The sequence below is a fragment of the Pan troglodytes genome, chromosome 19 (assembly GCF_028858775.2).
Source record: "Pan troglodytes isolate AG18354 chromosome 19, NHGRI_mPanTro3-v2.0_pri, whole genome shotgun sequence".
NCBI classification, from domain to species: domain Eukaryota; kingdom Metazoa; phylum Chordata; class Mammalia; order Primates; family Hominidae; genus Pan; species Pan troglodytes.
In genome coordinates this window covers 77,872,951-77,939,565 of record NC_072417.2, presented here as the reverse complement: position 1 = coordinate 77,939,565, position 66,615 = coordinate 77,872,951, and the positions used below count along the sequence as shown (strand labels likewise).

Genomic DNA, 66,615 nt, shown 5'->3' with positions numbered 1-66,615 from the left:
AGGACATAACAGGTGAACAACTGCAAATTACTAGATTATTCTGGAATGCATGTGTCAAGAAAGCCCTACCACTGCATATGTGCCCAGCTAGGAATTCAAACCTATTATTAAGGTGGTCTGAATTCCCAAAGTGGGGGTTAAGGAGGACAGATCCTAAAAATGAGCTGGAGAAGAGACATAAATAACTTGTCATTATGTATACACTTAAAGTCATCCATACTGTTGGCAAAAGTTAGCGTAGCAAGAATACCTGAGTGACGTCCCTCATCCACATTCATACTTAGACTGTTGTAGTCCACCTACCTGGTGCGAAAGCAATGTATGTATCTGTGTGTAAATGTTCTCCTCTTAGAAGCATACCAGTCACATTGGATTAGGACGCACCCTACTCACCTTATTTAACCTTAATTGTGTACTTCTCTAAAGACGTTGTCTCCAAATATGGATACTCTAAGATACTGAGGGTTAGGACTTCAACATGTGAATTTGGTGGGGGTGGGTGGGCACAATTTAGCTCATAAAACTCACCAAGGTTTAATTAGGTAATTAGGGCATGGACTATTGAGCATTCTACTGTTAATTTAGTTTTTATGTTTGGAAAACATTTTGAAACATAATGATTTTTATTTATAATTTCATTATTTATATTTTCATTATGTTTAGGATTGCTTGGAGGTAAATGAAGAAAGAAGAGTTCCGCATTAGTGAGGCAGGGATGTCAGTATATAAGGAATTGGAAAGACATCAGTGATAATGGCAAAAGCTGCTTATAAATTAAGAGCTTAATTAAACTGAGGAAAAAAGCATATTGCCAAATTACATGCAGTTGTTTTGTAACAGCATTTGTCCACTTGCTATGCCCTGAGATTTCCAAGGCACATTCCTCTACTAAGCGTATTATAAGATGATTAAATATGCATAGTACAAGTATGTTATGGAAGGCTGTGTTAACTGATATAGTGGGACCACAATAGTATGTGTAAGTGAGATTTGGAAAATTTGATAGGCCAGCAAGGGCAAAGAAGTGTTGAATTTGCAAGTTTGTGCACATATTCTGAAAATCCAGGCAGCTGTTTCTCATTTTGAATTGTTCCCTTGGCTAGGGCATAAGGGTGAGACACAATACACATTTGAATGTGTCACTTTGTAAATTACCACTGCAATATTATCAGTGTAAGTTGAAAAACTGGTACTTACATGTACTAATATTATCTACCATGAAAAAACAATTAAAATTTTAAAATATTATGTAAATTAAATAAAGTTCAAATACCACTAGCCAGAAAAAATATTTGGATATTATAGTCTGGGGTCAGAAGAGGAAAAACTTATGTAAAGTATCAAAATTAATTTTTATTTCAATTTAAATGCAGCATCATATAACATGGTTTCATAACTGAAATTACATTTGTCAGAATTTGACATTTTTATTAAAGAATTGAGGGAAAACTGATGATTATAATATTGACATGCAATGTAAATAAACCTTTTTTCATTGTTATAGGAATGAATTGCTCAGAAATAATTGGCCAATGTCAACCACATATCTGTTTCCATGGAAACTGCAGCAACATTACTTCAAATAGTTTCATTTGTGAATGTGATGAACAATTTTCAGATAAAAAAATACATATATATACATATATATACCATTTGTCCTGGATTTTTTAACCAAGTATTGTTATTTATAGTTGCGTTAAAATAAATAGGGATGGGTTTGATAAATCACCACTTGGTGCTTTAAATTCTGCCATCATCTTTTCTAGGAGTGTGAACTATAGACATATACATAAGCAGAAAATTATTTTTTAACATGAGGATAATATGGTAATGTAACCAGTGATAACCTACCTCTCTTTTTCAATGCTTTCCAGATGCAAATTGTATCGTATCAATTATTCGAGGGCAGCTTGTAGGACTTTGAAGACCCAAGCAGCCAAAAACTAGCTAATTCCTCCTTATTTCAGTTGGTATGAAGAGAAGGTTACTAATAATACTGCTCTTCCAGCCAAGGCTTCCTGGCTGCCAGTGAGCTTGGTCAGTAGGAACCACAGCAAATTATGAGTTATGTTTATGTTACTTATGAGAGGAGAATTGAGGCTACCAGTCTTGTCACAGGGTTTATAGATAATTGCCCTGCGTGCCACCATGCCTGGATAATTTTTGTATTTTTAATAGAGAGAGGGTTCCACCATGTTGGCCAGGCTGGTCTCAAACTCCTGACCTCAGGTGGTCCGCCCCCCTCAGCCTCCAAAAGTGCTGGGATTACAGGCGTGAGCCACTGCGCCCAGCTCCCCATTAAGTCTTATCACACAGCTTCTTCAAGTTTGGCTCCAATGGAGACAACTGATACTTCGGCAATATTCTATCTTCTACTCCATGAGCATAAACTAGTACTATCCTGAGAAAACTAGAATGATTGCCCTGTGAAGGTTCAGTAACTATAATAGGGGTACTTTTTGCATTATTTTGAGACCTACAGCCTGTGCCAAAAGTGTACAGGAAGCATCACATTTAAAAGATGTATAAAATATTTCTATATCTATCCATCTGATATGGCTTGACTGTGTCCCCACCCAAGTCTCACCTGGAATTCCCACATGTTGTGGGAGGGACCTGGTAGGAGGTAATTGAATCATGGGGGCAGGTCTTTCCTGTGCTATTCTCATGATAGTGAATAAGTCTCACGAGATATGATGGTTTTAAAAAAAGGAGTTCCTCTGCACAAGCTCTCTGTCTTTGCCTGCTGCCATCCATGTAAGACGTGACTTGCTCCTCCTTCTAATACATCATCTATCTGGTTATTTCATACATATTTTCTAATATTTTATTATTGGTTTCTTCAAAACTCTTCAGAAATTAATATATGTATATTTTCCACAATGATCAACTGTGCATATTAATATATATTATTTTATATATGAATCTGGATTCATAATTGAGATTATGTTCCAATGAATCATCGTAAAAGTACAGAAAATTAATATTTTGGCCGGGCGCGGTGGCTCACACCCGTAATGCCAGCACTTTGGGAGGCCGAGGCGGGCAGATCACGAGGTCAGGAGATTGAGACCATCCTGGCTAACACAGTGAAACCCCATCTCTACTAAAAATACAAAAAATTAGCCGGGTGTGGTGGCGGGCGCCGTAGTCCCAGCTACTCGGGAGGCTGAGGCAGGAGAATGGTGTGAATCTGGGAGGTGGAGCTTGCAGTGAGCCGAGATTGCCCCACTGCACTCCAGCCTGGGCGACAGAGCGAGACTCCGTCTCAAAAAAAAAAAAAAAGGAAAAGAAAATTAATATTTCTAATGCCTTATCAACCGATGATTATTATAAAACTAGCCTTTATGTCAAATTCTCGTTGCTCTTGAATTTCATTCCAAACAGAATTTTGGAATTCATATCATTTGGAATACTATAGTTGTCATACCTAAAGCAGTTTAATAACCCACTTCTAATACAAATTTACTTTAAGACTGCAAATAATTATGGTGTAGAGTATGACAATCCTATTTCAAAACTAAAGAGCTCTTAGAAAAACAAATTCTTGATTTTTCAGATATCTCAAATATTGTGAAATAGAGTATATCTAAGAATAATTAGCCATGAGGTCAAACTTAATTTTCAAACATTATAAAAGTAAAATTAAGAATTAAAATCTAATCTAAAGCCACATGAAAATTTATTCTTCATTGTAATCCCAAATTTGAAAACGTTATATAAGATTTGTGCATCCATTAGAAAGTGATTTATTGTAATTGTATAAGATTTATTGCTAAATTTTAAAGGTGTATTTTTGATCAATGCAAGGAAATGTTAAAATTACTATGCTATACATTATTAGTTCATGACACATTTTCAAATATGAATGTGATGTAGAAACAGGTGATTGTCAGAAAATAAACTCATTGTTTTTAGTTTAAGACTAAATTAAAGCAAAAACAAAAACAAATTTAGTTTCAAGATAGGAAAGTTTATTTGTAAGGATGCTGGGATGTTTGAACCCAAGATGAGTGATGTTAAAAAGGTTTTGCAATGGCATTCAATGAATAAAAAATGTTTACAGTTCAGTAAACAACCAACCCACAGTAAACTTATATGAACTCCTACCTATTCAATGCCTTAAAAAGTATTTACATTATTAAATGTGTTAAACATTTGCCATAAATTATCATTCCAAATTTCATAAATACTAAGCCTTAACGTTGACTATACATATGTGCTTATCAGCTCATGTAACTCACATTATTTTTTAAAATTCCACTTATGAGAGTGAGGGCTAGTTCAATTCTCTACATGGCAGGGGGTTAGAGATAGAGTTAAACTGACAATCACCTGTTTCTACATCACATTCATATTTGAAAATGTGTCAGGAACCAATAATGTATAGCATAGGAATTTTACAGTTCAGTAACTTCAGTTACCATTTTGGACAGATAACAAGAGATCCAATCTGACTAGCAGAGAATAGTGTAAGACATTTAGAATAGTTAGCAGTTTAAATCAGAGGGTAGACAGATTATTTTCCAATGTAAAGTACATATTTCTCCATTTGCATAATCCTCACCAGTGGGTAGAATTTATGAAGAATAGAATTTGGTTCATGGAAAGAAAAGCAGGCAGGAGCTAAATCAGATATAACTTTCTTCATGTTTAATAATTGAACTTTAATCCTATTTTGAGACTCAATTCTGATAGAAGTTGGAAAATTAATCTGTCAAACTGTGTATGTCCTAGATAGAAGTCACTTGTCAGGTATGCATATAGTACAAATAATTTTTTTTCTGTCTCTGGCTCTTTATTTTTTTGATATTTATTTATTTATTTAGAGACAGAGTCTTACTCTGTCGCCAGGCTGGAGTGCAGTGGCACGATCTCGGCTTACTGTGACCTCCACCTCCTGGGTTCAAGCAATTCTCCTACCTTAGCCTCCCGAGTAGCTGGGACTACAGGCACGCGCCACCACGCCCAGCTAATTTTTTTTTCTTGTCTTTTTAGTAGAGACGGGGTTTTGCCATGTTGGCCAGGATGGTCTCGGTCTCCTGACCTCATGATCTGTCCGCCTCAGCCTCCCAAAGTGCTGGGATTACAGGTGTGAGCCACCGTGCCCGGCCACCTTTTTATTTTTTTTTCATGTATTTTGATAAGCAAAAGTTTTCAATGTTAATAAAATAATTTATCGTTTTAAAACACATTTTGTAGGTGTTGTGCCTTCTTTAGGAAACATTTGCATGTTCCAAAGTCACAAGTAATTTCTTCAATGCGTTCTTCTAGAATACATACAGTTATTTAGCCCTCTGTTAACGTTTATTATCCACTCAGTTAATTTTTGCATTTCATGGAAGGTTGGTTTATTTTTTTTAATATATGGAAATACAGTTCAGCACCATGTGGCAACTCCTTCTTTTACCCATAGATTTGCTTGGCATCTTATCAAAAATAAATTAAACACATATGTGTGTATGTCTAGTTCTGTAATCTCTATTCTATGCTATTGGTCTGTTTTTCTTTCCTTGGCCAATACCAGTGTCTCTTGATAGTGTATATTTATATTAAAACTTGAGGTTCTATGAAACAAATCCTCCAGTTTCTTAGTCTTTATCAAAATTGTTCTGACTATTCTAGATCCTTTGCATATACATATAAATCTTAGAATTCACTTGTCAATTTATTTTAAGAATTCTACCAGAATTTTAATTCAGCCTCTTTTGATATTTGCCAAATATTTGCCAAGGAGTTATTTGCCAAAATATCTCTATCCTTTCCTTCTACAGTTACACATATGGTAGACTCAGAATTCTCCTACTGGTCACTGAGGCTCTGTTCATTTTAGTTCAACCATTTGTGGTCCTCTCACTATTCTTCAGATTAGGTAATTTCTTTGGATAAGTTTTTGAGTTTACTCATGCATTCTATTTCTGCCTGGTTTTGTTCGTTCTTAAAGGACTTTGTGCAGATTTCTGTGTGTTTTTATACAGAACTTTTGTAGTTTTCAGTGAGAGAGTTCATCTGAAAAAAAGCTACACCACCGACACAGAACAGCAAATGTCAATGTGGCTTTCTCTCTCTTTCTGTTTAATTTTCAGAACTTTTCTGTGTTTCCAGTGAAACAAGCAACTCTTCAGTGATTCTAAACAGGGCCCTTTCAAGTAGAAACAGTAATTTGGGACATTTAACTAAAATCAATTATGTATAATTAGGCATAAAGATCAATTTCTTGTAAAGTGGTCCTGACTTCACTATAATTTGGTAATTGTTTAAAAATGAAATTCACTAATATAAATGAGGAAACCAGTAAATGGAACACTGTCAAGAGGATGAATTTAAGGGGAAAGAGAATTGAGTAGCATTTTTCATGTGTTTTTCTTAAGATGAAATGAACCAATTAATGTAAAATACTTGGTAAGCATTTAATTAATTTTAGCTTTGGCTACTTTTGCTATTGTTTGGCATAACAACTTCTCATTTAATTTTATTTCCACCATTTTGTGAATACAGTCAAATCCGGTATCCTTTTTATGGCATTCAGGTGTTTATGTAATTGATGTCTATCTACTTTTATAAGCATTTTTCAATATTTTCTTAACCAATCATTTGCTCTAATCAACTAGTGTTAGTGATTGTATTATGAACAGGCCACATACATTCATATTTTCTCTGCTGTCACTCATATATTATATCTTCTCTAGAATAAAGTCTTTCTTCTTTTCCTTCACTTCTGCAAAAATCCCCTTCCTTTACTCCTCCTACTGATTTGCAAAGTTCTTGACAGCAAAGCCTGTGATTGATTCAAATTTACAGCCCTATTTTACAGCATATATAAGGTATTGAATAAGTGTTTGATAATGAGAAGAGTACAAGATGTGGGGATGTTCTTAATCTTAAAAGAAGTTCAAAGTATTATCATTCTCTTCTGACAGACATATTTGAAAATAGGTGCTACACAATTTTTTAGTCTGAAATCACAGTTATATTTGAGTATTGTACACTCTGGTTTTCTTTTTTTTTTTTTTTGAGACAGAGTCTCACTCTGTTGCCCATGCTGGAGTGCAGTGGCACGATCTTGACTCACTGCAAACTTCGTCTCCTGGGTTCAAGCGATTCTCCTGCTTCAGCCTCCAGAGTAGCTGGGACTACAGGCGCATGCCACCATGCCCAGCTAATTTTTTGTATTTTTAGTAGAGATGGGGTTTCACCATGTTAGCCAGGATGGTCTTGAACTCCTGACCTCATGATCCACCGGCCTCGGCCTCCTAAAGTGCTGGGATTACAGGCATGAGCCACCGTGTCTGACTGAGTATTGTACACTCTTATTGCCATGTATAGAAAGAAAGAATCACAGCTTTCTCTCCATGTTTTATTAACACACAGAAAAATACTTTGAAAAATATACCATTTCTCAAAAATGAAATGTATGATTTGCTACAAATGGCCATATGGAAAATATGATACCTGCTTATTTTTGACTCAGAGTGCATTCAATTTTTATACTAACTGAAAATTACATGATTGCATTTTGTTTTAAAAGTGAAAAAAAAGTAATAACTGCTTTTAGCCTTGTAATATTGAATGCGTCAATTGGCTCCACTTGTAGAATGTTGAATGGCTATCACTGGTGACAGATGTTCTGTACATCGCAGTAATACTGCTTATATAATTGTGATAATTTTCCGCTTCTTATTTGTCATTTTTAGTGATTTAAAAATCCCTTGATGACTCCCTGAAAAATGACTGATGTTTTTCCTATATTAAGTAATTTCTGCTGGTAAAGTGTAAGTCTTTTAATAATTTCTTGAATTCTGTTCAAGTCTGCATATTTTCATTCATTGTTCAACTAAACAGGTGTGACAATTTATAGAATTCCATGCAGAAACATCTCTCTAATTACTCCATCTTGGGACTTAGAAATGTGTTTTATGGGGAAATGCCATAAGCTTATTTTTTAGATACAGGAACATTTCTGAACATAAGGCTTCAACTTTAGTACAACTTTAGTATTTAGTACAAAAACTTGAAAATCTAGAAAGTTAAATTTACAAGGCATTTTACCTTCTCTCTGCGGGTAACCTTATTATTGTGTCTTGTCTGTGATACTCAGTGATATTACAGTTTCAGAAGCTGGCTATAAAAGCATAATACCATAATTCAGGTGTCATCACCCTTTCGATAGATATCATACTTGATTTCCTAGAATGCTGATTTGATTACTGGGATTAAAAATTCTAAATTTTTACAACCTACTTTATCATGTCCAGGCTTACCTTAGTAACCCAATCATATTCATATTGTATAGGTTTAAAAGCAATTTTAGAAATGGCTTATAATAAATGAACATTTCCTAATTCAAGATGAAGATTTGGATATGATTAATACATTTTGAACTCAAATTATACCACAGTTCAGGGGAATTTTCCATTAAGCTTAAAGGCAAATTTAAAAATAATCTGAGATAGTGAATTAAATTAAGATGTACATATAAACATCTTCTTATTTTATTATTATTTTTTAGACAGAGTCTTGCCCTGTCACCAGGCTGGAGTGCAGTGGCACAAACTCAGCACACTGCAACCTCGACCTTCCGGGTTCAAGCGATTCTCCTGCCTCAGCCTCCTGAGTAGCTGGGACAACAGGTGCACTACCACGCCCAGCTAATTTGTATTTTTAGTAGAGACGGGGTTTCACCATGTTGGCCAGGATGGTCTTGATCTCTTGACCTCATGATCTGCCCGCCTTGGCCTCCCTAAGTGCTGGGATTACAGGCGTGAGCCACTGCACCCAGCCATAAACATCTTAATGAGCAATCAATTTTGTAAATTTGGGGGAAAATGTAATTTATTTTTCTGTCCTTTGTGCATTAGATTGTATTCGGTTGGTATTTGTTAGTCTATCTATGGTAGATCAGCTCTGATGGCAGGGTATATATGAAGTTAGACCTTTCAAGGAACATCTTTAACGGAGTTTATGCTGTTTGATAAAACAAATGTCATGTATCATGGCAGGTGAACCCACCATTTGGTGTTTAGGATCCAAGTTTCACTTCAGGAGCAGGGTCACAAAAAACTGAAGCTTCTCTAATTCAATCATGCCTGTTTGTTGGCAAGTTACTTTTTTTACATAAGAGAGTAATCCTCATATCTTCTGACAAAATTTTACTTAACTAATTGCTCTTAAGAGCTGTTATACTTGTATAATAAAGAATCTCATTGATATAGTGAGAAATACAGAGTGAACATTTTTAGCTTACTGAAATCATGTAATCGGTTCTATAATATTCCTTAATTATTTATTATTTTCTGAGTCTAAGATTTTTAAAATGGAATAAATTAAATTACTCCATGAAGAGAAAGCTGGGAATAGTGTTTGTGTGTGTGTGTGTGTGTGTGTGTGTGTGTGTGTGTGTGTGTGTCAGGGGGTAAAAAAATTTACAAAATGAGTATATACTTAAGGTAAACAACATATGTCAGATGATTTGTATTTCAGTGATTTTAAAACAGTTATTGACCAATGGTTTTCTGATTAAATCTCAGATGTTCATTTTAAAATAGTGCCTTCTCATCCTTTTCAGCATTTCTTCATAGAAAAGTAATTATCTGGCTACTTATCATTAACTAAATATAAAATTATTTTCAAATAAATATCCTTGACCACACAGAATTTTGTTAGTGTAGCATTATATGTAAATTTAGCTCTATAATTTTGAATTTTCAGTTTATTTTAAAATTTTGAGATATTATTAATAAACTCGTTCTTCCACTGAGTATATGTAAAGACCAATGGCAGAAAGATTCAATATAACTATTATTGAATAAATGAAAAGCAGTAGTTCTTTTATCTCATCTAATATAGTTTGTTTTTATGACCAAAAACCAAGAACTACTCGTATATTTTTAGTGTTTTGAACTCTGCACAATGTTTTCATGCAAAGATGGCATTCAATGATTTTAACTATGAGAAAAGAAATACAATAACAATTAAGTGCTATATATATTTCAGACTTTTCTCTTAGGTAGACAGTTGGACTAGGAGATGGTTACTTTTCCCAAAATAGACACTGTGATTTTCTTAGTAAATTTATTTTGAATGCTGATAAAACACTTCTGTCTGAAAAAAATCTGACTTTTCTTTTTTTTTTTTTTTTTTTTTTTTTGAGACAGAGTCTCACTCTGTCGCCAGGCTGGAGTGCAGTGGCACAATCTCAGCTCACTGCAGCCTCCGCCTCCCGGGTTAAAGTGATTTTCCTGCGTCAGCCTCCGGAGTAGCTGGGACTACAGGCACCGCCATCACGCCCAGCTAATTTTTGTATTTTTAGTAGAGACAGGGTTTCACCATGTTGGCCAGGATGGTCTTGATCTCTTGAACTCGTGAAAAAAATCTGAATTTTATCAATAGCTGAAACTCTGGGAGTTTAGTCTATATTTCAAGCACATTTTTTCTCTATGCCTTTGATCTATATTCTTCTTATCCTCAGCCAAAATGCAAATCTCTCTGTTTTTGACATTCTCAGGAGCTCTCATTTGTTTCTTAACTTTTCCTCCTCTGCTGTTCACTTCCAGTTCTTTCAGCACTTTTAATCCTTAGTGCTCTTACATCTTCACTACTCAAAGTTTTTACTGGTCATCTATTTCTTTGTAATAAACTAACCGTAAATTAAGTGGCTTAAAACAATGACAACGTTTATTTTCATAAAGCAGCAATTTTATTTTGATTTTGCTCTGATCATGGTCATTGGGGGGGTATTGCAAAGACTCGTTGCTAGAATTGTCTAAAGATTGCTTACTCACAAATCTGGAAGTTGATGCCAGCCATTGGCTTAGATGTTAGCTGATGCTATCTGTTGGAAGACTTACATGCTGACTTTCTGCATGGCACTGGCTTCCTTATACCTGGTACTAAATTCCACAACAAGCTTCAATAGAGACAGTGAGCTGTATTAACTTTTATGACTTATCCTCAGAAATCCTACACTGTCATTCTCTGTATATTCTATTTGTTGGGGATTTTATAGAAGCCCATTCAGGATAAAGGGGTGGAGAAAGGTCTGGAAGACCAATTTCAGTTGAAAATTTTGTTGAAGCAGTTTTTTATAGTCTACCACAGTGCACGTTCTTTTTTCTCTTTCTTCAGCTTGCTATAGAATCAGAAAGCTATGCATTCTACCATGTACCATTCACCATGTGGGTCATTATTACTTCCTCTAAGCTAACAATTGCATTTATGAAACTATTGCTTTAGACATATTATTAAAAATCTGCTCCTTCTTTGAGCTCCATGTCACCTTGTATCAGCTTTGCTACTGCGTTTAGCTTTGTCATTTACTATCTTCTTGGTTCCTTGTCATTAATTCATGGATACGCCTACTTGATAGTCTTTAAGGATGACTGCTCCAAGGTATAGCCAGCTCACTGGCCAGCCCATCTACCCATCCGCTTACCTATTCACCCATCCACCCACCCATCTACACACTGCCCACCCATCTACCCATCCACCTACCCATCTACCCAGCTAGCCATCTACACAATCACCCACCCATCTACCCATCTACCTACCCATCCACCTACCCATCTAGCCATCTACCCATTCACCCACCTATCTACCCATCTACCTACTGATCCACCTACCCACCAACCCATCCACTCATCCACCTACCCATTTACTCATTCACCTGCCCAGGTAACCATCCATCTACCTATCCACTCATCCACCATCCACCTGCCTGTCTGTCTGTCTGTCTATCTATCTATCTATCTATCTATCTATCTATCAGTCATTTATCTGCTGGTGCCTTAAGCGGTTATGTCTGTAGCTGCAGGAAACCATCCTCAGACTCCCTCCTGGGGACCAAGACAGCCACCGACGGAGCTCTGCCCAGGGCTGTGGACAGGCACCAAGCTTTTCTCTTGGTTAGCTCCCCCACGTCACAGTGCCTGAACCAGTGACCCCAGCTTCCCTTGTTTAGAGGAGCCAAACTCCTCTAAACAGATAAACAGCAGCAGCAAAGAGGATTGAACACCCCTCTGTCCCTCAGCAGCCCTGAGTGGCTGTGACGAGCTGGGCTCGAGACCTACCAGGTGCTTGGTGAGGTCCCAGCTGTGGATGATCCTGGCCAGAATCACTGAGGCATCATCTTGGTGGCAGATGTCACAGTAATAGAGGCCAGAGAAGGCACAGAGCTTGGGTCGTACAAAGAAGAAGCCGATCTGCTGGAAGCAGCCTGGGAGATGGGTAGAGAGTGAGTGGTATGGCCAGAGTCAGCTCCTAGTAACTTGGGAGCTTCTGTGGTGGAAAGGATCTGTTAATTTTTTTTAAAGGTAGGCACAAAGTCAAGAATAACCACCACTCATATTTCCACCACTCAGAACTCCCCCTACTAATTAATCTTTACAACAACACACTGTAAGAACTATCATTATTTTACAGCTGAAGAAATGGGTGCTCAGAGAGGTTAGGAAACCTGTCCGGTCACATAGTGATGAAGTGGTGTGGCTGGCATTCAGATCTGGGTTTGCCTGCTTCCTTGGTTTGCCTGCTTCCTGGGGAAGGCACACATGCTTGGTCTAATGCCCCCAGGCAGCCCCCGCACAGGGGCATAAGAGCTTCCGGGTGGTACACTGGAGGCAGATGGGTAGGTGACCAGGAGGGTCCCAGGTGGGTTCCATCTGCAGGGACCAGGCCTTTCAGAAGGCAGCTCTGAAGTCCTGTTTTCCATTGCTAAAGGGGCAGCGTGTTCCCACAAGTGCTATAAAACCCCATTCCAGAATGTCATCATAATCGTGCGCAGTCATTCAGGGAAGCACTTCTGGAAAAGTACTATATTGTCTCAAAACTGCCTACAGGCAGGTGAAAAATACTGTTTCACCTGTCAAATAGGAAAATATTTCCCTGAAAACTACGCTGTGCAAGTGATGATTATAGAGAACTCTTGATTCCACCTGTAGCTCAGAGCAAATCCAGCCCGATGAAGCCCCAGGTGTTTTAAATGGTCCTTCCAAAGGTCTTTACACTCAGTAGTTGGTTTATGTAACAGTTCTGAGGGGCTTGACCAGATCTACTATTTGTTTTGTTTTGTTTGTTCATTTGTTTGTTTTGAGATGGAGTCTCCCTTTGTCGTCCAGGCTGGAGTGCAGTGGCGCGATCTCGGCTCACTGCAGCCTCAGCCTCCTGGGTTCAAGTGATTCTCCTATCTCAGCCTCCCGAGTAGCTGGGATTACAGGCACCCGCCACCATGCCCAGCTAATTTTTGTATTTTTATGTTGGCCAGGCTGGAGGATCTGCTATTTGTTTAATGTCCTCCAGTGCTTCCTTTTTTTTTTTTTTTTTTTTTTTGAGACAGAGTCTTGCTCTGTCACCCAGGCTGGAGTACAGTGGTATGATCTCAGCTCACCGCAACCTCTGACTCTTGGGCTCAAGTGCCTCGGCCTCCCCAGGAGCTGGGATTACAGACGTGCACCACCACACCCAGCTGATTATTGTATTTCCAGTAGAGATAGGGTTTTGCCATGTTGGCTGGTTCCAGAGCCTGTGTTCTGCTCCATTACCCTTGTTGCCTGTGTCTAGTGTCCCTGCTGCTGGCTCAGCAATGCCAGCCTCCTCTAGGTCCACCCCTCCACTCGGGCCCCAGAATGGAAGCAGCAGAGTAGGGGCTGTGGTGAGCAACGAAGTGGCTGGGGGACAGGGGCCGCGGTCAGGGCTGGCCACGGGAAGCAGACAGGCAGCCAGCAGGGGGCAGGGCAGTCTGCACAGTGTCTGATGCCTCAGGACTGTGAGCAAGGCTGGCTTTGGCCCCCTTGGTTGGATAGTTCTTACAGTGTAGAGGTGTCTCCACAGCGGGGGGCCAGTGGGAGCGGCCAGTGGGTGTGCCCTGGGCAAAAAGCAAAGGCCCTGACTCCCCCAGGGGCAGGCAGAAGGGTCCCTGGGCCTTGGGACCAGAGGGCGGGCTCTGCTGCTCACTAGCTGCCTCACCCTGACCTTCACCTAATTTCTTCAAGCTTCCATTTCAGTGTCTGTAAAATTCAGCTACTACCAGCTATTTTTGTGGGATTATTACAAAGCTTAAATGAGACAAGGTTCTGCAAGTACCGTGCAAATTATGAAATACAACCCAGATGCCAGTGGTTGGTGTCTGCCACTGAGCCATGCCTGCTGGGTAGAAAGGAAACCCAAACTCCCTTGTCTCTAAAAACAAAAACAAAAACAAAAAATAAAAACAAAACCCCACAAGACTCCAGACCTAGTCATCAGAGTAGCTCATGAGATGAAACCAGTTTTCCAACTTTGCTTTGTAGATATCCTGGTTCTAGAACTGAATGGAGCTTGGTGAATAATCAAGAAACTACACAGTCAGGTTCTTTGCAGAATTGCTTTTTCTGAGCTGAGACATGAGGTCATGCTGCTGGCCTTCATCATAATAATGCCACCTGAAGCAGCCCCATTAAACCTCCCTGGAGGTGTTTTGCAGGGTACCTGACTTGTCCTTCTAGATCCCATGTTCACGGAGCTACACACAAGAAATTGAAGAGCGAAGGGTTAGGAAAAAGCTTTGATTCCCTCAACATCTGGGCGGGTTTTATTATTTTTTCAACCACAAAGAGACATGCACCTGATAGCCCCTCTCTTTTCACCTTACCTAGCAGGAAAGTCAGAGCTAAATTTTCTTCAGCAACCACACCTTAGCACCTGTACATCATCTGCCCCCTAATTCCTCTCCATCTTGAGTCCCATCTCTAACTTGTTTTTTGTGGTCCTGGCTTTTCAGTGAATTTGCCAGTTCACCACGTGTGTTTCTGTTGTGATCTGCCTCAAACCTTCTAGGGACTGAGGTCAGGGTAAGAGTAGTTTAAAAACAAGATAAGACGTGGACAGTGAAGGGTGTGGCATTGGGAGTACCCATCCTGGGTCTTCTCTCCCTTCCTGTGGGGGTAACCTGGTAGTCTTGCCCACTGCCCCGGTTTATTCACTGGGGATGCAGTCCAGACAGAAATGGGGCTTTGGCTCAGGGACAGGGAAGGGCACCTGGGGAGAAAGAGATTTCCCAACCAGGCCTGTCACAGTAAGCAGCCAAGGACACGGAGCCTCCTGTCTCTCTCAGGCTGGGACGAGGGCTGCCATTCTAGGCATGAGAATTTCCTCTTCCAGAGGCCCTACTCCTCACCACCCTCCAGGGCAAGGATTATTATTAACTCAGCTTCTGGAGGGGGAACTGCAGAATCTGTGATGCTAGAAACACAGGACAGGTCCCCTGGAGCGGGGGTGCAGCTTTGGCCTTGAGCCCTGAGAATGGTAGCCCCAATTCTTCCCAGATCCTCCTACTTGGGGCTTGCCTACAGTAAGGGTCCCAGAGCACTGCCAGCAACTGCACCAGTATCACCTCTCTGGCTCTGGATTCTTACCTCTATTAATACAGCCAAAAGCTGCACTCAGTGTTGGCTCATAGGGAATTAAGGGTCAAAAACCCCCAGGTCATTTCCAGGTCACTAGTTTCAGAGGGCTGGCAGGCATCACTAAGCCCCTTCCCTCCTTCTCCCCACCCCCACCACTCACCTCCAGCACGTTCTTCTTACTGGATTTGTTTTGGGGGCCCAGCAGAGAGTGGCGCCCTTCAGCTCCACTGTGTAGTCGGAGGTAGAAAACTTGGAAGGCTGCCTCTGTGGGAGAGGGAGGAAGGTCACAGGGAGCCCTCGGCTCAGATGTGTCTGCTGTGGCACTCTGACTCCAGGAATAGGATGGGCATGGCCAGGAAACAACTCTGGGGAAAGAACTCCAAGGGTTCCTGAACCCAGAGACCCTGATCTGTGAGGCCCAGAGGGAGGGGGCGTTAACCAAAGCAGTCCCTCCCTCATCTCAGCATGGTTGGGGAGGGGGCAGCGACCCTTGCCCTTAGAGGGAGAGTGGGTTTGGGAGTCAGATAAACTGGGTTCAGAGCTTGACTGTACCATTTACAAGCTGGGTGACCCTAGCCAAATCCCCTCATCTCCCTGAGCCTCAGTTTCCCCATCTGTAAAATGAAGATAGCCCCTCAGGTAAGTGAGCAGGTCATGTGGCACCTGGCCGGGCAGTGCTCATTGAACAGCCATTCCTTCCCATCCCTAATGCCTGGTGGTGCCCCCAGATCTGCAGGCAGGCCCTGAAGTTTCTGTTGCAGATCTGGGCCCAGCCCCTCATCAACCTGCAGATGGCAAAAGCATCTCTGTACAAGCATGTGGAGCGGATGCACCTTATCGGGAGGAGCTGGGAGCAGCTAAAGCTCCTGGGGGATTACCTGGGCCCGTGCTGGAGCGGTGCCCTGAAGGAGCTCAGGAGGAGGTGAGCACCCTTTACGTGCATGCACACAAACACACACACACACACATGAACACACACACACACACATGAACACACACACATGAATACACACATACACATGCGCACACACACCCACACACATAAATGTACACACAAATGCACAGACTTGCACACACATGCACATGCACACAAATGTACACACATGCAGGCAGTCGTGCACACACACACACACACGGGGGCAGTGCCCAGGGCAAGGCGTCCACTTGGAGGAAACATGGGCAGAGATCTTCCCATTGGGCCTGGGAAATGATCACATCTTTTGGGGGTGATTTTGGGTTTTTTTTTCACGTATCTATTTGTTCACTCAAAAACATGGACTGAGAACATACTAAGCACTGCACACCTGGCAAGGCATGTGGGCTTCAACACTGAGCCGGGCAGAGCCAGGGCCGACCCGCTGGAAGCCTCTGGCCTGGCAGGGAAGACAAGTGGGAAAGCCAGCAACTCCATCCGGGGGTGAGGGTGAGAGGGGAGATAGGTGGGAATGCCAGCAACTCCATCCGGGGCTGAGGGTGAGAGGGAGACAGGTGGGAAAGCCAGCAACTCCATCCGGGGCTGAGGGTGAGAGGGAGACAGGTGGGAAAGCCAGCAACTCCATCCGGGGGTGAGGGTGAGAGGCAGGACGTCCTGGAAGCACAGAGGCTTTGACATCCAGCCCAGATCAGAGGAGGACAAAGCAGGAAGGACTTCCTGGAGGAAGTGACTTCTAAGGTGAGACCTGAAAAATGACGAATTAGAAAGGGGAAGCAAAGGGGAAAAGGGCGTTCCAGACAGAAGGAATAGCACGCACAGGCCATGAACTGTCGGTGGAAAGCACAGGGAGAACTTTGGCTACAGTGACGAGGGAAGTGGGGAGTGTGGCGAGAGGCAGGCAAGGTCCAGATGTTCCCCCCTCTTCCCTGTCCAGCCAGTCGTCTGGCCCATGCCAGCCTCCCTCCTGAAATTCTCCAAAGAAGAGGTGATCGGGGCGGGGCCCTCAGGATGCCCTTCAGGAAGCTTCTCTTACCCAGGGCCTGGGGCCTTTGGTGCTCAGGAATGGGATGTGATGCTGGGCTTCAGCAGGGACTTAGGCCTCTCCATGTCTGTCATAAACGCTTCCCAGTCCTCAGGTCACAGCCCAGGCTACAGTCTTCCCAGGGCTGTGCTCTCCTGGCACCCTCAGGAGGGCAGACCTCAGGCGGAGAAGCCTGCCGGTGCCTTCTGCCCAGAATGGGCTTCGAGTCCACCTCTGCTGGGTTTCTAGGGGCAGGAACCAGTTCACAAGCCCCTCCAGGTTCCCCCGTCTGGCCTTCCCTCCCCACAGGGCTGGCCCAGAGAGCGCCTCTCTGAAGACTGCCTCCTCCATCCTGGCTGCAGTGCTCCCAGAGCCGGGCCTCCTCAGGGCCAGGGTGTGCCTCGAGCAGGTCCCCAGGGGCTCTCAAGGGGTGCTGCGGGGGCTCTCCCCTAGGCAGAGAGGAGAATTTGGCCCCACAGCTGCCAGCTGAGCCTTGGTCTCCTCTGTAGGGCCTGGAAGAACAGAAAGCCTTCCAGGGACCACCATGTGGGACCCTAGACCCTAGAAGGCTTCGCCCCAGGAGGCTCTGCCCATCCCAAGCATCGCGGGTGACTGGGTCTCCACCTCTTGGCAAGCGCTGACTCACTCCCTACCTCTGAGAGTCCATGACCCAGGGCTCCAGAGAGACTATCCTCCTGCCCACCTAACCAGGTGGCGAAATCTCTGGGGTCAGGTGGGGCCTTATCACCCTCCTTGGTCAAGGAGCCAGGTACCTGCACAGGCATGCAGACCTGTGTAGACCAGATGCCTGTGGGGTGGGTTGTGGACCCCAGCCCCATTCACCCATCCCCGCCCTGCTGAGAGAGTTTGTTCATCAGCTTTACAGACCTGTCTCTGTGGGCACCAGGGGCAGCCCTGTCTCTCTCTCCCTGACCCTCCTGCTCCATCCCTGGGCAGCAGCGCTGTACTCCTGCTATGTACTCAGCCTGCTTCCCATGCCTGTGGAAGTCCCATGGAAACAGCGTGGGTCAGGGGAAAGAGCGTGGGAGGCCCTCACCCACTGTGAGTCAGGAAAGTTGCTTCACTTCTCCGGGTCCAGCTTTCCCGTCTATAAAATGGGCCAGTGATTCCTCTGTTCCTGTGGCCTCCTGAGCAGTGGTGAGGGCTGCATGAGGGACCCAGAGTCTGGGCCACAGATGGCCCTGGGTCAGCATCGTGTGTGCCCTGAGGGCACCTGATCCAGCCTTGGCAGGGGCCAGAGGAGCCCCCAGAGGAGATGGCATCTGAGCTGAGGACATGCAGAGATATTTTCCTTTTTCCTTCTGAAATGTTTTTCTTCTTTACAAAGGTCAATCTTCCAAGCGAGGAAAATTTATGAAAGGGAATAAAGAGACCATTCAATCAGCCCTTCTCAGAGCCCACCACCACCTGCTTCTGCACCTCACTCCATCCACACACACATGTTGCCACACCAGTGGCATTGTGTGTCTGTTGAACTGGGGCTTAGAAAAATGAGAAAAGAGTAGAAAGGGCAGGGGAGAACCTGGCTTTCCTGGCTAAGAGACCGGTAGCAAGAGGCTGGCAGGAGCACAGCTCACTGACACCCTTGAGGGCCTCTGGGCAGCTGGGCTTCAGGTGCAGTGCCCAGAACTCAAAGGGCCCTCGAGGCCTTTGGATTTGATCTGCCACCTGTGGGGAACCATTGAAGGGTTTTGAGCACAGGGCTGTCACTTCCGGTCAGCGGCTTAGAAAAGACCACTCTGAAAAGACCAGGTGCGGTGGCTCATGCCTGTAATCCCAGCACTTTGGGAGGCCAAGGCGGGTGGATCACCTACGGTCAGGATTTTGAGACCAGCCTGGCCAACATAGCAAAACCCCGTCTCTACTAAAAGTACAAAATTAGCCGGGCGTGGTGGCAGGCACCTGTAATCCCAGCTACTAGGGAGGCTGAGGCAGGAGAATCACTTGAACCCAGGAGGCAGAGGTTGCAGTGAGCCAAGATCACGCCACTGCACTCCAGGCTGGGAGACAGAGCGAGACTCTGTCTCAAAAACCCAAAACAAACACACAAAAAGACCATTGTGGCCCCAGCGGAGTGCAGTTGGTGAAGGGGAGAGCCCTGGGTGGCAGCTGGTGTTAGTAATTAGCCCAGGGAGCTGGGCCTGGACCGAGTCAGCCAGAGGGAAGGTTGAGAGGAGAGGGCTGAGGCATGGGAAGGTCTTGGATGTCAGGGAGTCAGGGAGGAGCTGTCCTGCACTAGTGGCAGCTGCCTGGCCGGGTTCTCTCCTGCAGACCTGGGACATGTCTCCAAGGGCCAGAGAAGCCCCTGACAGTGTCCTCTCCAGCCCTTGGGAGGAAGCCATCACAGAAATGCCACACACCCTGTCCACCCACCAGACCTCATTGTCCCTCCCGACAGCCGGGGAGGGGTGGGCAGAGGAGGAGCCAGGGCTCAGGAGACAGGTGGCACCCAGGCCCCCCACCCATGTCCCCCGGATCTTCCAGCCCTTGCCGGACCCTTTCCTTCCCCATCACTTCATCGATTCCAGGAGCTAAGATTCGACCTTTCCCCTCATCTTCCTCTCTCCCGGAGAGCCGTCCAGATTCCTCTGGTCTCTTTCCCAGGTAGCCAGCCTCACGCCAGAGGACAAAGAGGTTCTCCTCATTGTGTGGGCGGAGAAACTGAGGCCCTAAGTAGGGCTGACTGTGCCCTGGTGCATGAAAGTTTCTCTCCTGGAAGCCAGGAGGGGAAGTGGCCTCTCACCCCTGGGTCGGCGCCCTCTCCCCTCTGGCCTTGACTGAGCACTGTGGAGAAGCCAGTCACAAGCCCTTGCTGAGAGGGTGACAGGCCCAGGGCACAGGGGCTCCCAGGGCTTCCACGACTGTGGTCAGAGGACAGATGGCAAAGCTAATTCTCCATCCAGATCAGCCCACCCTCCTGCCAGCTGAGGGCCAACCTGTGTCCCCCCAGCCTGCTGTGTCCCATGTTTTCTTGGTGACAAATGGCAGCTTCCCTTCCTAGAGTGTAGGAAGTTTACTGGGGACACCAGCATGGTAAACTGAGGGGCCAGTTGGCATCTTGGCCTGTGTGGCTGCTTGGTGAGACTCACCCTCTCCACCCCAGATTGGGCTCCCCTGGACCACAGCTGAGGCCACTAGCTGGGACAAGGCCAAGTCCCTATTCCAGATGCTCCACAGCTTGCACCTGGGAGGCCCAGACCCAGGGCTGGCACCATCCTGTCCCCAGATGTCTGGGGCATCCTGGGGCAGGTTCCCAAGCATCCTCTGACTTGGAGTAACCTCCCACCCCCAGTACCCATGTAAACACACACAGCCAGGCCAGGCAGGTTTTGTACCAGGGGACTTTCTGCAAGTGTTTCCTCTCCATCTCTCTGGATGGGGCCCGCTGGATCCCTGCCATTGGTGTGGTGGAAACTAGAGCTGTGTTGGCAGCTGAGCCCTTGTCCTCTGCTCCCCCCGCCACCTCTGAAATGGGATCTGCTGTACTTAGGACACGTCTCGGTTGCTCTCATGTAGCACTGAAACCAGACACTTGGATGTCTGTCCCTCGGCCAAACCAGGGGCCACAGGAGGGCAGAGGCCATATCCTGTGCATTACTGTCCCCAGCACTGTCCCTGGTATGTGACTGTGGCAATAATGACAACAGCCTTCATCTCTAGGCATTCACCAGGTGGACAAGGGTGCAGGCTCAGGAGCCAGGCCCCTGTGTTCAAACTCCAGCTCTCCCACCTACTAGATATGTGACCTCAGGCAAGTGACTTAACCTCTCTGTTTCCTCTTCTCAAAGTTGGGGTTGTGTTAGTACCAGCCTCACAGGATTATTGTGAGGATCAAATGAATGAGTGCGTATGAAGCTCTTAGCGCAGTTCCTGGTCCCAGATGTCAGCACCCATCCTCCTCCTCATGATTAATTAATTAATTACATGTTTACTGTGAGCTCTGCACCAAGCCAAATGCTTTCAATAAGTTACTCAATCCAGACAACTCCATTTCCCAGAGAGGGGAACCCAAGGTTCAGAGAGCTTAAGTAACATGTCCAAGGTCCAACCAGCTAGTTAGTTACCTTGAAGACCGGGTCCCAAGCAGGCTGAATTGTGCTCCTAGGCCCTGCCCCGCCCAGGCGGGAGGTGTCTGCCTGGTGAGCAGCGCCAGGGGAATGAAAATAAACAACACAGGCTGGCCTGGGTCTTCGAAACTTTCCTGAAGAATCGCTTGTGTTTTGTTTGAAGGCTCAACCACCGGAATTATCTCTTGGAGTCTCCGCATAGGTTCCGTGTTGCTGACCTCCAGCAGGTGAGAGTGTCATGCCTCCCCCGCCCAGAACTCTAGAAAGACTTCATTCCTGGAGAAGTCAGCAAGGAAGATGGGAGAGAGGGTGTCTGTAGTTTACTGAAGAAGACAGCAGTCTGCAGCTTTTCTGCAGCTCAGGGTGGGTTGCCCTGCTGCCCCAGCTTCCTGGGCAGGGACGGATACCCCCAGCACCCCTGAAATAAAACTCCAGCAACCCCAGGATCGTAGGGAAGAGAGTTTGGAATACTCCTTTCCCCAAGGGGAGGGTACAGTGGATTTGGGTCTCATCTATAAATCCCATAAGCCCCGAGTGACCGCAGTACCCACGGGCTGGATGCTGCCACTGCTCAGCCTGATTCAGGGAGGTTTTCTTTTCTTGCCCGCATGGAAACTGGGGGTAGAAGTTCTCTAGGCAGGGTGCCATGGCGACTCAGTGCAGCTGCTTGAAAGGCCTGGGGCCTCAGTTTACCAGCCCTCCGCAGATCGCAGACGGGGTGTATGAAGGATTCCTACTTGCCCTCCGCAGATCGCAGATGAGGTGTATGAAGGATTCCTCAAGGCCCTGATTGAATTTGCCTCCCAGCATGTCTACCACTGCGACCTGTGCACCCAGCACAGCTTCATCTGCCAGATCTGCCAGCACCACGACATCATCTTCCCCTCTGAGTTTGACACCACAGTCAGGTATGCGGGACACCCAGCCAGCTGCCTCCCAGCCCCACCCTTCGCCACACCCACAGCCTGGCCCAAGCACGCAGGGCAGCAGGCTTCGCTCTATGGGCAGGAACGTATTGAACATCTGCTTTGTGCCGTGCCAAGGGGCGGTGCAGTTGTTCAGGGCAGCCCACGCCCTGGGCAGTCATGGCCAGCTCTGGACCAGCTCAGGGGGCAAGACAAGCTCTCCCAGGACTCCTCTGCCTCTACAGAACCATCTGTCTTCCTAAAGAAGAGGTGGCTGCCAGCTCTCTGAGTGGAGCCTCCTGGGGCCTCAGTGTATGCATGGGTTGAGGAGGGTTGTATGAGTTACCGCCCTGCACTGTTGGCATAAGACCAGGCACAAAGTGGGCACCTGGTGGGTGGTAGCTGCCACTGCCACTGCTACTGCCTTGGTTGCTGAAATGATCCCTCTTGTTCCCAGTTATTGCTCATTATCAGCAACCTCTCAATGGAAAAATTCATCCAGACCTTCCTGCAACCCATGTGGGAGTGGAAAACTGAACTGGGAACATTAGTTCTTTTTTTATCGGTGTCCACTGGCCAGGATTCAGCCCTGAATGGGCCTGGGAGTGAGTTTTTTAAATTATACAGTCTTGGCCGGGTGCGGTGGCTCACGCCTGTAATCCCAACACTTTGGGAGGCCGAGGCGAGTGAATCACTTCAGGTCAGGAGTTTGAGACCAGCCTGGCCAACATGGTGAAACCCCGTCTCCACTAAAAACACAAAAGTAAGCCAGGTGTGGTGGTGGGCACCTGTTATCCCAGCTACTTGGGAGGCTGAGGCAGGAGAATTGCTTGAATCTGGGAGGCAGAGGTTGCAGTGAGCCTCACACCAGTCTGGGCAACAGAGCAAGGCTCTGTCTCAAAAATAAATAAATAAATAAGTAAATGCTTTTAAAAATATAGGTAAGAAATCTTTAATGAATCTCAAGCAGCATTTATAAAAAATGCAATAGGACAGAGAATATCAGTGTGCATTGTGTGACGTATGGGTAAGCACTGTTTCGAGAATCTCCTGTTCCGGGATGGAAAGGCACAGCGTGCGTGCATGGGTTACACGGTATGTCACAGCCATATCGTGGGTTCTGGTCAAAAGTGCTGGCCAGCGTGGCCACAGGTCAACCTCCAGCCCAGCCGGCACCAGCAGGTGTGCTGCTCTCTCCCCAGGTGTGCCAAGTGCAAGACCGTCTTCCACCAGAGCTGCCAGGCTGTGGTGAAGAAGGGCTGCCCCCGCTGTGCTCGCTGACGCAAGTACCAGCAACAGAACGTTTTCGCCTGATGCCCCTCTGCTGATCCCACTCTGAAGGCCGGGGGTGAGTGTGGCTCAGCCATCCCAGCTGGGTTTCCTATCAGCCCAGGATACTCACCGTGTCACAGCTGTGTCCCCTTGTCAGGAAGACCTCAGATGTGACCAGAGCACTGGCCTCCTACAGAAAGCCCAGGAAGTCCCCATGATGTCCCCTGGCCCTCCCCCCACCCCTCTGTTGCAGGAGGCGTGGCCACCACCAGATGCTCCCTGTCTGGGGGCAGACAGGGCCTTTTACTCACCAGGCCCTGGCTCACCAGCATCCCGGCACCTCCGTTAGGGCTGGGCAAACACTGTGGAAAGGGGACTTGGGGAACATTTTCAATTCCACATTCCTGATTAAAAGGTCTGGTTTTTTAAGGTGGGTTTTTCCCATTCATATTTCAACAGAAAGTATTTTTTATTCTTGACCGTATGCGAGTCACCCATGAAATCCAGACATTTTCACCCCCAGCGGATGCACAGGAGCCTCTCAGGTCTGTCCTAGAGGCAGCGGGTGGCTGTTGGGCAGGCCACTGCTGGGACAGGGCCTGTGGGCCCACCCAGTGCCTTTCCTGGCCCTCACTGCCAGTGCCAAACCGCCCCTCAGCAGGGCAGGGCCAGTCCTGGTGACCCCACTTCCTCTCTGTCTCCTCTTTACTCCCCACCCCAGTGCGTCTCACCTGCTGAGCCCACCCCTTTCTCAGCGTCAGAGCCCCTAGCTCTTCTCTAGCCTGGGGCCTTGGCCCCATTAGGAGAAGGAGAAATGACTGGAAACCAGCACTTTGAGCCCTCCTCGGTTTAGGGAGGGTCGCCGTCTTGCCCACCCCCAATCCCCGTGCCCTCCTCACCCCTCTACAGACAGGGGCACTGCTGCAGATGCTCCAGGCCCACCTTGGTGGGTGCCCGGGGTCACACTCTCTGCCTGACTGACCCCTGCCAGGGCACAGATAGGCAGGACCCTAGAGACAGCAGGCAGCTGGGCCCTGCACTGTGGAGAAGTGACCTGGTCCTTCGCCCTAAGCTGTGCAGGGCATGCGGGGGAGCTGCCCTGTGGATGCAGCCGCCGCCTCACAAAGCCATGAATTCCCAAAGCATCACTGAACTTGCCCAGCCAGGACACTGGAGACTGAAGAACTTCCCCGGAGCAGGACTGCCTTTGAAGGGGCCTTGATGCTGGGGTGGGAGCCTGGAATTGTTTTTGAAGTGAAGTTCAGACCCTCCAGGCTTCAGGGAAATGTGGGTTTGCTGGTCTCTCTGTCGCCTTCTCCCATCTCTCCTGGACCCAGCGGGCCCTCAGTCCTAGCTGTCTTACCTGCGCTCAGCTTGGAGTCTGAGGCCTCAGGTGGAGATCCACCTGTCACTGTCAGAGATGAGCCCACCCCCACCCCTCCCTGGGGGTGATCAGCTGCTGAGTCACCCACCCAGCTTTGGAGCTGGATGCCTGTGCAGAACAGAGGTGGCAGTGGCAGGCAGGTGGAGGCTGTGCACAGCTTCTCCCGGTCATGGCGCACACCTGTGCCCAGATGCCAATACCTCCTAAGCCAGGAGCTGGGTTATGCACCCGCCGTGACCACAAGCCTGGCCTGGTCAGAGCCCTCATTGCCCCATCCCTGAGTGGGCAGGAGTCTGGCCTGGGGAGGGCTTAGGCCTGTGAGGATTCTTCCCGAAGGTGCCCTTGGAAACAGACTAATTCTCAGGGAAATCAGATTGCGGTAAAATGGGATGGAAACAGACAACATTCAGATCTGCGATTTCCTGTCCTTGAAGGCCCCTTTCAGATTACAAGTTGGCACCCTCTGCCCATCTAGGTGCCGCAGCTTCCCCCAAGGACAATAGATGGTAGGGCCAGAGAAGAGAAGAGAAACTGGGGGAGGGAGGCCCAGTGGAGGGCCATGGCACATGACCTGGTTCTGCCCTGCCAGTGGGCTCAGCCCCTCTCCATCCTCAGCCAAGCGCCTCTGAGGGCACTTGTTTCCCCTTCTCACCCATGTTTTTTTGAGACGGAGTCACTCTGTCGCCCAGGCTGGAGTGCAGTGGTGTGATCTCGACTCACTGCAACCTCCGCCTCCCAGGTTCAAGCAGTTCTCTTGCCTCAGCCTCCCGAGTAGCTGGGACTTCCCCTTCTCTTCTGCCTGAAGGAGGACGGGTGGTTTGGAGATTCCAGTCAAAACCCCAAGAGCTCATCACATAATAAAAGTGTCATAATAGCTGATATAGGCAGGCACTGTGGCTCACGCCTGTAATCCCAGCATTTTGGGAGGCTGAGGCAGTCAGATCATTTGAGGTCAGGAGTTCAAGACCAGCCTGGCCAATATAGAGAAACCCCGTCTCTGCAGAAATACAAAAATTAGCTGGGCATGATGGTGGGTGCCTGTAATCACACCTACTCAGGAAGCTGAGGCAGGAGAATCACTTCAACCCAGAGACAGAGGTTGCAGTGAGCCGAGATTGTGCCACTGCACTCCAGCCTGGGCGACAGAGCCAGACTCCATCTCAAAAAAAAAAAAAAAAATAGCTGATATATGGTGTACGCTGGGCATGTGGTAAGCACTGCTTAGTGGACCTCATTTAATCTTCCCAATAATCCAGTGAAGTGGGTGTTACTATTGATAGGAAAGAAAGCTGAGCTGCAGAGATAAGGCAGAACTCCCAAGGCCTACCAGCCGCCAAGCAGCAGAGTGGGGCATCATACCTGCCTGACCCCACGCAAAGACCATCACCACTGCCAACCGCTGCCTGGCTGTGCTGCAGGTGGGGAGAGACCTAAAAGGTAGGGAGGGAGAGAAGATTCCTCCAGTCACTATTTTCTAAGCATGTCGGGCACCAAAGACCAATGCTGAGTTCTGCTGTGTGCCCACCCTGGAGGGTCCCAAAGTGCCACCAGGCCTCAGACACACTGAGATTCTCAGAGGAAGTGTAGACTCACGGGTGGGCAATGCCTAGCAGGGGCAAAGATACAGAGGTAAGGGAGTTCCAGAACGAGTGTGGCCATATTCAGCTTCCCACCCAACCCTGGGCCCCCAGGAGGTGGAGTCAAGAGGGGCCATGGCCTGGGGTGCGGGCTTCTCTTCCTCCCAGAACACTAGCCTGAATCAGCCAGCTCTCCGCACACACAGCCAGGTCCATAGGCACAACTGTTTCTGGGGGCCCCTGAGGGCAGGGGGTCTGCTAGGGCTGTGGTTTGTGATGTGTGGAGTGAGCGCAGGCTAAGATCAGGGCGAGGCAGCTTGTCCAGAGAGGCAGATAATTCCCAAACAGAAGACCCCCAAGGCGCAGGGCCCTGGGGCTGGACTCCTGGCCCCCAGGAGGTTGTTCTGAGCTTACCCTGTGGACGGATTGGAGGGTGGACCTCTTTCCCCTCAAGGATCAAGAGGGAGTGGGGGATGGTGGGAAGGCAATCTGGCCAGGAGAAGCTGTGCGGGAGACTCCCGCCATCCCCAGTCCCACCATCTCAGCCCCGCGGCCTCTTCCTCCCTGGAGACAGCCAGGATCCCGGGAGTGGCCCAGGATCCCGGGAAATGCAGGGGAGGGGGTGGCATCTTTCCTCTTCAGGCGCGGGCCTGGCCCAGAGGCTACAGGAAGCCAGGACGCCGGGGATTGTCTCTCGCAACCGCAGCCCAGCCCCAGTCAGGGAGGAAGTTCTGCCGGGCGCTCTCCGCCGGTGCCTCACTGGTTATACTGCTATACAGGAAACCTGGCAGCGCCGGAGCCGCGCGGTCGAGGAGGGAGCGCGGGACGCCGAGCCCACGCGCGCCTGCCGGGACAAGTGGAGACGAGGCCGGCGAGCGGACGCCCCGAGGTGCCCGGGCAGGCAGTGGGCCGCCGAGCGGGAGTTGAGGTGGGAGGTGGGGTGGGGGTGGGGAAAGGGGCAGGGTTGGGGAGGGAAGGGTGCGGCAGGTGGCGGGTCCGCACCCGGGAGCTCCGCGCGCCTGCTCCCCTTGTCTCCGTGCTGGGACAGGAGCTGCTCGGGCCGCATCCCACGGGGAGGAGAAGGTAGGCGAAGGGCTGCCCTCCATCTGGAGGCGGGAGGGGAGCAGGCCCAGGCCCCTAGCGCCGACCCAGGCGTTGACGCCGCTGTAGCTTGCGTCGCCTGGGCAGTGGACGCAGGGGACCTCCTGGCGACGGGTGCGCTCTCGCGCTCCAGGGATCCTCTCGGCCCCCACCAATCCCTCCCCTTCTCTGTGTTCCCGCAGGTTGGCGAAGGAGCTGTGGCCGGGTCCCCTTCTTATCCAGCCCGAGACACTGCGCTCCGGTGGGCGTCCCTGCGCTGGGAATCCCGCTCGGAGTTTTTCCAGGCCCGGCCGGGTTGCTCCGGGAAAGGCCCTGTTGGGGGAGGTGGGCCCGGAGCTGTCAGGTCTACAATCCGGTTGGAAGGGCTCGCAGTGGGTGATTCAGGGTGCCAATGACCTCCCCACGAACGGGAACGCCCGCACTAGACAACCAGCCCCAGACCGGCATTCCCAGAGCCGCAGGCGGGAGGGACGCAGGGACTCCGGGACAGCAAATCCCCGGGGGAGAAGGGAAGGGGGAAGGCGGGGCAGGGGAGGCCCACCCTCCTTGGGCTCCGCTAGCGACCAGCCAGCGCCCCTTCAGACGCAGCCTTCCTGGCTCCGGATCCCGGCTTTCTGCTCCGGTCCTCGTCCCAATGCCCCCCAAGGTCCCCAGCAGAGGCATTCAGGTTCCTCCTCGCCCCGCCCAGACGCAGCTTCTTTGGGTATGGGTGACAGCACTCCTGAGCGTCGCTGTCCCTATTCGCTGCCGTTGCCAGCTCCGATTCCGCGAAACCTCTCCGGCACCACCTCGGAAGCCCCGCCCAGGGCGATGGTCCGGGCCTAACCTGCCGGCCCCGCCCACCCGGCCCTTGGGCTCCCTGAGGCCCGCCCAGCAGACGTGAGTGCGCTGCGGGGTCCAGGGGGAAGGGGCGCCGAGGCAGTGTGCACCTGGGGGTTTGTTGGCTCTGGGCAGCTCGATGACCCCGCCTCCGGGGCCCAGTGTGCTTAGTGACTCAAGTGTATACCCTTTCCTAGTCGAGGAACGCTTGACAAAGTGGCGAAGGAGCCCTACGGGAGTCCCGGTTGGACCCTGCTCCTTCGGTCCCTCAGCCTCGGCAAGCCGCGGTCTCCTGGCCCTTGGCCTGGGTCACCTTAGGAGGCAGGAGGAGATGTGGTCAGTGTGGGAGCTTGGAGGGGCCATGCACTTCCGGAGAAGACCACCGACTCATGGCTTTGGTGGAGGGGCGCCGGCAGATTTAGTTAAGCTCTCCCCCATCCCTGACACACCGAGCCGGGGCGGGAGCGGGGCTTGTGACCACTCCGGAGAGCTTTGGGGGCCCCTGCTCTGGGACTCCGCACGGACAGTCACTGTCTCAGAGTGCATTCTCCAGGGGCCACTCTCGTGGGGACACTGTAGGGGTCACAGGGCAGGTGGGCAGCCTCTCTCGGGGGGCGGCGTGAGAGCCGGAGAGCAGGGGGCGGGGGCGGGCCCGGCTCGGGCTCACGTCTGCGTTGAAGCCGCTGGGGAAGGGGAGAGAAACCGAGAGAACCGGTTCCCCCGCCTTGACAGCGGAGGCCCCCACACCAAGGCCCTTGGACTAAGCGGGGCAGGGACAGCCTCCAGGTAGAGCTGTTCGCCGGGGCGCCTGCAGAGCCCGCATCCCAACCCTGACCCCGGGGCCGGGGCGCAGGCTCCTGGAGGGAGGTGGTGCTACGGGACCCTCTGCGGATTCTCTGCGGGCGGGAGGCGTCCAGGCGGGACAGGGCCCGGGGAGCGGCAGGAAATGGGCTGCTCTTCCCACTGGACTGACGGGAAAACTAAGGCACGGTCAACTATCAAGCAAGCGTGGTGTCGACCTTAGAGCAGGTAATCACCCCTCGTTTTAAAGCCAAGGTTTCCCTCGCAGTCGATTTGGACCAAGACTACCCACAATCTCCCCACCGCAGGACTGAAGCGAGGCTCAAATCTTAGCATCAACCCCATGGAATGAAAGGGTTGTCCTAATTCCAGCACTGAGTGTAAGAATGGAAGCCTTGCATGTGATTTTATTCAAGTCCCCATTTTAGAAATGGGAAAACTGAGGCCCGAAGGCGAACGGCAAGTGCAGCATCGGGACTCGAACCCAAGTCTGTCCTCGAGTGCGGGGCTATTCCGGGCTCAGTGGTCTTGACTTCCGCGGCCCTCTTCCTTGTTGCCTGCAGGAAAATGCCGCGGCCGCAATGGCGGCGGATGTGGAGGGGGACGTGTACGTACTGGTGGAGCACCCCTTCGAGTACACCGGCAAGGACGGGCGCCGCGTGGCCATCCCGCCCAATGAGCGCTACCGGCCGCTGCGGCGCAGCACAGAGCACTGAGCATTGGTGGCACGTGCGGCGCAAGCCCGGCGGCCGCCCCTTCTACCTGCCCGCGCAGTACGTGCGCGAGCTGCCTGCGCTGGGCAACCCTGCCGCTGACGCGCCGCCAGGTCCCCCCATCGGGACCCGCAGCCCCTGAGCCGCTCGCCTACGACTACCGGTTCGTGAGCGCGGCTGTGGCAGCGGCCCCCAACGGCCCCCCAGCGGAGCCCCGAGGCGGGGCCAGCTCCCTGTGCGGCCCTGCGCAGCGCGGCGCCGCGAGCCAGCGCAGCAGCCTGGCGCCCGGCCTGCCCGCCTGCCTGTACCTGCGGCCCACGGCGCCCGTGCGGCCCGCGCAGTCCCTGGACGACCTGACGCGCGCCGTCGTCTCGCCTCCCGCCGGCAACCTCGGAAGCAGCGGCAGCTTCAAGGCCTGCAGCGTAGCGGGCTCCTGGGTGTGCCTGCTGCCCCTGTCGCGCAGCGACTCAGAGAACGTCTAAGAGGCCATCCAGGAGGTACGCGGCCCGCCGCGGTAGGAGATCGTGAAGCAGGTACGACCCCGGGCGCGGAGGCGGGGAGGCTCGCTGAGGACCGCGCCCGCAGGGAGCCTGGGCTCGAGGAGACCCACTCCGCTCAGCGTCGGGCATGACGCCCACCTCTGTCGGAAGACTTCGGATGAGCTCCCTCTCCCCAACCGCGAAACAGTGCAGGCCCCCATCCCTCATCTGCAATTCCCAGGCTCCAAAGCTCCCTGGAAGCCCGAAAGATTTTTCGTAATCAAATTGGTGGCAAAATTGCGCTTGAACTGATATGAGGCTGTTGATGGTCTTTATTTATCGCACTTGTGTGAATATTCATGTTTTGCTGCAGAAATGCAAATAAGCTCGATGGCCGGCTGCTGCCCCAAGCCCTGCTGGGAGGTTATGTAACCTACAGCAGGTGGCTGCCACGTATTATCTTTCCAAGTCCCAGCTGTTCTATATTCCAAAGTGCATCTGGGCACGGAACGGGGGATTGCGGGCCTGCCGCCAGCTCAAGGAGCCTGGAGTCAGATGAGAGGGTGGATGTGAAAGTCAGGCGTCTGCTTCCCTTTGAGGGTGCTTCCAGCATTTCAGTTCCTTTTTTTTTTTTTTTTTTAAAGAACTCCTGATGGGTTTGTTTCAGAAAGACGTGTTAAGTGAGGTTGTTTTTTCCCCTCTTCAGAATCCAGTTGTGTTAATCTGGGAAATCGAAAATAGAGCACGTTTTACAAACACTCTTGCATCCTCAGAACACTCTGGGGGACTCTGACATTTTGAACTTTAGGAACTTTTCAGGGAGGGGCAGCCCGAGGGGGAGAAAAGGATGCTTAGAACCGTTCTGCCATCTGCCACCGGCCGTGTGATGATCTAGAGGCAGTTCTCTTCCTCTGTCAGGGTCTCGGTTTGTTCTTTAGCACAAAGGGAGGGGATGGACAGATGACCTCTGAACCTTGGGAGCCTCTGATTTATTTCGCTGTGCCTGATGTCATTACCATGAACACTGATGCCCACCATGTGCCAGGACTGAGTCCGGGATGCCCAGACGAAGGAGACACGCCTCCGTAGGCCCGCTGCTGGGTGTTCCCTCCGCCTGTCTCGTTACAATGCAGAGCTCAGGTTTTGAGACTAGGGAAAGGGGAACTGGACTTTGCTGGGTCACCTGCCAGCTGCTGACAGCCACTTAACTTACAAGCGAGGACCCCCCCCGCCCAGGCCCAGCGTCCTCTGGTGTAAGCACAATACCTAAGGATTAGGGTTGTGAGCCTTAAATGAAGTAAGGCTTCGAAGCGCTTGGCAGCAGCAGGGGGTCCACCCAGACTGGGTCATCCTCGTTTGGCTTCCCTGGGTCTGCGCCGCCTTCACTCTGGCTCCTGCAGCGGCAGCCCGCCGCCTTGTGGCCAGGGTGGAAAACGGCACCCGGCGGGCGGGGCTGGAGACCGCGGCTGGTTTCTGTTTCGCGCCCCTGCCAGCCAGCCAGGCAGCTTCTCTGGGATGGGTGGCTGGATGCCAGCGCTCTTCCCCACCCCCGGCACCCCTCCGTTTCCTGCGCAGGCTCCCGGTGGCGCACTTCCCGGCCTCTCCACATTCTCTGTCCTAGTGACGGTGGGAGGGTGCCTGCCCGTCTGAGCGGAGCCCCTGGAGGTGGGGGAATGGCCTTGCTCTTTGAACCTCGCATCTGGCCCAGGGTCTGGCTCAGACAGAGTGCACAGAGAGTGTATGTTGAATAGGGCGGAGGTGCGGCAGCCCCTTACCTATGAGCCAGGCCTCTGTAGGTCTGCCCAAGGGCCACCACCCCAGGCCCCAGGACCAAAGAGGAAGGAGACTGCCCAGGTCCTGACATCTCCTGAGAAGACAGATCACCCCGGCTGCCAGGGCGCCTGCCAGGTGGCCCCTCTGCCCATCCTTCCTCCAGCTCCCAGCAGGTTCCCAGTTGCAGTGGCATATGGGGGGAGGGGCACAGGTGATGAGGGCAGGGGACTTACCCAGGGGGGAACTAGGACATTGGCCAGAGACAGGCAGCTCCCTGGCCCCAGTGGCCCTAATTCACTATGTGACCTCCACAAGTCACTTTGCGTCTCTGGTTCAGTTTCCTCCCCTGTGCAATGAGTGCAATAGTACCACTTCCCTGCCACGGAGCTTTATTCAAGAGGCAGCTGTGGCTCTCCCTGGTGCTCCACCCCCAACAAAGTCCAGGGTAGGGAGTTGGTCCTGCCCCCACAAGGGAACCCCACCCCTGCCCTTAGTTGTCCCAGGCGGCATTTCCCCACCATAATCCTCCAGGCCCATTCACTCGTTCATTAGGCATTAACTAGCCAAATAGCTGCGGAGCCCTGGTGAGCCTTTGGATCTAGAGAGGACTCAGGCACAGCCACGGTCCTGGGGGACTCACCCTCTTGGATAGGAGGCCAGCAACAGAAGACATGGGGCCGGGGCTCAGAGTGGAGCATGGGGTTGAGAGTGGGTGCCCACCGGGGCAGGGCCTCATGAGCCCTTGCCAGGAATGTGCACGTTATCCTGCAGCTGCTGTGAGGCTTTTAGCAGAGACAGGAATGGGATTGAGAAAAAAATCCCTGTGGCCAGGGCTTCAAGAATGGCCGAAGCTCTTGGTGGTCTCGTGGGCATGTGGTGGTAACAGAGGTTTGGGAGATGGATGGGCAGGGTCTGGGGGCCGAGGGAGGTGGGAGGGAAATCGGGTTGAGTTCCAGATTCCCAGCTGGCACTTGTGGGCAGACAGTGGTGCTGCTTACTGAGTTGGGGGGTGGGGGGGACTTGGGGAGGAGCAGGGTGGAGAAAGGTGGGGCCTGCCTGGATTTAGGTGCCAGACAAAGGAAAGAGAAGCATGAGAGTGCTGGCTCAGAGGACAAGAAGTGTCCAGAAGAAAGATGCACAGGAAGGTCACGTGAGAGAAAGGCCATATAACACTTATCCGAAGTGGCCACTAGAAGCTCAGCTGGTCAGGGGGTTGCTGAAGGCAGAGGGCAGTGGTCAGGAGTGAAGTGAGGGTGCGAATTGAGTGTGTAGACAACAGGCAGAAGGAGAGAGAGAGACACAGTGTGGCCAGAGGGGGTGTAGGTCATAGATGGAAACATCCCCAGGTTCAGGTGGGTGGGCAGGAGATGGGGAGGCTGAAGATGGGGAGGAGATCGTTGCTGAGAAGGGATCTCGGAAGAAAGTGGGTGCAGAACAGAGGGGGCAGGATGTGGGGATGGCATGGCACGGGGGCACTGGGGAGTGTGTAGGGACCCCCGTCTGTCAGGCGGCAGCTCAGGGCTTAGGGCAGGCTACTGGGCAAGGCCAGGGACCCCCAGAACAGAGGAGTTCCTGCCATGGATGGTGTTTCACAGCCTTGTCACTCTCCATGCACTCTAATCGCACATATTGAGTACTTGGTGTGGGCTGGTCACCGTGCTGGACACTGGGGACAAAGTGTGGTAAGACGCAGTCCCAAAGGGGCTAACAGTCCTGTGGGCTCTTGCTCAAAGGCTTGTAACCCAGGGTTAAGCTCCCAGCAGCTTGGAAGGCAGGCGTAGGCACCTCCATTTGCCCTGAGTACAAACAGAGGTTCAGAGAGGTTTAGTGACAGGACGAAGCTCATACAGCCAGGAAGTGGCAGTGTCCAGGACAGTTCCAGGCCCCCTGACCCCAAGCCCCACCCTGGACAGCAGGTTCAGTTTCAGCCAGGTGGCCTTTAGGGTTGGCCACCCTGTTCCTCTCAGCAAGAACAGTACAAGCTGAAGGCAAGCAAGCGCTCCTTCTTCTGAGCATCCTGCGTGCCCAGCCCTGTGGTGGGAGAGTTGATGTCCCAGGAGAGGGACGTCCCCTGTTCTCTTGCTGCCCAGGAGAGGGCAGAAGCAAACCCTTCTGAGAGGGGAGACAGGGAGACAGAGAGAGGTAAGCAGGGATGACTCCTCCTCTCTCCCAAAGAGGCCACTCAGGGAGCCCTGGGAAGCCAGGCCAAAGGCGGTGCAATAAAGGGGCCTCTGAGACTCTTCCCCATGGCTGTGGTCCTGGCTCTGGGATCTCAGGGTGCAGTCACCATCCCCACCCAGAAGTGGGAAGGCCCAGGTGGGTGGAGCTGGCCTGGAGCCCGCCCCTGCTGCTGGGGCATTGGCCGCTGGGAGGGAAGTTCCAGCCGGTCTGCTGCACCTTCTTATACAAGCAACCCTGGAGGCGCCGCACCTGAGCAGGCAGCCCCGACTAGAAGGAGCGGGGGCCCTCATTTCTCCTCCTCCGCTGGGAACTGTGAGTGAGCCCTTGCCCCTGAGGGAATAGAGGGCGGCCACAGCACTTTCTCCACTCTCTCCCCTCCCTTTCCCAAATCCTAAAACCCACCTGGGGGCCCCTCCTCTCTGGATCCAGGCCCAGCACCCACTTCCTAGGACAAACTCCGAGGGCAGCCCGAGGCCACTGTGATTGAGAGAAAGAAACTGGCCTCGGGACAGACCCACCTGTCCCCACTCGGGGCCAGCCAGGGGGCCTTTGGCAAGGGGCGTTGGTAATAGCAGGAAGCTAAGTCCAAATTGAGGGGACTCCAGCTAGCCCCTTGCCTGTACTCCCTCCTCCAACAACCCTCACCCCCACCCTCCAGCTGGGGCAGCCGCCTCAGCTGTCTCCCTCCCAGGGACTCACCTGCAGCCCCAGGCTGTCCCAGGAGCCCCTCTGCCTGCCTAGGACCTGACTTAGGAGAGAGCAGCTTCTTGGGTACCCCTCCCACCCTCACCCCACATTGCTGTCCCCCCAGAGATCTCCCTGCACACCCCCCCAACTCCCCTGCAGGCCACATGGTCTCTGGGGGTCTCCCTGGAGCCTGCGCCTGGTTCTCACCTCTTTAGTCCCTGGCTCCCTTCGGCCCCCAGGGGCCTGAGATGGGCCCCACCTGCCCCCTCACTTCCTTCCCAGGCCTCAGTAGTTGACCTCACTCTAGACCTATTTTTTAATGTTTATTTTATTTTAATAGTTGTGGGGAGCAGGTGGTGTTTGTTCTTTAGTGGCAATTTCTGAGATTTTGGTGCAGCCATCACCCGAGTGATGTGCACTGTACCCAATGTGTAGTCTCTTGTCCCTCACCCCCCTCCCACCCTTCCCCCACTCCCAAGTCCCCAAAGTCCATTATATCATTCTTAGGCCTTTGCCTCCTCATAGCTTAGCTCCCATGGACCTATTTTCTCTGCCCTTCTTAGAGATGACTATGTCCAGTGCAGGGAAGGGTGGGCATCAGTACTTCTGAATGCCAGCCTGGATGGGTGGTCAGTGCCAGGCCCTGGGGAATGGGAAAGTCCATGATCGTGACCAGGGGGTAGCTGCTGACCAGAAATGCGGTCGAGGCTCCATGCCTGAATGTTAGGGAGATTCAGAGCTGGATCTGTACCGGGGAGTGAGAGGTCAGCGGCTGTTGGTTCATATTGAGGGGGAAATAGGGCTGCCAGGACTAGGGCTCTGGGGCACAGGAGCATAGGGGCACAGGTGCTCTTGCTAAATTTTGGGAAGCTCTGTTTCCAGATTGCAGAAGGATTCTGGTGTTGAGGGAACTTGCAGAGCTGTTGCCAGGTGAGCCCCGCAGGACCCTTCTGTCCAGCTGAGGCCCCTGTGGGTGCCCACCCTGCCTCCTTGCCTTCTCCTGGCTGGGGGTCCCCTGTGAGGCATGAAGGGAGTGGGGCAGGGGCCCCCATCCAGGCCTCTGTGTCTGTCTAGGGGCTGGACCAGAAAGAGGAAGCAGAGGTAGCAGAAGGGCCTGCCTGCAGAATCCTCCCAACCTCCCCCTTCCTTTCTCCTCGTTGGCCCAGTTAAATGTGTAAATTACTATTCCCTCCCTATAAAAATAGCTTAACTCCATTACAAATATTTGAATAATAGGAGGAAATCTCAATCGAATGACTGTTAGCATGTTGGTTTCTTCCCATTTATTCTGCCTTCTTATGTGTATGTCTTGGGCAGTTCCCATAGAGACATCACAGCGTAATGACGATTGTGCCTTCTGCTTTTTCACTTACCATATTCACCTAGTCAGTGAATGTCAGCTGCTGTACTGGGCACTAGGGAGCAATGAAAAATAAAGGATGGTTCCTGCCCTCAGGTAGCTTACTGTCTAGGAGAAATTGAACAGCAGATCCAATTATGATATGGTATGGCATGGTAGTTATGGTATGGCAGATATGATATGATATGACATGATGCATCTGCAAAGAGCTGTGGGGGGCATGTTGGAGGAGCCATCCTCCCAGAATCTTGTTCACAAGAGGGAAATCCAGGAGTGCTTCCTGGAGGAGGAAGGTGTTGGCAAAGATGAATTCAAAAGGTTTCTACAGTTCCCTCTCATGAAACCCTCTGGACCTGGTGCCTTTTTCAGTGGCAGATTTTTTTTCTCATCAGTGGTAATTAGTTTATTTAAGTTTCTACTCACCTTCTAGTTAATTTTGGCCATTTTATATTTTACTAGGAAAGCATTCATTTTCTCCAGATGTGTAAAATCTCCACTTTTAAAATTTATTATGAATTTCTTTGTGACCAAGTAAATGATTTTTCTAAGTTTTTCATAGACATATAAGAAAAATGCATATTTTCTTATTTTTATTTTTATTTTATTTTTTTTGAGATGGAGTCTTACTCTGTCACCCAGGCTGGAGTGCAGTGGCGCAGTCTTGGCTCACCAAAACCTCCACCTCCTGGGTTCAAGCGATTCTCCTGCCTCAGCCTCCCAAGTAGCTGGGATTACAGGTGTGCGCCACCACGCCCAGGTAATTTTTGTATTTTTAGTAGAGAGGGGATTTTGCCATGTTGGCCAGGCTGCTCTGGAACTCCTGACCTCAAGTGATCCACCCACCTCAGCCTTCCAAAGTGCTGGGATTAATGCATATTAATCCCTGGATGGAAAAATGCATATTTTCTATTTAAGGGATATAAGGTCCTAACTGCATCAAATGAAGTTTATTGATCACATTATTCAAACTTTCATTTCCTTTGTGTCCTTTGCTTGGGGGCAGGGGTCTTTTACTCTAATTCTGATAGAGATGTGTTATGTTAAACCTTCCACTCACATTTTCTCTATAAAGCTCTTCTGGTGCTTTTCCTAGTTTTTGCTTTTTATATTTAACTACGATGCTGTCGGGAGCCTGCAGATTTTGAGTATTCTGTCGTGTCGTTACAAATTGTGCTTTTCTATCATTACATGGTGTCCCTCTTTATCCTATTATAGTGCTTAACCTTAAATTTCACCCTTCTATTGTTAATATGACCACTCCTTGTTTTACTTTATTTTTTTTTTTGCACTTGCTTAGCATTCTTTTATTTTCTACCATTATCATTTTTTGAAACTACTAATTTCTTGTATATGTCACATCACTGTTTTGTTTTGTTTGAGACAGGGTCTCCCTCTGTTGCCCAGGCTGGAGTGCAGTGGTGTGATCATGGCTCTCTGCAGCCTCAACCTCCCTGGCTGAGGCAATTCTCCTGCCTCAGCACCCCGAGAACCTGGGACCACAGGCCTGTGTGCCACCATGCCCAGCTAATTTTTTTTTTTTTTTTTGGTCTTTTTTGTAGAGATGGGGTTTCTTCATGTTGCCCATCACCACTGTATTTTTGTTGTCTTCATTTTTTTTCGTTTGTTTGTTTTTTGAGATGGAGTCTTGCTCTGTCACTCAGGCTGGTGTGCAGTGGTGCGATATCGGCTCACTGCAACCTCCGCCTCCCAGGTTCAAGTGATTCTCCTGCCTCAACCTCCTGATTAACTGGGATTACAGGCACATGCCACCATGCCCAACTAATTTTTGTATTCTTAGTAGAGACAGGGTTTCACCACATTGGTCAGGCTGGTCTCAAACTCCTGACCTCAAGCGATCCACCTGCCTCACCTTCCCAAAGTACTGGGATTACAGGTGTGAGCCACTGTGCCCAGCCTATCACTGTATTTTTAAACCCAAGCTGACTCGTCTTTTGGTGGGAGAATTCACTCTGTTCACATTTCATTTAACAATTGATCTACTGTACTTAATTACCTTTGGCTTATTTTACATTTATTGGTTTATCTTGTGTTTTTCTTCCCTCTGATCTGGTTATCGATTTCCTTTTTCTTCCCCTGTTGCACTTTCCATTTCATTATTGGCAGCTGTCCCTTCTCTGGGGTTCCTAATCAAACACATATTCTGTAGCACATGCCTCGATGGGGATTCTTTTCGCAGCACCCTCATCTGGAGCTCACAGAACCTGTCACTCTGTAGGCTCTGGTCTTTTTTCAGCTTAGGAACATCTATTTGTTGCTTGATTTGATTATTGTTAGTTTGTTTATTTATTGAGACAGGGTCTTATTCTGCCACCCAGGCTGGAGTGCTGTGGCACAATCACGGCTCACTGCAGCCTCCACCTTCTGGGTTCAAGTGATCCTCCCACCTCAGCCTCCTGAGAAGCTGGGAATACAGGCACACGCCACCAGGCCCAGCAACTTTTTTTGTATTTTTTGGAGAGACAAAGTTTCGCCATGTTGCCTAGGCTGATCTTAAATTTCTGGGCTCAAGCGATCCACCTGCCTCAGCCTCCCAAAGTTCTGGGATTACAGGCATGAGCCACTGCGCCCGGCCTGTTGCTTGATTATTGTTTCTTTTACCTTTTCTTTCCTGTGCATGTGAGTGCTCCTGACTGGGTCCCCTGCAGTTTATCTTTGGCATCTTTATTTCAATCTTGGTGTACTTTTGCTCTGAAAATTGATATTTCTTTTTGACCTTCCAGGCTGCAAATTTGAATCTCAAGAGTGAATTTATTCCCCTTCAACTAATACAATGACATATTTTAAGTTCTAAAAATCAGTCCTTTTTAAAAATTCTGCTTGATTCGAGTCTCCTTAAGAGTTTGTATTCAAGTTATAATTGCATTCTCCAGGCCCTCTATTTTGCCAATAGCCTTGAATTTATTTTACTAGGTAATGTATTTACAGGTTTTTTTAATCAAAGCAATATTTAAAAATCTATAGTAAAAATCTCACATGTACCCTGTTTCCCTGCTCTGTTCTCCATCAACTCAAAAGTCACCCCTTTCATTCATTCTTTCTTCATTCTTCCAGAGTTTCTAAGTACAAACTAGTATAACTACATATCTGATTACTTAATTTTCTCTCTCTCTTAAGCAAAGGTAGTACCTTGTACACACCATCTTGTGTGTAAAACAAGATTTTTAAAAAAACAAGCTTGTTTACTTTTATTTATTCCTTTGACAATGTATCTTGGAGATTATACCTAGAGAGTTTCTATCTCTTTCCCTACAACTACAAATAATCCATTTTACCAGTCTCCTGTTGACGGGCACTCGGAATGTTTCCCATTTTTTGCTATTACAACAATGCCATAATGAATACTCTTTTATATATGTATAGGTAGATGTTGGAAAAATTCCAAAAATGGGATTTTGGGGTCAAAAGGTAAATAATAGATACTTGATGGGTATATCCCATGAGGCATATACCAATTTGACCTCACCAACACCAATGAGGGTGTCTTATTCCCCACAGCCTTGCCAACTAACTGTTGTCAAACTTTCCTTTTCTGCCAATCTGACCATAATATGTCTTATCTTAAGGTACTTTAAATTTGCATTTTTCTTTCCAGAAAGAGTATCTTTTCATATATTTAAGGGCTGTTTGTCCCCCTCCACCTTTTTTTTTTTTTTTTTTTTTTTTTGTGAATGGTCTGTTTATATCCTTTGCCTGTTTGTGTATTGGGTTGTTAGGTTTTTTTCTTATTGAGTTCTAGTAGCTTTTTCTATCCTAGAGAAAATAGCCCTTTGTCTATTATTACGTGAGTCGTAATTCCCTCCGCCACCCTGAGCTTGTCTTTTGACTCTGCTAATAGCATTATTTTGCCACACAAGTTTTCTTAAAACACATTTATGTAGTCAAATGTATCACTCGTTTATTTTACGGCTTTTATATTTTGAGTCTTTGTTACAAAGTCTTATATTTATATATATACATATATGTATACACACACAGACACAACATATTGAAGCCATATATACACACACATACAGCATATTATATATAATATATATTTATATATATACATACAGCGTATTGAAGTCTTTTATATATATAAAGAGACATATATATAAAATATATGGGCTTTTATATATATGTACATACAGCATATTGGATTTTGTTTTCTTTTTTGATTATTTTTATGGCTTCATTTTTAAAAATGTAAATCTTTAATCCTTTGAAGGTTAATGTGGATGGACAGAATGAGATGTGGACCCTCCCTTATTTATATACGTGTTTATTTGTTTATCTCTGGATGGGCTAAGTTGTCCCAGTTGTCCTGTGACCTTTCACTGACAAGTCTGTCTTTCCCCATGACCTGTGATGGCATCTTTAGTGCGTCCTGGGTCCCGGCTGTGCTGGGGTCTGGTAGCAGCGGCTGGTTTAGTGTGTCCTGGGTCCCAACTTTGCTGGAGTCTGGTAGCGACGGCTGGTTTAGTGTGTCCTGGGTCCCAACTGTGCTGGAGTCTGGTAGCAGCGGCTGGTTTAGTGCGTCCTGGGTCCCGGCTGTGCTGGGGTCTGGTGGCAGCAGCTGGTTTGGTGGTTCTCTCTGTTGCCCCTGCTGAGCTGTCACAGAATGAGTTTGCTCCTCAGAGCTGGGGTCAAGCTGCAGGAGTACCCCACTTGGAGGGGTGGCCCTAGAGTGGAGAAGGGATGGTGGTCTCTGCCAGTGAGCCTGTGGGCGTTGGACATCCGTGATGTCAAAACACCAGCAGGAATTCTCTCTGTCTCCTTGGTGCCCTGGCCTTATGGGTAGAGACTACCTGGCCCACCTGTTTGGCCCCCCTCAGCTCCTGGGCACAAGGGTACAAGAGCCACACTGCCTTCTCCCTGGTGTCCCATGATGGGCCAGCCTGCCCCAGGGTTCCCCTGGGAGCCTCCACCTCAGACATAGCCTCTCACCTGTGGCAGCCAGGTCCCACCCACCCACTGCCCCAGACTCTGCTTGACTCAGGCAGTAGTAGCAGGTCACAGTTGGGAGCAGAGGGGAAACAGGGCATGTTTAAGTGGCCTTATTCCCAGAATCCTGGCTCCAGAGCTGTGTCTGAAAGGGAGAGGAACTACTTCATCTGTAATACATCGGGGGCAGGGATTGCTGGAAGAGCAAGTCTGTTTCCAGGTGAGAAATAACGAACAACTTTTTCTTCTTTTCTTTTTTGAGACAAGGTCTTGCTCTTTCACCCAGGCTGGAGTGCAGTGGTGCAATCACGGCTCACTGCAGCCTCAACCTCCTGGGCTCAAGCAATCCTCCCACCTCGTCCTTCCAAGTAGCCGAGAGCACAGGCTTATATGGTAGTGACAGTGAGGATGGAGAATAGTAAAAATGTTTGAGGAATTTTTTTTTTAATTTTATTTTTATTATGAAAATGTCCAATTAGGCTGGGCCTGGTGGCTCACCCCTGTAATCCTAGCACTTTGGGAGGCCAAAGCGGGAGGATTGTTTGAACTCAGGAGTTTGAGACCAGCCTGAACAACACAGTGAAACCCTACCTCTATATTAAAAATAAGTAAATAAATTTAAAACTTAAGAAAATGTCCAACATGCAGAAAAGTAAAAATAATTTTTTTTTTTTTGAGACAGAATCTTGCTCTGTCACCAGGCTGGAGGGCTGTGGCACAATCTCAGCTCACCGCAGTCTCTACCTTCCAGGTTCAAGTGATTCTCATGTCTCAGCCTCCTGAGTAGCTGGAATTACAGGCACATGCCTGGCTAATTTTTGTATTTTTAGTAGAGATAGGGTTTTACCATGTTGGTCAGGCTGGTCTTGAACTCCTGATCTCAAGAGATCCACCTACCTCTGCCTCCCAAGGTGCTGGGATTACAGGTGTGAGCCACCATGCCTGGCCAAAAAGAATTTTTTTTTTTTTTTTTGAGACCAAGTCTTGCTCTGTCACCCAGGCTGGAGTGCAATGGCATGATCTCGTCTTACTGCAACCTCTGCCTCCCAGGCTCAAGTGATACTCCTGCCTCAGCCTCCCGAGTAGCTGGGATTACAGGCATATGCCACCATGCCCCGCTAATTTTTGTATTTTTAGTAGAGGAGGGGTTTTGCCGTGTTGGCCAGGCTGGTCTCGAACTCTTGACCTCAGGTGATCCGCCTGCCTCGGCCTCCCAAAGTGCTGGGATTACAGGCATGAGCCACCACACTGAGCCAAAAATAATATTTTTGAAAAACGAATACAATTACCTATTGCCTAGATTTAACAATACTTGCTCCTTGCTGGCTGCTCTACTAGGAAAAAAAAAAGAGAAAAGAGAAAAAACAATATTTGCCATGTTTATTTATATTTATTTATTTATTGCTGATGAATTATAAATTCTAGGCATCATATTTCACCCTGAAAACTTCAGCATGCATCTCTGAAAAGTGATGTCTTTCTCCATGAACACCCTCCATTATTATGTCTGACAAAATTAACAATAGTTCCTTAATGTCATCTATGACCTAAGCCATCGTCAGATTTCCACCTTATCCTAAAACATCTCTCTCACAGCTGGTTTGTTTGGTTCAGGATCCCATGCAAGGTCATGCCTTGTATCTGGCTGTCTCTTCAATCTCCCTTGAAGAGCCCCGCCCTTTCCTTCTGCCTGGACATTGACTCATTGCCTGCCTGCAAGGTGTCTGTTTGCTTCCTTGCAGCAGTGTTTTCATGTTCTTCTAACCCTGGTGTTACGTGAGAACTGGTAGGCAGGTCTGCAAGGTTTAGGCTGGTGAGATCAACAGGGCTCAGTGACAGATGAGGCAAAGCCAGCAGGAGGCAAGGATGATTCTACCTTGGGTGATAGAAGTAGATGTCACTCAGATGCTGAGAATGGGGAGGGAGGAGGGAGAGGACAAATTTGATTTGGGGCACACAGCTTTCAACATGTACAAAGGACATCCAGATGGCAGTGGGCTATGTGAGCCTGGAGACTGTGCTGCGAGTTGTTGATCTACAGCCAGTGGGGCTGGGCTCTCCCAAGGCGGTGGAGTGAGAAGACAGGTGAGACACCAAGCATGAGGCCATGGCGGAGGAGATGGAGCCTGGGGCCCAACTGCTGAGCAGTAGCAGAGAAAAAGAAGGAAAACCAGGAGGCCTGGCCCGAGAAAGCCCAAGGAGAGGATTTTAAAGAGCAAACACTGGACAGAAGTCAGGCCAGAGGAAGATTGTCAGGCCTCTAAGCCGGAGCAAGGTCCTTGTAACCCCTGTGACCTGCCCATATACATCCAAATGGCCTGCAGGAGCCACAAAGTCTGGAGCAGCCAAAAAAAAAAAAAAAAAAAACCTGCAAAAAGGAGTAAAACAGCCAGCTCCTTGCATTGTCCCTGCCCTGCCCCAACTCATCAATTGACCTTGTGACAATCTCCTCCTGGACAGTGAGTCTCAGGAGCTCCCCACTGAGCACCTTGTGACCCCCTCCCCTGCTATCAATAGATAACCACCTTTAACTTGTACCTTTCCACTGCCTACACAAGTCCTGTAAAGCTGCCCCTATTCTATCCCCCTTCGCTGTCTCTCTTTTTGGACTCAGCCCATCCGCACCCGGATGTAAATAAACAGCCTTGTTGCTCGCACAAAGCCTGTTTGGTGGTCTCTTCACACGGACGCGCTTAACAAGGACCAGGTCTGTCATCAAGGAAGTGGTGGAAGGCCTCTGAGCAGTGAGCTGGTTGTCTAAGTGAGGGGACAGAGAAGTTGGCTCGAAAAGGAGGAAGGGAAAAAGGATTTAGTTGTTAAAAGGGGATGCTGGATCCAGGGAACAAACTTTATTTTATTTTATTTTATTTTATTTTATTTTTTTTTGTGATGGAGTCTCTCTCTTTTGCCCAGACCGGAGAGCAATGGTGTGATCTCCGCACACTGCAACCTCTGCCGCCAGGGTTCAAGTGGTTCTCCTGCCTCAGCCTCCCAAGCAGATGGGACTACAGGTACCCGCCACCACGCCCGGCTAATTTTATATATATATATGTATATAATTATATATATATAAATATATATAATTATATATATGTATATAATTATAATATATACATATATATAATTATATATATTTATATATATAATTATATAATATATATAATTATATATATAAATATATATAATTATATATATTATATAATTATATATATAAATATATATAATTATATATAATATAATTATAATATATAATTATATATAATTATATATTATATAATTATAATATATAAATAATTATATATAATTATATATTATATATAATATATAATATGTATATATTATATATAATATATAATATGTATATAATTATATATATAATATAATATATATAATTATAATATATAATTATATATATTATATTATATATATAATTATATATATAATTTTAATATATATTTATATATTATTATATATAAATAATATATAATATATTATATATAAATAATATATAATATATATTATATAATATATATAAATATAATATATAATTATATATATAAATAATATATAATATATAATTATATATAAATAATATATAATATATAATTATATATAAATAATATTAATATATAATTATATATATAAATATTATTTATATATATAATTATATATATAATTATATATATAAATAATATATATAATATATAATTATATATAAATAATATATATAATATAATTATATATAAATAATATATATAATATAATTATATATAAATAATATATATAATATAATTATATATAAATAATATATATAATATAATTATATAAATAATATATATAATATATAATTATATAAATAATATATATAATATATAATTATATATATATATAAATAATATATATATAAAATTGGTAGAGACGGGGTTTCACCATGTTGGCCAGGCTGGCCTTGAACTCCTGACCTCAAGTGATCCACCTGCCTCAGCCTCCCAAAGTGTTGGGATTACAGGCATGAGCCACCGCACCCGTCCAACATTTTCTTTTTAAGATGGAGAGACCAGCTGGGTGCAGTGGCTCACGCCTGTAATCCTAGCACTTTGGGAGGCTGAGGTGGGAGGATTTCTTGAGCCCAGGAGTTCAAGACCAACTTGGGCAACATAGTGAGACCCTGTCTCTACAAAAAAAAAAAAATTAGCCAGGGGTGGTGGTGTGGGCCTGTAGTGCCAGCTACTTGGGAGGCTGAGGCAGAAGAATTGCTTGAGTCCAAGAAGTCAAAGCTGCAGTGAACCGTGATCGTGCCATTGCCCTCCAGCCTGAGTGACAGAGCAAGACCCTGTCTTAAAAAAGAAAAAAAGATGAAGAGGCCTTGAGTTTGTTGAAATGAGAAAGGCACAAAGGTAGTCAGAAGGGAAGGGTTGGAAATTTGAGGTGAAGCCACTTCTGAGCAAGTGGGAGGCAGCTATGGAGGTCCTTCAGGCCTGGGCTGGGGAGGTTGGCTTGGATGGCAGGCCCCTGTGCCTTTTCCTGGGGGAGGGGGAAGGAATTGTGGGTGCAAACACAGACACGTTTGAGGGGGTGGGCAGAAGGTGACCACTCCTTGGTCTCATTTTCCTACCTCCCTAGCCTGGCTCATCCCTACAGCCTTTGCTAGCTGGGAGGTTCCCTTATGGACCATTTCTTTTTTTTGTGGGGGATGGAGTCTCGCTCTGTCGCCCAGGCTGGAGCGCAGTGGTGCGATCTTGGCTCACTGCAACCTCCGCCTCCCAGTTTCAAGCAATTCTCCTGCCTCAGCCTCCCGAGTTGCTGGGACTACAGGCGCATACCACCACGCCCAGCTAATTTTTGTATTTTTAGTAGAGACTGGGTTTCACTATGTTGGCCAGGCTGGTCTGAAACTCCTGACCTCAAGTGATCCTCCTGCCTCAGCCTCCCAAAGTGCTGGGATTACAGGCGTGAGCCAATGCACCTGGCCCCTCGTGGACCATTTCTGATCCCTCCTGGCCCCAGCGGCCCTGCTGGGTCTCTGCCAACATTACTTAGAGCACAGGCGGTGTGACCCCTGAGGAGGCCCCACCCCAGCTCCCAGCCCGTCCTGGAGGAGCAGGCCAGGCAAGCAGCCCCATGAGGTCACCCAGAGGCTGGGGACACAGTCCAGAGCCGAGGGCACCCAATCGAAACCCGAAGTCAGAAAAGCAGAAGTGCAGGCCTGCTTTCCCCCAATCCCCATGGGTGGATATTCTGCCAGAATAGAAAAAGGAGGAAATTTTACAGATTATTGTTTCTGTTAGTGTGAAACTGTTAGAAAACTTGATAAATAGAAATAGACAAATAGAAAATTATGGCCCTGTCTCCTTTATTAATATTTATTATTAATAATTAATAGCAAATAGGTATGTCTATAAGAAATCTCAAAATATTGGTATGCAAATCTATTCAGGAGTAAATTTAAAGAATAAGAAACCATGGCTGAATTGGCTTCACCTTAGACACCAATCTCCAATACTAGGAGATTACTAATACCATACTATTTTAAGAAGTCAAAGAAAGGCTGGATGTGGTGGCTCATGCCTGTAATCCCAGCACTTTGGGAGGCCAAGGCGAGTGGATCACTTGAGCCCAGGAGTTTAAGACCAGCTTGGCCAACATGGTGAAACCCCATCTCTACTAAAAATACAAAAATTAGTGGGGCACAGTGGTACATGCCTGTAGTCCTAGCTGCTAAGAGGCTGAGGCAGGAGAATCGCTTGAACCCAGGAGGCAGAGGTTGCAATGAGCTGAGATCGCACCACTGCACTCTAGCCTGGGCAACAGCGCAAGACACTCTCAAAAAGAAAAAAGTTAAAGAAACGAAACCTTTTGATCATCTCATTAGATGCCAAGAAGGTATTTTTGTCTAAGTTCATTATTATTTATTGGGTTTTTTTAATTTTGAATTTTTTTGGCTGCATATGGTGGCTCACGCCTATAATCCCAGCACTTTGGGAGGCCGAGGTGGGTGGATCACCTGAGGTCAGGAGTTTGAGACCGACCTGGCCAACATGGCACAACCCCATCTCTACTAAAAATACAAAACTTAGCCAGGTATGGTGGCACACGCCTGTAGTCCCAGCTACTTGGGAGGCTGAGGGAGGAGAATCACTTGAATCTGGGATGCAGAAGTTGCAGTGAGCTGAGATTGCACCACTGCTCTCCAGCCTGGGCGATAGAGTGAGACTCCATCTCAAAACAAAACAAAACAAAAATGGCTACTAGGAAGTTTCAATTTATATAGCTTGCATTCTATTTCTGATGGACAGCCCTGCTCTAGGAAGTCTCAGCCCTTCAGATGGAAGGGGGACAGTTATCCGTTGGCTAAAACTATTCCATAGTGCTGAAAACATGATGATATCCCTCTAGTACACAGGTGTGGATTCAGTAGATGCTTGATAATTCAGTTCTTATTTGGTACTATTATTGACAAAGGAAAACGATAAAGGAAATATTTTTCTCTTCCCCCATCTTTTAGCTTTCTCCCTTTGTCTCATAACCATGTCCACCAACGAGAATGCTAATACACGAGCTGCCCACCTTCACAGATTTAAGAACAAGGGAAAGGACAGTACAGTGAGTACCTTCTGTTGCTTTCTTATGGTGTTATTTAAATGGGAAGACATTTGGAAAGGGGTGAAAACTTAGGGATCTTTTTAAAAATTTCCTCACTTAGCAACAAAAACTGATGTGGTAGGTGAAACGGCATGTTATCTTTTCTCAAGGAAACGAGGCGTCACAGAATAGAGGTCAGTGTGGAGCTGAGGAAAGCTAAGAAGGATGACCAGATGCTGAAGAGGAGAAATGTAAGCTCATTTCCTGATGATGCTACTTCTCCGCTGCAGGAAAACTGCAACAACCAGGTAAAAAAATACATTTTAGATTATGAGTTACATGAAATCCAGAAAATCAGTAGGGACTTTTCTTAGAAATTCAAGTAAACTTAACATTTCTAGTCTTACGGTTTTAACTATCTGTGAAGATCTTTTTCTCTGTTTGCAATTACTAATTATCTTCTTTCCTGCCTTCCATAATCCACTGAAGCTGATTTAGGATCTTCCTTTAACTCTGACCTTCCTTCAGACTTCCCTGCATTTGTAGCTACTAGCTGGGTACCTTGACCTGACCAGTGTGTCCAGAGCCAACCAGTTTCTGGTTTATTTCTTTTTTTCTTTTTCCCACATGGAGTCTTGCTCTGTCGCCCAGGCTGGAGTGCAGTGGCACAATCTCAGCTCACTGCAACCTTCGCCTCCTAGTTTCAAGCAATTCTCCTGCCTCAGCCTCCCGAGTAGCTGGGATTACAGGTACAGACCACCAGGCTTGGTTAATTTTTGTATTTTTAGTAGAGCCAGGGTTTCACCATGTTGGCCAGGCTGGTCTTATACTCCTGACCTTGTTATCCACCCACCTGGGCCTCCCAAAGTGCTGGGATTACAGGCGTGAGCCACCACACCCAGCCCATTTCTGGTTTATTTCTGTCTTTTTTGGTATTCTGTGTTTTTTTGTATTTGTCACCAGCTTTGTTCAGGTCTTTCCTCCTGAAATATTTACAGTAGCCTCCTAATTTATCGTTTCCTTCTTTCTGTGCCAAATGCTATTTTTCTGAATTTTTTCCTAAAGTACTGCTTTAGACGTGTTTTTTCTCTCCTTAAAATCCATACTCCAAATTGCATGAACCTGTGAGGCAGAGGTTGCAGTGAGCCAAGACCTTGCCATTACACTCTAGCCTGCGCAACAAGAGTGAAACTCTGTCTCAAGAAAAAAAATAAAAATAAAAAATCCATACGCCGCTGGGCATGATGGTTCACGCCTATAATTCCAGCACTTTGGGAAGCTGAAATAGGAGGATCACTGGAGGCCAGGAGTTTGAGCCCAGACTAGGCAACAGAGCAAGACCTTGTCTCTACAAAAAATAAAAAGTTAGCTGGGCATGGTGGCACAGGCCTTTAGTCCTAGGTATTCAGGAGGCTGAGGCAGAAGGATCACTTGAGCCCAGGATTTTGAGGCTGCAGTGAGCTATGATTGTACCACTGCACTCCATGCTGGATGACAGAGTAAGACCCTGTCTCTAAAAATAAAAATCCATACTCTGGCCAGGCACGGTGGCTTGCACCTGTAATCCCAGCACTTTGGGAGGCTGAGGTGGGTGGATAATCTGAGGTCAGGAGTTTGAGACCAGCCTGGCCAACATGGTGAAACCTGTCTCTACTAAACATAAAAAAAAATTAGCTCGGGGTGGTGGTGGGTGCCTGTAATCCCAGCTACTTGGGAAGCTGAGGCAGGAGAATCGCTTGAACCTGGGAGGCAGAGGTTGCAGTGAGCCAAGATCGCACCATTGCACTCCAGCCTGGGCAACAAGTGCAAAACTCTGTCTAAAAAATAATAATATAATCCATACTCCATGAAGGCCTTCCACAAAGTAGACCTATCTTAGATTTTCAAATTTATCTTTCATCTTCCAAAGATAACTGGGCACTTTCCTACTTCTTTTTCTCACAATATGCTTCCTTTTTTTTTTTTTGAGACAAAGTCTCGTGCTGTTGCCAAGGCTGGAGTGCAATGGTGCCATCTTGGCTCACTGTAACCTCTGCCTCCTGGATTCAAGTGATACTCGTGCCTCAACCTCCCGAGTAGCTGGGATTACAGGTGCGCGCCGCCACGCCCAACTAATTTTTGTTTTTTTTTAGTAGAGACAGGGTTTCACCATGTTGGCCAGTCTGGTTTCAAACTCCTGACGTCAGGTAATCTGCCCACCTCGGCCTCCCAAAGTGCTGCAATTACAGGTGTGAGCCACTGCACCCAGCCACGTTATGCTTCCTTTAGCCCTTTAGCACTCCACATTTATCTTTTTTTTTTTTTCCGATTGACTACTACGTGTGTTCTATTTCTAGGGTACTAATACTCAAAGCTCATCTTCTTCTTATAGCACTCCTTAGCCTCGTAGGAAAGACACTCCTTTCTCAGGATTCTCTAGAGCCCTGATTCTGCACCCAAAATTGGGAGTAAATGCTATGTAACCCATCTATTTACCACTTGTTTTATGCTGTTTGTCTACTTGTCACATTTTCTGTTAGGTGTCAAGCTCCTGGAGAGACAGGGATACTGGCTTTTTGAATTATGGGTAGCATTGGCTCTCAAACCTCCTTTCTACTTTGATTCACAACATAAAACATTTTTTTGTTGTTGGGGGGGCAGGGCACAGGTCTTGCTCTTTTGCCCAGGCTGGAGTGCAGTGGTGCGATCTAGGCGCACTGCAGCCTCTGCCTCCTGGATTCAAGCGATTCTCCTGCCACATCCTCCCGAGTAGCTGGGATTACAGGGGCCCGCCACCACGTCTGGCTAATTTTTGCATTTTTAGTAGAGATGGGGTTTCACCATGTTTCTCAGTCTGGTCTCGAACGTCTGACCTCAGGTGATCCACCGCCTCGGCCTCCCAAAGTGCTGGGATTACAGGCGTGAGCCACTGCGCCTGGCCGCACATAACCCATTTATATTTGCAACAACACTCAACCGTGGAAATATATAGATTATAAAATTAGATATCAAAATTCTCAGAATGTTGCTTATAACTTCATGTCTTTCTCCCTCAAAGTATATCTGAATGCAAGTTATTGAGATTAATGTAGGAATAATCTTCAGTCTGCTCTGATTATTTTTTTTTTGAGAGAAGGTCTTGCGTGGTGATAGGCACACACCACCATGCCTGGATTTTTGTTTTGTTTTGTTTTAATTTTTTGTAGAAGGGGAGGTCTCATTATGTTGCTCAGACTGGTCTCGAACTCCTGAGCTCAACCCATCCTCCCTCCTGAGCCTCCCAAAGTGCTAGGATTACAGGTGTGAGCCACTGTGCCTGGCCTTCTAGTTCATTTTTTAAATTATTCAAAGCTGCCTTTTTTAGCAACGAAACACTTGGATACTCCATAACTTGAGACTCCAGTGAGTCCTGACATCGAGTTTGGAAACTGTTCTACATATAAAATAATGAATGTTTAACAGGCAAAATTAAATGTAGGTCTAAATTTTTAGTAGCTCATGCCTGTAATCCCAGCACTTTGGGAGGCCGAGGCGGGTGGATCAGCTGAGGTAAGGAGTTCGAGACCAGCCTGGCCAACATGTGAAAACCCATCTCTACTAAAAATACAAAGAAATTAGCCGGACATGGTGGCACACGCTTTGATCCCAGCTACTCGGGAAGCCGAGGCAGGAGAATTGCTTGAACCTGGGAGGCGGAGGTTGCAGTGACCCAAGATCAGGCCATTGCACTCCAGCCTGGGTGACAAGAGCAAGACTCCTGTCTCAAAAAAAAAAAGCATAATCAGTTGATACCAATACTGAAATATTGCCTATTTCAGGTCATGTTGGGCCTCTTGTTAAAACTTTTAGAGTACAGAATTTCTGAAGTGCTGAGAAAAATATAAGGTAACCAGCATCAACATTTTTTCCTTTTCAGACTCCTGCCCTAAGAGCCATAGGGAATATCGTCACTGGTACAGATGAACAGACTCAGGTTGTGATTGATGCAGGAGCACTCGCCGTCTTTCCCAGCCTGCTCGCCAACCCCAAAACTAACATTCAGAAGGAAGCTACGTGGACAATGTCAAACATCACAGCCGGCCGCCAGGACCAGATACAGCAAGTTGTGAATCATGGATTAGTCCCATTCCTTGTCAGCGTTCTCTCTAAGGTAACGAAGTCTTAGGATTTAATCAAGTCATTTTTAGTATTTATAGAAAGCTGTGCTTGATAAGCTTCTTCATGTGCAAGAATCTTGGGTTCTACTAGGAGTCCTTTGCTGAACAGTACCCAGTAACCCCTTTACTTAAGGTTGTATCGATAGAACCTTGGTACTTTCAGTCATCGTTTTTGTGAAAAAGTACTCTTGGAATCTTATTTGTGAAACTGTTCTGAAATAAAACCATTTCCTTATGTTTAATAGGCAGATTTTGAGACACAAAAGGAAGCTGTATGGGCCGTGGAACAGTTGAACAGATTGTGTACCTTGTTCACTGTGGCATAATAGAACCGTTGATGAACCTCTTACCTGCAAAAGATACCAAGATTATTCTGGTTATCCTGGATGCCATTTCAAATATCTTTCAGGTAAGTCCTATCAAGGTGGCTTTGTTTGAATTTGGACTTGATAATAATTGGTTTACTATTTAGACTTGGGGGAGGGCAGCTGTAAGTTTACTCACTAGTAAGCCACAGAATCAGAAAGCCTGTTTATGTGGCCACCCCTTTGATTAAAAATGTGGCAGGCATTATAAAAGATATAAAAGAGATGACAAGTGGATGGTGCGAACTGAATTGGAGTCAGGCGCTTATGTGGACTCATCACACCTGTTTACTTTGTTGATTTAATTTCCCAATTTCATACCGAATTTTGGTGACATTAAATTTGAATGACTTGGCCGGGCACAGTGGCTCATGCCTGTAATCCTAGCACTTTGGGAGGCTGAGGTGAGTGGACCACCTGAGGTCAGGAGTTCGAGACCAGCCTGGCCAACATGGTGAAACCCTGTCTCTACTAAAAATACAAAAATTAGCCAGGCCTGGTGGCAGACGCCTATAATCCCAGCTACTTGGGAGGCTGAGGCAGGAGAATCGTGTGAACTCTGGGTGGGGGGCGGAGGTTGCAGTGAGCCAAGATTGCGTCACTTCACTCCAGCCTGGGCGAAAGAGTGAAACTCTGTCTCAAAAAAAAAATTTTTTTTGAATGACTTAATTATATTTTTCTTCTGGTTCCACCCCTAACTGATCCAAGCATACCAGCATATGGCACTTTGCCGTAGTGATTGGTGGTAGGTAAGCCCTTCTCATCAACTTTGGATTCTAGAAATTTTTACATATAGAAGTTGAGCCTACAGGCTGGGCATGTTGGCTCACGCCTGTAATCCCAGCACTTTGGGGAGGCCGAGGCGGGTGGATCACGAGGTCAGGAGTTCAAGACCAGCCTGGCCAACATAATGAGACCCCCGTCTCTACTAAAAATTAAAAAAATTAGCTGGGCGTGGTGGCAGGCGCCTGTAATTCCAGCTACTCAGGAGGCTGAGGCAGGAGAATTGCTTGAACCTGGGAGGCGGAGGTTGCAGTGAGCCAAGATCACGCCATTGCACTCCAGCCTGGGTGACAAGAGTGAAACTGTCTCAAAAAAAAAAAAAAAATTGAGCCTACAATAATGGATGCTGGTGTATCTGTCACTGTGTATAAATAATTTGTCAGTATGTGGCCAGTATTTCTTCTTTCCTTCATCTAATCCCCTAAGTTATTTTGAAGCAAATCTGTTATTTCATCTATAGATATTTATGTATCTCTTAAAAGTTGAAAATTTAAAGAAAAACTAACCTACATACCATTCCATATGCCCCGTAAATCCTTAATACCAACACACATTCTGTTCGGAGACATTTAGTTTAGCACTCCATAGGCCATCTTTGCCCTTAGACACCTTGACTACACCTTCTGATGACATAGGATGCTTTACGAAACAATACGCCCCTGTTCCCATAGCAGACCAGTTGAACTGGAGTGTAGTGTTGTTTTAAAAGTTGCCCACGTTGGCCAGGCGCGGTGGCTCATGCCTGTAATCCCAGCACTTTGGGAGGCTGAGGCAGGCGGATCACGAGGTCAGGAGATCGAGACCATCCTGGCTAACACGGTGAAACCCCGTCTCTACTAAAAATACAAAAAATTAGCCAGGCGTGGTGGCACGTGCCTATAGATCCAGCTACTCGGGAGGCTGAGGCAGGAGAATGGCGTGAACCCGGGAGGCGGAGCTTGCAGTGAGCCGACTTCACGCCATTGCACTCCAGCCTGGGCAACAGAGCGAGACTCCATCTCAAAAAAAAAAGAAAACAGAAAAAAAGAGAAAAAAGTGGCCCATGTGATTTTGATACATACAAAAGGTTGAGAGCTACTGATTGTAAGATCTCTGGCTCCAGTCGAAGTACTGCTAAGAGTAGGTACAGATCCAATCACACTGAGTTTCAACAAAATATAAAATGGACATAAAACTATGATAGGCTTGATGAAGGAACTGTTAAGATGCTTATTTCTGCCTGACATATCAATATTCAAATTTTCGATGTTTTCTTCATTAAAACATTCAGAGTATACGCCAGTAAACTTGGATTTTTTTTTTTTTTAGGCTGCTGAGAAACTAGGTGAAACTGAGAAACTTAGTACGATGATTGAAGAATGTGGAGGCTTAGACAAAATTGAAGCTCTACAAAACCATGAAAATGAGTCTGTATATAAGGCTTCATTAAGCTTAACTGAGAAGTATTTCTCTGTAGAGGTGAGTAATGGATGGTAATATTAATAACAACTTGGAAACATGTAAAGCCAAGGCCATGAGCCCTTTTTTCCCTCATACTTTTAAAAATGAGCCTCATATCTTTGTTAAATATAGTAAAATATCAGTGTGCATAGGATGTAATGTACTTATTTGCCCCTCTGATGTTTGGCTTGATGGTAATAAAATCTATTTATTTATCTATTTAGCTTTGGTTTCTACAAATTATTTTATTAGAATGTCAGACTCAAAAGGAACTACCAGTAACATGCCTGAACATGCTATATATGATTTATGCTTGACCCGTGACACCTGCTGTCACTGGATCCAGAGTGTGAACAAGGGAAAAGGAAGTGGATGTGGGCGGGGACAGCACCAGCCCTGGCTGGCCAGACCTCAGGCCCACAGACGTGGTCCCCATAACCACCAGGATCCCTACAATATACACATTCCTAATTCAGGCTCAACTCTCGTTTACCCAAGAGTAAATGCCTCAGGACTCAATCTGAATCACTGTCCGTCTCGGCTTCTTTCACATCCATGCTGAATTTGTACTCCTGGTCACATCCCATGTAAGCATCACTCATGAAGTACAGAGTGTAGTTGTGGGCACCAGTGGCTGGAGCCACAAAGTCCAACTTCACCTTGGCCTTCTGCTGCAGGATCAGCCTCTTGATGGAGATGAGGCTATTGGACTTGGTGTCTCCAATCACCACCCACCAGCCCTCTTCATGTTTCTGCGGGAAGAGAGGCGCAATGACAGGGCCTGTGACTTCCTCCTCTCGCTCCAGCTGCACCAGCACCACCGCTGGCCCGCCACTGCGGATGCTGTCCTTATCCACCACCTCCTAAGATAGTTCGATATTAGGGTAGCAGTTACAAAAGCGAGCCACATCTGTAATCTGGCTGTCAGTCAGCTGAAGAATTGGGTTCCGTTCTTCATCCTCCATCTCCATGATGTCGAAAACACTCTTCACTCCCTTGTCTGTGCAACGTTTGATATGCTCAGAGATGAAGTGTGGCAGCTGCTTCAGGTATGAGTCCTTGGACCACATGGCTTGGGTGACCATCTGGGCCAATTCCATAGCTGCCAGAGCAGAGCTAAGCCACCCATTGCTGGAGAGGACATCCACGCAGGCCTGGACGAGCCGGACTGCCTTACTAAGGATTTCCTCCGTATCCGACTGCAACTCAGCACTCAGCTGCATGCGGGACAGGCGAGCCTGCAGGAGCAGGTTGGTCTTGATGTGCGGATCATTGAACTTAGGGTTATTCAGCTTGTCGGGGACCTTCTGAGCCAACTGCCTCAGGAAGTTTTCTTCACGGTGCTGGATGGGGATATTCTCGTACCCTGCTGCATTGGAGATGATCTCAATAAGCCCTCGCACCTTGGTCTTGGCGTTGAGGTGAGATTTTAAAAGTCACCAGATTAGTTTCAAATGAACAGCCTTGAGAATCTTAGAATATCTTGAGGGTAAGTTAACGGGTGTCATTGTAGGAGGTGATAGAGAAGTAGGCCAAACCCACCACCATGCTCTGGGCCTAATACAGTCTTTTCCTATTGAAAAGTGACGGTTGGGGAAGAAAAAAAATCTCGGCCTGTTTCTGTTACTGTAGTAGCTAGCATTTATGAATTGGCAAAGTTTCAGAGACCCTCCCTCCCCTATGTCAAATACTATAATATCATACAGGATTAAAGGTGTAAAATGCAGATCAAGACCTAGAGATTAAATACAGACTTCAGGTAGGCTGCTGCTTGGAATACTTATATCATTTTTATACTTATTTTTTAATATATTTCCAGGAAGAGGAAGATCAAAACGTTGTGCCAGAAACTACCTCTGAAGGCTACACTTTCCAAGTTCAGGATGGGGCTCCTGGGACCTCTAACTTTTAGATCATGTAGCTGAGACATAAATTTGTTGTGTACTATGTTTGGTATTTTGTCTTATTGTTTCTCTACTAAGAACTCTTTCTTAAATGTGGTTTGTTATTGTAGCACTTTTCACACTGAAACTATACTTGAACAGTTCCAACTGTACATACTGTATGAAGCTTGTCCTCTGACTAGGTTTCTAATTTCTATGTGGAATTTCCTATCTTGCAGCATCCTGTAAATAAACATTCAAGTCCACCCTTTTCTTGACTTCACCATGCCTATGTGTTGCTTTCTAATTTGGGGTCTTTAATGTTGCTAGTGAAAGGTAACCCATCCAAACTGATGGGATTAACCAGAGGTAGTCCTGGCTGCAGTTTTTACAGAAGAATGAATAAAATTTTCCAGAAACCCTCAGCCAGTGTCTCCTTAAGTCTCCTTGGCCAGCGAGATGCGCTAAACACCGTAAATTTAATCATAAATCTCTCCTGGAGCTACAAGTGGAATTCATTCCTCCCAAACTTCAAGGCTGAATGGGATTCCAAGGTAAAATCATGGCTGCACGTGGGCCTCACCTGGGAATGTACCCAGTTCTGTTTCGTTGATGAGGGGCATGAGGGTCCACCTTGTGTCTTTTTTAAAAATGTAATTCCCAAGGGCTCTTGTACAATATAGGTTGATCACCACTATTCTTTTTGAGATGGAGTCTCGCTCTGTCACCCAGGCTGGAGTGCAGTGGCACGATCTCAGCTCACTGCAACCTCTGCCTCCCAGGTTTAAGCGATTCTCTGCCTCAGCCTCCCAAGTAGCTGGGATTACAGGCGCCTGCCACCACGCCCGGCTCATTTTTGTATTTTTAGTAGAGATGGGGTTTCACCATCTTGGCCAGATCCCAGCACTTTGGGAGGCCAAGGCAGGCAGATCACTCGAGGTCAGGAGTTTGAGACCAGCCTGGCCAACATGGTGAAACCCCGTCTCTACTTAAAAAAAAACACAAAAAACAAAAATTAGCCGGATGCGCTAGTGGGCGCCTGTAAGCTACTTGGGAGGCTGAGGCAGAAGAATAACTTGAACCTGGGTGGCGGAGGTTGCAGTGAACTGAGATTGCGCCATTTCACTCCAGCCTGGGCGACAGAGCAAGACTGTCTCAAACACACACACACACAAACAACAACAAAAAATAAAATGGAACACTAAACCCCTGTGTTACACGTGGTCCTCATAAGCATAGAGCATTTTGTTTGGAACCGTGGATCACTTTCTCAGCTTTTCCTGTACAAAGGCTCCCATAAAGGGGAGGGGGAAGAGACATTAACAGTACAGACTGCCCTTCCTTTCCTACTTACTTGCTCCTCTCTTCCTCTCCCCAACTCGAGTCCCTTCTTGGATACTGAATCCAAAAGTCTTCAGCTTGAGAAAAGGTGATGGGGAAGTAAACCTGGACATCCTAGATTTTTGCTTTAACATGGGAGAGTTTTAATGGCTTCAGAAAGACTAGTGTAAAAGACAGGATAGAAAGCGTAAGGTCTGGATTTGTTAAAGGAAGCATGACTCAATAGTGAGGTAATGAACAGGAGATAGCTAGTTTCCAAAAAAGTTTTTTTTTCATATTTTAGATAAAATGCTTAACATGCTAGTTTCCTTGGAGTGGTTAGATCCGTAGAGGCATTGGGAGATTTTTATTTAATTTATCTGTGGGTAACTTAATATCTTTGAGAATGACAGAATGACTTTATAACCAGCTTGATTTGTAAAAGTCACGATAAAAACATTGTGTAGCCACCAACTTCTCCCTCTTGCAGTGTTAATGTCTAAACTGCTAGTGATTTATTAATGTACCAACATTTTTAGTTTCCTAGCAGTTTGAAAGCTCTTTTTTTTTGGAGATGGAGTCTCGCTCTTGTTGCCCAGGCTGGATGGAGTTCAGTGGCGCGATCTTGGCTCACCGCAACCTCTGCCTCCCGGGCTCAAGAGATTCTCCTGCCTCAGCCTCCCGAGTAGCTAGGACTACAGGCTCCCGCCACCACACTTAGCTAATTTTTATTTTTATTTTTTTGAGACGGAATCTCACTCTGTCTCCCAGGCTGGAGTGCAGTGGCGCGATCTCGGCTCACTGCAACCTCCACCTCCCGGCTTAAGCAATTCTCCTGCCTCAGCCTCCCGAATAACGGGGATTACAAGTGCCCACCACCACACCAGGCTAATTTTTGTATTTTTATTAGAGATGGGGTTTAGCCATGTTGGCCAGGCTGATCTCGAACTCCTGACCTCAAGTGATCTACCCAGCTTGGCCTCCCAAAGTGCTGGGATTACAGGCGTGAGCCACCGCGCCCGGCCTGTTTTCTCACTTCTTTAAAAGAAGAATGTGGCCATTAGCCTTCGGTTCTGGCATGGGATTAGGAATGGCTTACTCCAACTGTCAGCATGATTTCCAGGCTCCATATCTTCTACATGGAAAATATGTCAAAGAGCAGGAGCAGTGACTTCACCTGAGAACGTCCCAGTGGGAGGACAAGAGAAATCATGTTTATTCCTCAGGAATACTGAAGTGTCCTGCAGTAAGCTGCCATTCTTCTGTAACAATGTTATCAGTAATGCTTTAAACTCCAGCACCTGGTTATGTATTTGAAACCAAGTCTGTTTCTTGTTTTGTATTTTTTCTCTGGAAATTGTAGGGAGGTGGTCTTAAATAAATTAAACAAAAATAGGGAAAAAAAAAGAAAAAAAAGTCTTTGATAGGCTGGGCATGGTGGCTCACGCTTGTAATCCCAGCACTTTGGGAGGCTGAGGCAGGCAGTTCATCTGAGGTCAGGAGTTCAAGACCAGCCTGCCCAATATGGCAAAACCCTGTCTCTACTAAAAATACAAAAAATTAACTGGGCGTGGTGGCAGGAGTTGGATGTTGCACTGAGCCGAGATTGTGCCACTGCACTCCAGCCTGGGTGACAAGAGCGAGACTCCGTCTCAAAAAAACAAAAAAAACAACAACAAAAAAACACTTTGATAAATTATATATCTTTACCTATAACTTTCATTTTTGTATTTGTTTTTGTTGTAAGCAAGGGAGGAAAGGTAATATTCCTAATATCATTTGGCAATTATCAAAGTAAAAACTGCTAAGACTTATTTTGCTTGTTGAAATAATCTTAAAAGGGTAACTTTAAAAGATTGGACATCAGTGTTAAACATTTAACAAAGTATTGATTCTTTCATTGCTATATTGCATTTTTAGGACAAAGGAAATCAACATTCTGTTTCCTAATGTTGATTTTTTCCCCTCTCATCCTCAATCTTTCTGTCACTGCATCATCACTGAAGAAAAAACTCGAGATAATTTTTTCATTACTGTAAATCCTCATTGTTAAGTGAGATTTTTATTTCAGCATTTGGCCTCTTTAATTGCATAAAAGCAGTAAGAGCAAAGTCAGTTTTGTTTATAGGAGCCATTGGAAACCTTGTCAGATACAGGACCCAACTTCAGAAGGCCATTAAGGCCTGGCTGCCCCTTACCCCTCTCCACCCTTGCTGGAGCTTGCCAAAACCCGGTGGACTGATTTTGGAAAGCCCTTGAAACATGTCATTTCACTAATGGTGCTTTCTTTTGGGATTGGGATGTTGACCTAATTTGTGATGAACAAAACCCGGCCAAATCATGCAGCCTGCCTCTAACTCCCCATGGGAAAGTGTTAGAGAAAAGTGTTTTAGCAACATCACCCATTTAAGTTTCATAACCCCAGCTAATAAAGATGATAAGAAACACCCAAGCTATCAACTAGGGTTTTTTGAGGGCAGAAGTGCAATTTAATTTTGAGCACTTGCATGTTAAACGACATGTTGGCATAGTTTGAAAGCTAATTCTAGTGTCTGTGAACGCTCAGTTCCTCCTAAATATTTGGGACAGTTTCATAACACTGTGTGGGAGGTGTATGCATCGAACCCTCTTAAACTGATCAGTTCGTGCGTTCCAGGCTTTTCACAATCGTAAATGTCTTTTCCCACCCTAGTTGTGGGAGGTAGCATGGTGCAGTGAAGTGGACTAGTATTTAAGAGCCAGATCTGTCTGAATTCAAATCCTGCCTCTTTATTATGTCAGTGAAAGACCTTTTGGTGGGGCAGCTCAGTGCTGGCATAAGAAAAGTATAGATACTAATTCCTACATAATAGAAATATCCCAGATAAGTATTATGGCTATTCCAAACTTTTTGTTGTTGGGAATAGCTGTAATAACTGAAGAAACAAAGTTTCGCTGTGTTGCCCAGGCTGGTCTCAAATTCCTGGCCTCAAGCTATCCTCCTGCCTCAGCCTCCCAAAGTGCTGGGATTTGCAGGAATGAGCCACTGCACCTGGCTGCCTCCAACCTTTTAACACCAAAGATTTCTGTTTGTTCTTACATAGACACTTGTTTTGATATATTTTACCTTCTAGGCTAAGTTTATTATTGCTCTTCTCTTTTTTTCCCCTTATCAATCAGATACACATCAACATAAGATGACCATACTGGATTGTTTACATACTTAATGATGGGATTCTACTGAAAAGTCAGATGTTTTGTCAGCCTTTAGGTCTTTTAGGGGCTTGGCATAGCTTTCTGAACAGTGGAACTGGCTCAAGGAGGGCCCACTGTGACTAAGTTCCTAGACTGGCTGTTAGCCTTTGCAGTATCTCAGTGAGAGGTCCAGCTGTCTTCCTGTGCCCACTGGTTCCCTTTCTCTTAATTCTACTGGACAGAATAATTGGAGCACCTCCTCACCTAACTTCTCATTGGCCATGAGAACAGGACTGAACCACCCAAGTCCAACTTGGTGATGGAAGCTTGTCAGTATCAATACCTGATAGGGCCCTAATACTAGTGTTAATGAAGTTTCTTGAATGAGCAAACACTTGACTGTTGAGACAGCCACCACAAAGCCATATTTTCTACTATGAAGAAACTCATGTTTAGAACTTGAACAAGTTTAGGCAGAAATATTGGAAGCTTATCCATAAAAACAAGGGAATATGAGGAAAGATTGGATGAATAAGAAAACTTTAAATCAATTCAAAATTAAAATTAATGGTCAAGGTATGATACCCAGAAGGCATCTCCTGATTGTGGCTGCAAAAAATACACATTTTAAAAGCAAAACTATTGAAATATAGGAGAAATGTAGAAAACTGTGTATAAATGAGGTGGTCTTTTTCTTTCTTTCTTTCTTTTTTTTTTGAGACAGAGTTCCACTCTTGTTGCCCAGGCTGGGGTGCAATGGCATGATCTTGGCTCATTGCAACCTCCGCCTCCCAGGTTCAGGAGATTCTCCTGCCTCAGCCTCCCAAGTAGCCAGGATTTCAGGCATGCGCCACCACACCAGGCTAATTTTGTATTTTTAGTAGAGACCGGGTTTCTCTATGTTGGTCAGGCTGGTCTCAAACTCCTGACCTCAAGTGATCCACCCACCTGGGCCTCCCAAAGTGCTGGGATTACAGGCATGAGCCACCACGCCCAGCCAAGATGGTCTTTTTCAACCCTTTGGCTTAGACTAAAGTTGTAAGTGACCAATGACTGTCACCCTACTCTGTTCTTGCCCATTCATTCAACCAACGTCTCAATCACTCAGCAAAGATTAACTTAGGGAACACAAAGCTAATTCATTTTCCTTCCTTTCTTCCTTTCTTTCTTTCTTCCTTCCTTCCTTCCTTCCTTCCTTCCCTTCCTTCTTTCTCTCTCTCACTCTCTTTCTTTTTTCTCTCCCTCTCTCTCTCTCCTCCCTCCCTCCCTCCCTTCCTCTCTCCTTCCTTCCTTCCTTCCTTTCTCTTTTTTTCTTCCTTTTCTCTTTCTTTTCTTTCTGATAATTCTTTAAAACGTATTTTCGGTAGTTACAGAAATAATACTTATTTTAGAAAATTTGAAAAACAGAATACCACAAAGATTAAAATAATAACCTAAAACAATTAAAATAATAACCTAAAATTCTACCATTGGATTTTATATTTTGGCCTGAATAAGAATTCTTAACCTGTGTAACCTGAGATCCAAGATAGGTTATGGGGCTTCTGAACCTCTGAAACTGTATGCACAGTTTACTGTTAAATACATGTGGGTGCTTTTCAAAGCAAGGGGATCACAGCCTGGGGAAAATTAGGCCCTCAAAGGCAGAGCTACCTTCAAAATATTATGAGTTTCAGGTGTAGTTCCTTTCCATTTCTTTTCTTTTTTTTGTTTTGTTTTTCTTTTTTTGTTTCTTTTGAGACAAAGTCTCACTCTGTCGCCCAGGCTGGAGTGCAGTGGCGAAATCTTGGCTCACTGCAACCTCCGTCTCCCAGGTTCAAGCAATTCTCCCACCTCAGCCTCCCGAGTAGCTAGGATTACAGGTGCCCGCCACCATGCCCAGCTAATTTTTGTATTTTTAGTAAAGATGGAGTTTCACCATATTGGCCAGGCTGGTCTTGAACTCCTGACCTCAGGTGATCCACCTACCTCGGCCTCCCAAAGTGCTGGGATTACAGATGTGAGCCACCGCGCCCAGCCTATTTTCTACACATTTGTAAATATGCTTTTTTCTTTTTTCTTTTCTTTTTTTTTTTTTTGACGGAGTCTTGCTCTTGTTGCCCAGGCTGGAGGGCAATGGCGCAATCTTGGCTCATTGGAAACTCCACCTCCCAGGTTCAAGTTATTCTCCTGCCTCAGCCTCCTGAGTAGCTAGGATTACAGGCATGCACCACCGGGTCGAGCTAATTTTTTGTATTTTTAGAGATGGGGTTTCACAATGTTGGCCAGGCTGGTCTCGAACTCCTGACCTTGTGATCCACCCACTGCAGCCTCCCAAAGTGCTGGGATTACAGGCATGAGCCACCGCATCCAGCTGCTATTTTTTTTTTAATGTCACTCCCTGAGCCTAAGTAGTTTAAGACCTCAGATCAGTGAATGTAACTGCCATTTGACTAAAGAACTCCAGTTGAACAGGCGTTTTTGCCGCTGTCCCTAAAAGATGCCATTTGGTTGACATTCATTCCAAAAGCATGATGAAACACACTAAAAATCTGTGGTGCCTTTGTCCTCGGAAAGAGAAGATGGCAAGGGTTTATATTTCTCGTTTGGCCAGGAGTTCAGTTTCCCTGCAAGCCCCAGAGGGTGGGTGGTAACAATGGGACGTGTTTGGCTCCTCATCCTCCTGCTGACAGCCAGGTCTCAGAGAGGCAAGTCCCACACTTCCCAAACTCTGGATCCGAGCTCTGCCGCCGCCGGAGGAAAGGCTTCTAACTGGTTAGGAAGCACAGAACTTGCCTGGCCTTCACCAGCATTATCAGATCTGTCATTCTCTTTAGGAACTGGCTCTGCTCTAGGCCTTGTTCTTTGCTCCAGAGGTAACAATTGCCATTTTTCTTTGGTATTTCTGCTGTAGTGATCATACTTGCCCTTCTCATAGGAAACCATGGGAATCAGCCCAAGTCACAGCTGGCTCCCAGATGGCTCTTGATCCTGTGACACCACCAACATTCCAATGCTGATTTGCTTGGGAGGTTCAAACTTGGCTTGCCGGGGCACCATGCTTCTGGAACCCCACCCTGGGAGATTTATAGGCAGGCCTTGGAGAGAACAAATCTCTAGAGGTGGGATGGGGCCAAGCAGTTTCCTTTTGTTACATGTTCTAGAATTCTGCCTAAAACAGAAGAGGCTGACCTCATTCTTGCCCCGCCCGAAGATTGAGCGGGAATAACTAACTAGCAAGCTATTACTGACATTGCTAAATTACCTAACAAAGAAAGTTCTTCATTCTTTCTGTCTCCGTCTCTCTTGATGTATACTAATATATGTGTATATATGCTCTCTCTCTCTATCTATATATACACATATGCTAGAAGAGAATTCTTCATATATATGTGCATACACAAGAGAAATTCTCTTCCAGCGTGTGTTCTTGCTGTAGGATGCTAAGTTTGACATAAAAATGATCTAAGAAGATTGTATTCTCCAGGTCCCAGGCTGACAGTATCCAACCTGTTCAGGTAGAAATGGCCAGTAGAGCTCAAATAGTTTCTTGTTGCAAAGAAATTCTTTGGTGTCCATTTCCTGGAGATTCTGTGGAGGATGCTAGCAGGTTTCTAACATACTTCAGCTGTTCAGGAAATACTTTAAATAATTTCCTGCTCTAGAGAATAGGAGGAGGGCCTGAAAGTTGGAATGCATTACCCTCTTTCTTTACGGTCTCAAATGTGGTTCAGAAGGACCCTTTGCTATTCACACACATGCTCTGAGGCACTCTTTTCTGCCTCTACCAGCCTTTTTATGTGGGAATGTTCTTTTTTTAAGTGTGGCGAGAATCCTAGTAACTTGGACTTCCCATAGCATGCTGGCCTGAGCTTCCTAAGAACTTTACAAACATGAGCTAATTAAGCTTGGAAAGCCCCATGCCAGTCCTCCCGGCTGTTATTGAAATGAGGCCAGCTCTGAGGTGGACCAGCCACAGTTTTTGCCTGGCACAGCAACAATCCAAACAGTGGAGAGGAAGGGAAGCTGGCTGCCTAACGCAATTGAAACTGCAAGGGAGAAGCAAGTTAGGCAACACGTAATTCATTGCCTCCTTGGTTTGCTTTAGTCTAACAGTGGGGTTCAGATTTTAACTCAGCATTTTAACTGGGTCAGTTAGGCCTTTGTCCAAGATTTCAGGCAATAGCCCCAAAAGTCTAAGATTTTGCTTTGTTTTGAGATGGAGTTTCACTTTTGATGCCCAAGCTGGGTGCAATGGCGCGATCTCAGCTCACTGCAACCTCCACCTCCCAGGTTCAAGTGATTCTCCTGCCTCAGCCTCCCAAGTTGCTGGGATTACAGGCGTGCACCACCACACCCAGATAATTTTGTATTTTTAGTAGAGTCAGGGTTTCACCATGTTGGTCTGGCTGGTCTCGAACTCCTGAACTCAAATGATCCACCTGCTTCAGCCTCCCAAAGTACTAGGATTACAGGCGTGAGCCATTGCGCCCAGCCTAAGATTTTGCTTTTACCTAAAGCAGTGGTTCTCAATCGAGGGAGATATTGCCCCCCAAGATGACATTTGACAAAAATCTGGAGACTTTTTTTTTTTTTTTTTGAGATGGAGTTTCACTCTTGTTGCCCACGCTGGAGTGCAATGGCATGGTCTCAGCTCACTGCAACCTCCACCTCGTGGGTTCAAGCGATTCTCCTGCCTCAGCCTCCTGAGTAGTTGGGATTACAGGCACCTGCTACCACGTCTGGCTAATTTTTGTATTTTTAGTAGAGATGGGGTTTCTCCATGTTAGCCAGGCTGGTCTTGAACTCCTGGCCTCAGATGATCTGCCCACCTTAGCCTCCCAAAGTGCTGGGATTACAGGCGTGAGCCACCGCGCCTGGCCTGGAGACATTTTTGTTTGTCACTTCTGGGGGAGGGCGATGCTACTGTTATCTAGTGGATAGTGACCAGGGATGCTGCTAAACACCCCATAATGCACAGAACAGCCCCCACAATAAATAATTTTCTGGTCTAAGATGTCAATAGCGTGGGGGTTAAAACCCCTGATTTCAAGCTTCAAAGTGACTCAGCGTTGGCTTGTCTCCTCTGTGTTAGCCCTAAATCTTAGCCTTGTGACCTTTCAGCCCACTCAAGTCTAGGATCTAAGCTCATGGCAGCACCCTGAGCCTCTCGTGGGTTCCTGAGCTCAGCCCTCCCATCGATGCCTCTGTGGGTGATGACATTGTCCTGAGCTTCTGGGTGACGAAGACATGCCTCTCACTGTGCCATATGTTCCTGGGAAATTGGACGCCTCTGCGTCTTATGAGTGGGCTTTCTGGAAAAGAAACCACTTGTGTAGTTCCCAGTTGGGCCCCAGAGCTTTGAGGTCCTGTGTTTCTCGCAGTGAATACAGTGAGGCATTCCCGTTTCTCCGAAGAGCCCATTCAGAGAACAGCTATTTACTTCCTGCCTCCTCCGGGCCCAGCTGCCAGGGAGACCCCAGGCTTCAGCAAGAGGCAGCTACTGGGAAATTCAGCCAATGGAAAGTTACCAGGGAATT

General features: G+C 47.1%; 2 protein-coding genes and 1 pseudogene across 2 annotated transcripts; all 3 read left to right on the top strand.

Annotated features, from left to right (window-relative positions):
* Positions 1-13,296: 13,296 nt before the first annotated feature.
* On the top strand, positions 13,297-25,647 carry LOC740241 (putative pleckstrin homology domain-containing family M member 1P). Its single transcript, XM_016946766.3, has 4 exons — positions 13,297-16,299; positions 21,584-21,647; positions 22,171-22,328; positions 23,528-25,647. Exons 1-4 carry the CDS (start codon positions 16,169-16,171, stop codon positions 23,604-23,606), a joined length of 432 nt encoding a protein of 143 aa, XP_016802255.1. The 5' UTR covers positions 13,297-16,168; the 3' UTR covers positions 23,607-25,647.
* On the top strand, positions 24,081-28,760 carry LOC129137722 (uncharacterized). Its single transcript, XM_054671142.1, has 5 exons — positions 24,081-24,142; positions 24,238-24,317; positions 27,201-27,447; positions 27,842-28,538; positions 28,676-28,760. The coding sequence occupies exons 1-4, from the start codon at positions 24,081-24,083 to the stop codon at positions 28,482-28,484; spliced, it is 1,032 nt and encodes a 343-aa protein (XP_054527117.1). The 3' UTR covers positions 28,485-28,538; positions 28,676-28,760.
* A 1,673-nt stretch (positions 28,761-30,433) lies between these two features.
* Positions 30,434-56,885, top strand: LOC107972362 (importin subunit alpha-1-like; annotated as a pseudogene).
* The last annotated feature ends 9,730 nt before the right edge of the window (positions 56,886-66,615 follow it).

Bases quoted from the DNA above. Each gene is read 5' to 3' on its own strand.
- LOC740241 (XM_016946766.3), top strand. From the start codon at position 16,169: ATGGCAAAAGCATCTCTGTACAAGCATGTGGAGCGGATGCACCTTATC. The intron at 16,300-21,583 runs GTGAGCACCCTT...TTTTGTTTGAAG, and splicing joins CTGAAGGAGCTCAGGAGGAG to GCTCAACCACCGGAATTATC. The intron at 22,329-23,527 runs GTATGCGGGACA...CTCTCTCCCCAG, and splicing joins GAGTTTGACACCACAGTCAG to GTGTGCCAAGTGCAAGACCG.
- LOC129137722 (XM_054671142.1), top strand. From the start codon at position 24,081: ATGCGAGTCACCCATGAAATCCAGACATTTTCACCCCCAGCGGATGCA. The intron at 24,143-24,237 runs GTCTGTCCTAGA...CCTCACTGCCAG, and splicing joins GATGCACAGGAGCCTCTCAG to TGCCAAACCGCCCCTCAGCA. The intron at 24,318-27,200 runs GTGCGTCTCACC...TTTCCTCTTCAG, and splicing joins CCTCTTTACTCCCCACCCCA to GCGCGGGCCTGGCCCAGAGG.